Raw genomic sequence first — 72,089 nt, forward strand, 5'->3', positions numbered from 1 at the left:
GATACATCATCATCATCACTACTGGTCTCTGAGCAGACACACCATCACCATCTGAATCGGCCCAGGGAATCCGAAATAAACGAATCCCCACTGATAAATATCTCGGCCCGGGGAATCCTGAAATAAACGGATCCCCACTGATAAATCACGGACAGCACTCCGGCGTCACGGCAATAAATGACCATAAATCCGACTCATAAATATGTCTCTGAATCACAGATCAAAAAGTCACCATCTGAACATGCATCTGTAAGAATTATCCCTCCCCTCACAGGTAAATTCTAAACAGGTCACCCTAAGGCGGATAATAGTCTCGACAATCGGGCAGAGATACTCAATGGGTTTGCCCTTTCGGGTGTGCCATTGTAGCTCTCCTGAGATCGTCTAAACCGAAGATCCGGGAAATGATCGGTCACCAGAGTCAACAACTCAGATGGAGTAACTCAAACAAAGTGGAATATCCACAGAGATGAGCACTACCAAATGAGCCTCGTCCGGCTTGTGGTACATCACGCCGCCAGGCACATGTTGACCTAACATGAAGGAGGCGACATGAGACCACACTAATCCTAGGTGTATACTCGGGCCTGGGTTTTAGCCCCACTCAGAACACCCACCCCAAACAGAGAAATCACCTGCATAGAGGACGGCAACAACATGATAGTATGATGCATGCAAGCATTAATGCAACTATATACATGGGTTAGAATAATAAATGCAATAAATAACACAACAAGCAACCTAAACTAATCCTAGCACGCTAGGAGAGACTCGCTTAGGGACGATGGACCAGCATAGGTCTACATCATGATATTCCCCAGCAGAGTCGCCAGCTGTCGCATCCTGCGAAAAATCAACCGGCGAGCCTAAAAAAAAAACACACAGAGCCGCCACTGCGCGTTATTTATCCCAAAATAGGGAAAGGAAACGCTCAGAAAAACCTGGAAAAGACATGGTCTCGCGACCAAAGAGAAAGGGTTCGGGAGTCGGTTACGCGAGGGGAAGGTATTAGCACCCCTCACGTCCTAGGTACTCCTAGGGATCCACGTTCTAAAATAAAGAATAGGTTGCTAAACATCACACACACACACGGGGAAACGCAGGTGGGGTTAAGAGAAAAGGGCTCGATAAGGCATCGCACCTTATGCCTACATATCTCGTCTGGAACGAGAATCAGAGCCACTGTAGTTCGGCTTACGCACGCCAAACAACACAAACACACAAACAGATGGCAAACATGGAGCCCGACAGCCAATCACTGGGCTTACGTCGGCATCCGAACCAAAACGCAATCAAAATGGCAAACGTGGAGCCCGACAGCCAATCACTGGGCTTACGTCGGCATCCGAGCCAAAACAAACAATCAGATAACAAGATAACACACGCAAAAAAGAAAAAAGGCGCCCGGAGTGGTCTCGCACGACCACCTGCCTACATACCTCGTCTGGAACGAGGATCAGGGCGATGTAGTTCCCCTAAACAGGGGAGAAACTCTCCTAACCAGAACCCGAGGGGAAAACACGACACTAGGGAGCTGAGACTCGAGCCTAATGTTGTCATGCAAAGTCGCCCTAAGTTCAGGTTTCTAACCTACTTGCATCAGTGCAATCTAATCCTAACCAGGAAAGAAGAAAGCATACAAGCATACATCAAATGAGAACAGGCATCTCAAACAATACAGACAAATCAAGCAGGCATGTCAGACAAATAATCACAGAGCACCCACTATAACCAAACAAGAGGCTCAATCAATGGGTTTGACCGCCGAAGCGAGTCGTCTGTACATGGTTTTTATGCGCTCTTAACCTTGCCATTACGAGGCTAAGGTGAAGCAGATGAAAAGGTGAAGTGAGGATGAGACCTCACAGCTCATATCCCTAACCAGGGAGAGCATCTGACAAATGAGCATGGGTCCAGAATGGGGGAACCCTTCTATACTCAGAGACTCTGACTCAATGTGCACAGCACTGGATCTTGGGCTTGGATCTCAATGCTTCAACCATGCAATGGGAGCAAGGAGAAGACTCAACTGAATAGTGGGGGGTAGACTGCATACCCCTACCTTCCACCAATTGCCTTATTTAAAGGACTTTCACCTGCTTGGGCTTAAAAATAAATAACCACAATCATTGCCTCTTAAGGAGGACTTCAGACAATTTGCCCGGCCCGGTAACAGCCGGGTCTCCAGACTACATGAAGTTAGAATATTATACCTCTATGCAAGTTGCTTAAGCAAAGCAAAGCAAAAGTTCACAAGGAACTGAGCAACTAAAGGTACCTGGAAACAGTCACACACAGTTAGTATTCAGACAGACAAAGCTAAACAACAAGTTCAAACAATTAGAATATACAACTCAATGCACAACACAAGGCAAGCTTAAGGCCTAAGCCCAAGCTCCACAACCTACAAAACAATGTTATATTAGTGTACAAACATCAACAACATCAATTGCATTTAACTTAGATCATTCTCCATGTGCATTGCTTTTTGATCCTGAAAAATCAAGCAAACATTAGCAACTAGACCACTAGGCCAAGCCTAGGGTCCAAAAGCAAGAAAAAATTTAAAACAGCAAGGTATTCACCAACCAATCTCAAATTAACATCAAACAAGAGCAAACATCATTGGTCTCATGTTTAGATCATTCATTATACTCATGCTATGCACAAAACAAGGCAAATTGGCTCAAAGGAAGCACCAAGCATACAAACAGAAGTATTGCATTCAAATCCATACCAAAGCACATCCAAAAATTCTCAAATAATTTACACCTAAACAGGGGGTATTCAAGGTCTACCATGTCAAATTTGAGCTCATTTGGGCAAATGGAACCATGTCAATGAAAATCAACAAAAACAGACACAATTACATGCTTCAATTCACAACATCAACACATGCATCCACTTCAAAAATTCATATCTCAATGAAAACAAAAAAGAAATGGATGGGACCAAAACAGGGATGTCACATTATGTGTCTACAACATTCATACCAAATTTCATGACCATACAATACAATATGAGCATTTCTCAATCAATCTACCAACATGTATCATATGAATTTGCACAATTGGTCAACAGAAATGAAAAATCACAATCAATTTGAAAATGACATGAAAAATTCCACAAAAATTCTCATAGCTTCCTAATATGCAAATCAACATTCATGTAAAATTTCATCTCATTTCAACATGTATAGGTCCATCAAATAAATTCAACAAGTTGACATCAAGAGGTGTGACACAAATTGTCACACCTAAGTTCCAAAAATCATATCTCAATGGCCAGGTATCAAAAATGCATGAAATTTACATATAAATGAACATCAACCAGTCAAGAATCACCACAAAAATTGGCAAGAATTTATTTTACAATATGAGAATTTCATGAAACAATTGGCAAAGTGTATCAAAATATCATACATGTGAGAAAAGCCTAAGTCAAATGAATATTCTACCAAGCACAACTTTGACCAATAGGTCAAAAAAGTCCTAAAGTCAACAAGGAAGTCATAGAAAAAATCTCCATATTTTTCTGATTTTTCTACTATTTTTTATGAATTTTTTCATGTGTTAAAATATTTTTTAGAATTTTTTTGTGAATTAAACAAATTAATTAAAATACATAATGGCAATTTGGTAATTAATTTGGCGCGGGAGGGAAACATGTAATTTGAACTTTCAAACAGGATTTTGGATCTAGCAAGCTCAGCTCATCGTCTTCAACCAAACAAATTTCCAGATTTTCAAAAATTCGAAGAACACGAAAAGTTCATGGAAATGAACAAGTAGATATCCGTTGGACTCGTCTCTCCACACACAATCCAAATATCCACTTATCTTAACCTAACACTTCCTAAATTGAACGGATCGAATCACTTAGGGTTTGTGTTCATAATTTCGAATCCAGATATCTCTCCCTAGGTTCATCCATTTGCAAAACTAAAACTATCATGATGATCTACATAACACGCACTTTCGAAAGCATATGATTATTGAGCAAAACATGAGTTTCGAATTTCACTCACTTGGATATGGCAGTGTGGCAGTGTTAATCGCGTGGTTCCTTGAGCAAATCAACCTCAAACAGATGCGCCAACAGCTTCAGGAAGTCGAGTGATGTGCTCAGTTTCAATTGTTATGGTCTCTAGAGCAGGAAATTCGCATTTCACCATTGATGCTCCATATGCAACAGTCAAGATTCGATGCACCTTTCCTTTCAATCTCCCAAAACAGTTTGAGAGGATGATTATTGTGGTTGAATGCAACAAGAATCGTGTAAATTGGTTAAGATTTGATGATGAAATTTGGATTTGAAGGTTTTTGTGTTCTTGAGGGTTTGAGAGAATTGGAATGGTTCTTGATCCAACTTTGGGAAATGTGTGTTTCTGTTATGATTAGGCAATGATTTAGATTATATATGGTAGCTTAATCCTCCACTAATCATGTTAATTAGCAAAAATGGAATGTTAGTGCAAATGGTTGTTTCAAGTGAGGGGTAAAAATGGTATTTCACTATGCCAGCTAGTGCCACCTGTTTTGACAGCACATACACCTTCCAATTATCATATGTGAGCTGTAGAAACTTTCCTCATGCCCATTGGTTGTGTAAATCTCAAAATCACCATGTGGATGCATTTGTCCATTTTTGCCATTTCCATTCTTCAAGCCAATTCTCAAACCATATGCATTAGCCATAAAATGATGCTTCCAACAAGTTTAAAATGCCAATTATGAGGTGTAGAAAAAAGTCCCATCCAAAAATTCCAATTATTTTGAGAGTTGGACAATTTTGCCCCTGGTCCAATTCAGCTGTCCAGTTGAAAAGTGACTTTTTGCCTTGGCCATTTTTGGACAAATCCAATGATGCACCCTTGAAGTACATGTCAAATGGAGTTTGTGCATATAAAGAACTTGCAATTTGGACAAAGTATGTGGAAATTATGGCCTCCTGATTACAGGTCTTTTCTGAATTTCACTGAGCCCTAATTTTCAAACCATACATTGGATTTTCAAGTTCTTGGACTTTTTGGAAAGGTGAGAACAATATCTACAACTTTCATGTTGAACAAATTTTCATTTGAAGCTTCCTTGGACACGTGGCCTTGAGGTCAAAAAACTTTCCATTTTTGGAAACTTCAATTACAAGTCACTTTCTATTTTTGGCAGTTTTTGTCTTGACTTGATTTTCTTCATTTTTAAGCTTTGAGATGTCATTCAACACTTGTTCCAACATGAATGAAGTGTATCTTACTTGTTTTCCACCTCCAAATCCATCAGATCATGTACAGTTGACCACAGTTGACTTTTCAATTGACAGATGAATCAGGCAATGCATTGATCAACTTAAGCCCCAATCTCCAACTGAAATGGCTCAAGCATGATACCCTAGCTTCAATAATCACAATATAACCAAAGAATGCACCTCAAAACCATCATGAGCCTCATCTCCTGATTAAACCCTGATTGGCCCAATGCAACTGATTAGGGTTGACCAGTGGTCAAAACCCTAATCGCAAGGAATCTTGCTTCAATCTTCTGATGACATCCAACCATGATGATGATGATGTATCACTTCAATCAAGATAAAGACCAATATCCCTTGAGAATCATGAAACCCTCATTCACAGCCCAATCCTCAGATGGCCCATGATCAATCAATAAACCCTAGGCTTGCACTTTGACTTCTCCATCTTCTGACCAAGACTTGGGAGAATGGCTTGCACCATGTAACCACATGATATGCAATATGCAATGCCTAATGACCTAAAAAATGATATGTAATATGTTAATGCTAGTCCCAAGAGAGGAGGGCAAATTTTGAGGTGTTACAGCTGCCCCTATTCAATCCACTGTGAACCTGTCGATACGAAATAGCCTCGGCTTTCGGATGATCAGGATGAAGAGTGATTGAATACCAAGAACAGACGAACAATTTGCACTCTGATGGGATAATAATTAACAACGCCTGTCAGCATCGGCGAAGAAACAATTTCGGAAACGTCGACCTGGATACCAAAATAAATGGTAACACAGGGACAACCATGGCTTGAACACCACACATCCACGCGGGATTATCATCTCTTCTTTTTATGTTTTTTCTTGAACCCCGAAATTTTTCTGCTCTTTTTTCTTTTCTTGGACCCCGAAATTTTCCTCTGCGCAAACGATCCTCGGATCTTTGCATTTGAACCCCGGAAAATGCCTCAGCACTCCTTCTTTGCCAAAATAATGAACCCCATCTCCAGTTTGAACCCCAGTCGCCTGACGATAACTCTCGATCGCCAGAATGAACCCCATGCTCCAGAAAATGTCGCAACATCTCCTTTTCTCCGTTCGAACCCCAGGAAAATGCCTCAGCATATCCTTTTCTCCATTTGAACCCCAGGAAAATGCCTCAGCATATCCTTTTCTCCAATCTCTCGTGATAATTCCGCTGGCAACGCCGGAAATAACACCAAACCACTCTGAGGGCGACATGTCAGAGGGTAAACCTTCATAAAAGAAGGTAGCATGTGTATCTCTTCCTCAGAAGACACCCGTAACAACTTCCACTGGCACCCGCCAAAGTCTAGGGTGACACATGAACAGAAGATAATCCTACGGACCCCATCCTGGATATAATCTTCAACTCTATCTCCATTTGAATCCCGCTCTCCAGAAAATGTCTCCACATTTCCTTTTCTCCATTTGAACCCCATCTCCAGAAAATGTCTCCACATTTCCTTTTCTCCTTTTGAACCCCGGAATCGCGCTGATCGCGTAACGTCCTTTGACTTCATTTCCACCTCTGTCCGACGGAAACATTTCCTCCAATATCGCACTACTGGGGGAACATTGCTGATCTGACGTTGTGATGCTAACCTCCTCAGAGTAACATCTTCACCTTCTGTCTCACACGACAGAAACCTCCTCCAGTATCGCACTACTGGGGAAATACCTTTGATCTAATCATGAGGCTAAACTCCTCAGAGCAACACCTTCACTGTCTGGCAAGAACCACTTCTCAAACGGTAACCACAGCTTGAGACTAGCTTATGCTTGCAATGATGCATGATTGATTTTTTTCTGCGTAATGCTCCATAATCATGGAAATGCTACGCTATTATTTATTTTTTTATGCAATATGCCATGTTATTTTTTCATGATGAATGCATAAAAAAGAAATATCCCCCTCAAGGGACTCTTCTGGGGAGCACGAGACACTCTGCTGAGGAACTTGTCAATCTCCGATTCCGCCCTGCTGGGGAATAGCACTGCTGCTGGGAATAAGGCAACCCTTGCTGGGAAGAACCTCCTTTGCACCCAATCCACTTGAGAAACTGCTGGGGATAAGTACCACCAACACTCTGTGGGGATACAACAATCTTTTGACTTGCTGGGGATATCAATCTTGACTCCGCTTCGGGAAAACCCTCACAGATATCTGTTGACTTCACTGGGGAATACTCACAGAGACTCTGCTAGGGGAATAGCAAGCTCCAGACTCATCTGGGGAAATATCACTCTATCACCTGCTGGGGATAACCACCTTGATCCTGCTAGGGAAACGCATACCACTCCGCTGGGGGACAACCCATGCAATCCATATGCAGAATACCCAGCTGGGGATGTAAAAATCCGTCCGCTACGGGAACTTGTTCAATCCGCTGGTAGGATGAACACTGTTGGAGATATATTTCTTTGAAAAAGACCCGCTCCACTCGGGGAATAGCAACCTTCAGACCCGGCTGCTTAAGGAAACACCGTCGTAAACCTGCCTTGGATAACCTTCCCGACTCGGCTGGGGAAGTCACAGATCTGGCATCTGCTAGGGAGTTGGTCCTCTTAACTCTGCTCGGGGACCTAGCTGGAAAATGAGAAAAGTTGGTACAGAACACCCGTCGACTCGTCGAACCACGGTATCCACCTCCCAAACTCGTATCCGCTTTCCACTTTTGAGAACTCCCGGACTCGTCTGGGCCTTTTCTGCTCCATCATCTTGTATTCCAGGGCGCGCCGTGCTCGACGAAAACGTACTCCTGGGACTTATACAGAAATCTCAATTTTCCGACTTTGAAGAGTCTTCTTGATTAATTCCAAAGGTCGTCGGACGTCCCTCGTCGTCTCTCACCACCTTTCTACCCATTCATCTGTCCCTGATCGAACTCTGCGGGGAATTACACACTCTCAAGTCTTCCGACTTTGAAGAGTCTTCTTGATTACCATCAAGGGTCGTCGTACGTCGCAACGTCTTCGCTTCACCGTTCCTGAGCGAACTCTCTGGGATTTATCACAAAGCTTCCACATCACAACCTGCAAGTGAGTGAAAATACCTAACAGTTCCTGCAAAACAGACCGTTAGATAAAATCGTGCCCCAGGCGTGTCAAGATTCCAACACTTGGGTCACTCAACCTTCCAAATAAGATTTCAAGCATTCAATCTTATAAACATGCATCGGAAGGGACCTGTATGTTTTAAAATGCAAAGTTCCTTTATCAAAATAATCGGATGTTTTTGCAATCAAAGCGGTAATGAAAAACAAAAACAACATTATTTGACTGAATATGTGTTGTAACAATTTTCACATAGTGTTATTCTCAACGGTCGTGGTATTTTCTCCGATTTTAGAGTTTCTATGATATATCCTTGTGTTGTGATTGTGTTCTTTTATTTTTTTTTATATGTCAACTTTTTCACAACAACTGGTAACATAGCTTTTGGTTCGATTCGGGGATAGGAGTTTTTAGTATACTTTATGGTTGCAACTTTGTCTGATATTCCACATCAGAAAAGAATGGTGGTGTTATGGAAGAGTTGTTGAGCTGAAGTCATAAATTTCACCGTGGAGTTTGGGCTAGAGTAAATTTATGGAAGAATCATTTTTTACCTATGGAAAATTCAAGTCAAATATATGTTTATACAATCAAGATTACACATGATGTTAGTTAGTGGTTAGTACATATCATTAATGGACATTGATGCAAGGTGTACTATGAGATTATGTTAGTGATTGATGAGCTTTTTGCCAACATGGAAGTTTCACTATAATTTTTTAGCCTGATTTTAGACATGTGAAATTCTTGGACTAGTTTAACTTCAAGTGAAATATATTTTTCATGATAGAGAATATGATTGTTGGTAATGACAATGTGAAATTACTGAAACTGTTTAACTTCAAGTCAAATATATTCTTTATGGTATGCTATGATAGTTTTTGAAGTATGATCGTCGGTGAAGACAATGTGAAAATTCTTAGAGCGGTATAATTTCAAGTGACTATACTCTTTATGGTAGAGTATGATAGTTCTCTTTGAACTATGGTTGTCGCTGAAGACAATTAAAGTTGATGTATCATTTTCAATCAAAGTGGATATTGTTGGGGTTGGTTGAAAATATACATGTTGAAAATATCCCACACTGCTTAGTTTTGTAAAGGAAAATGAAGTCCAAGTTTATATAAAGGATTCAATTTCTTCATTATAAAATGCATCATTCAAAAGCACTTTTGTATTTAACTTTCTTTGTCCTCTTACACTCTTGTGTTAGAGTGTTGTGAGATGTAGTTAAATATTTGTTTTGGAGGATGTGGGTGTACTAGAGTCTGTGGGTGGTTAAGGGTAAATTATGTGTTGTAAAAAGGTCCACATATTGTTATTCTTTGGTTGTCATTTCACAACACATGTAGTTTTTCTCCGACTTTGGAACTTCCACGTTATTTTATTGTGTTGTGATTGTATCTGTTATTTTTCTCTATTTTGTTTTTTCCCAACAAGTGGATATACGAATGAAGTGAGTCAATATGTTCATAGAATGATGGTGATCGTTTGGTTGTACTTGTTAGAAGATTTAATTCAATGTCCTAGTAGAAAAGTTGTATTCAAAATAGTTGTGTTAGACAACAGGGTCGAAGTAAGCTAAGTAGAAGTAAGTTGTGTTCGACAGAGTCTAATACAACATGTGTGTTGAAGTGTGTAAGTAAGTATTTGACAAAGTTGAATACTATAGTTATAAGTTATGCTTTGTTTTCCTGTATATACAGGTAACGATGTAAACTTCAAAGAACTTCATAATAATAAAATCCATTTTTATTATATATTTTCTTTCTTCTCTATCCTCTTCTTAACTCTTATTAAAAACATTAATTGTTTCAACAAATTGGTATCAACGAACCCGATTGAGATTCAGTCAATCGGTAATGGAAAATGACAACACAACATCAAATGAAAGAAGACGAGTCAGCTACAAATTTATTTTCGCGTATAGGGTTTCATATTGATTCAATACCACAAGTGCCTACAAAAACAACATCTTTGCATTCAGTTAACTTAATAACAAAGTATCAATCATCATTAAATTAGAGTACTAAACATGAATTAAAAAGATAAATAAAAAAATTCTATCAATTTAAAAAATAAAAAGGAATAAAACCTAGAAAAGTAACATCTATGCATTCATAACCAAGATTCAATCATTCAAAGATCGTCAATTTTCAACTTTCAACTGGATACTAAAATAGCAGGTTGCAGAAAATAGCAGAACTTTTGCTTCAACAGAAGATACACCAATTTATTTAGGTAGGGTAGCTTTAGGGCAAAAAAATAAGCATAGGCAGATCCAGTCTATTTTCTTGTAATCTTATTACAACAGGGAATCTCTTTTATTTTCTGCGTCAACTATGCAAAAATGACAACTTCATTGTATTATGCTCCTCTATTTCTCCTTTAGTACAACCCATTTAGTGTAGTGCATAGTAGCTGAAACTTATGACATGCTAACTAGATAGAATTTGGCACATAAGCTAGAAAGGAACAGAGCATAAGAATTGTGTTCTGCATTTTGAATCATGGTTTTAAACTGCTTTCCACAAGAACCGTGACAGTAATTGTGCCTACAAGTCTACAACCTATGCTTTTCAAGATTTCAACAACTACATCAAATCCACCTATATCTGACTACAATATTCTACATATCAAATATCATAACATAACCACCACAACTGTAATTAAAAACCTTATTTATTATAATAAAAAGATGTGCATAAAGTAAATCAGGGTGTTACAATTTGATTACATTACATGTTTTAGCTGAACCAAAATAAAAAACATAACGAACAGGCTTTTCCTTTCTGTTTTACAGGTAAACTGAATGCTAAATTAAGCCGATAAATAAGAGACTCGTCTGTCATCATTCATTAACTATGAAAATATGGAATACACAAAAATGCTCATCACCAATTCACCACCACTATCACCAATTACTACCACAATAACTAATAACTAACATGTGCTTGTGATCAAAACCATAAACACATCCAACCAAGCCAACAACATATAAACAATTTCAAAAATTACACCATATCTTGATAAAAACAAAAAATTGCCATTTAGATCTATGAAACACTGACACATATATAGACACGACATACAGGACATTGACTAGTTGAATAATGCGGTAATGCGGAATACCAAACATACACCTTCAATCTAAAGTGTCAATGCTACATAGTCATGATCAATCATCATCATCATGATCACTCTCATCACTGAAATACCCAGCTTTCTTCCCTTTCTTCTTCGTCTTGTTGTTGTCCAAACCCTCATCATCATTTCTGTTTCTCCCCAACAACCTTTCACCCGCTTCATCATCCACAACAGAAGCCCAATTATCCTCAAACTGCTCCGCAGCAATCTGACCACCCTCTTCCCCTCATCATCACCTTCCTCCTCCCCATCCCTATCCCTCAGCCCACTAAATCCCCGCCGCGGCTTCTTAGCGGCCTCGGCCTCAACTGATTCTTAGGACACTCATACGACAAATGACCATGCCCCCCACACTCATAACACAAAGCAGTCTTAATATTGTACACGCGCTTACGAATAAACTCCGGAGCACGTCCATTATCAGCAACAATAGAAGCAGTTAGAGTCCTTCCATTGAGAATCTTCTTATTCATCTCCGCCACGACGCGTTGAGCGTCATTACGAGAAACGAATTGGACAAATGCGACACCGCGGCTCAGGCGCTGTCGCAACCTCAAAAATACAGTGCGCGAAAAAACAACCGGCGAAAGAAAAAGACAGGAGAGTCGCCACCGTGCGTTATTCATCCCAAAGGAGGGAAAGGAAACGCTCGAAGTAAACCTGAAAAAGGAAAGGACAAGACGGGGTCTCGCAACCAAATCTTGGGTTCGGGAGTCGGTTATGCGAAGGGAATGTATTAGCACCCCTACGCATCCATAGTACTCTACGGGATCCACTTTTGTGGTTTTTGTCTAAAGGGTGTGGGTTTACCTAATGTGTTTATTTACTAAAAAGGTTTAAGAGAAATGACTCGCGCAGATGTCGCATCCACTGCATACGTATCTCATCTGAATATGAGAATCAGAGTCTTCGTAGCTCGGCTGACCTATGGGTTGGGGGATGTGTGCTCGCTAAGACATCGCGTCTTATGCCTACGTATCTTATCTAGAATGAGAATCAGAGCAAGCCGTAGTTCGGCTAACTACGGGGTTATGGATTGGGTTTTGGACGAACGACGTCACTATGCAATCTACCGGATGCTCGACCTTTGGAGACTTACTCGCCTGTAGTAGAAGGAGTACACGTGTTGCTTTGGGTTTTAGGGTTTGGGATGCTCGAGGGCAAACAGGCAGCCCTTGACGAAGGAACCGCGCTACATGTGGGGATATGAATACGAAACACAAAACATGTATCTCAAAGTAAAATGCCACCAAGGGGCTCAAACATTGCCTCCTATCGAGGTCTTCCAGCTAAGAAAGCGATAAAGTACGAGAAAAGGAAAAAATTACCACACGGATAAAGATCCAAAGTTACAACAATTAAAGGATTAGCAACCCTGAGATCTCTCCAGCTAGACCATCAAAGAAAATCAGTCAATACGATTAATCAGGATAAACCTCCGGATGGTATCCCTGCAAGAGTATGTGAGCCCTCACGAAAACTCAACAGAAAGGTTAGACAAACAAGGTGAAATCCAGGGAAAACAATGCCATGGCAACACAAAGACATGTTAGAGAAACAAAATAGGGTAACCAAGAGTTGCCCCTAAATCAATATGTAACCACATGAATAATTCCATCAAAATTCACAAAAAGCAGTCAAGGGTAGGAGGCCTAAACCTCTTGTCAAACACATGCATCAAAAGGGTATCAAATTCACCCATAATACCTCATACATTTAGAGCATTCAAGTTAAAGGCATAAAGATGATGGATATATGGCAAACCTGATTGGAGAGATTGATTAAGATTGAATGGTACGGCCGGATCTGCAAAGTAATACTAGGGTTTGTGTGAGGCGGAGTGAACTTCTCAGAGCTGCCTGAAGGTCGCTGCAGAGTAGTTCCTAGGTTTCCTTCTCTCAAAATCTTTCTCTAGTGAATCCCCCGGTGTAACTCCAAGTGTGTTTTCCTCTACTGAAACTTCAGTATTTATAGACTGATTTTCGTGGGTAGTGGGCTCAAATGAGGGAGACCCAAGTCCAAAAAAATTTGTTATATTTTATTTATTTATTTATTTTTAACTTTTTTTTTTTGGTTTTTTTTTTTATGTTTCTTGGATCTAATTCTGATTGACATGATGAAATGCAATGTATCTAATGTTAAATGACCTAAAAATGAATGCATGCATGAGGTGTAAAGCGTATGCTTCTAGGAAAAATGAAGGGTAAATTTTGGGGTATTACAGCTGCCCCTATTCAATCAACTGGAGACCCGGAAAGAAGAGGGCAGCTGCTTTCGTACTTTCGAGGTATCAAGGGATTGAATACAATAAAAGTCCAAAAATTTGCACTGAAGTGAAGTGAAGTAACAATGTCTGTCAGAATCGGCAAAGAGGTAGTCTTGAAAGAAGAATCCGTCTGGTACGGTGAGAGTCGGTCTAAATACCGAAAAAGAATGTTAACTTGGATACCAAAATAAATGGTAACACAGAAATAACCATGGCCTGAATGCCGCTCATTAGTCTGAATACTGGAAATGACTTCGATCTGAACATCGGAAAATTGGCCTGAATGCCACAAGTCGCATCGACCTAAACGTCGGAAACTTCTTCGATCTGAACATCGGAAAGACTTGGCCTGAATGCCACTTCGATCTGAATATCGGGAAAACTGGCCTGAATGCCACTTCGATCTGAATATCGGAACACTGGTCTGAATGCCACAAGTCGCATCGACCTGAACGTCGGAAACTTCTTCGATCTGAACATCGGAAAGACTTGGCCTGAATGCCACTTCGATCTGAATATCGGGAAAACTGGCCTGAATGCCACTTCGATCTGAATATCGGAACACTGGCCTGAATGCCACAGGTCGCATCGACCTAAACGTCGGAAACTTCTTCGATCTGAACATCGGAAAGACTTGGCCTGAATGCCACTTCGATCTGAATATCGGGAAAACTGGCCTGAATGCCACTTCGATCTGAATATCGGAACACTGGCCTGAATGCCACAAGTCGCATCGACCTGAACGTCGGAAACTTCTTCGATCTGAACATCGGAACACTGGCCTGAATGCCACTTCGGTCTGGATACCGGAAAATTGGCCTGAATGACACTTCGGTCTGGATACCGGAAAACTGGCCTGAATGCCACTTCGGTCTGGATACCGGAAAACTGGCCTGAATGCCACTTCGGTCTGAATACCGGAAAAACTTCATGCCTGTCAGCATCGGCAGAAATAGGGAAAGATAATAGAGGCGGCGAATGGGCCAATGACACTTGCTGGGGATAACAAAGGTAAGTCATGAACAATCTTCAGTCTGAGTACTGGAAACAACTTCTAGCTTATCACTTGGGATACCGAGAATGTTTTATGCTTACATGCGTATGTTTGAATCTTTCAATGGCGTAATGCTCCATGAAAATGGAAATGCTACGCGATTTGGGAGGATGCAATGCAATATGATTCTACATGCAGGGATGCGAAATGCTGGGTAGAATGCCAAGCTGAGGCAAGGGGATCTACTGGGGAAATGATCACCATCTTCTGGACCCTGGCAAGGCTGTTGGAGATGCACAGCGCAAAGAATTCTGTGGGGAAATGACCCGCCACACGGTGTTCTAGCAATGACGAAATACCGAGATTCTGACTGGGGAGAGAACGACACTGAAAACCTGCTGTTGGGGAAAGCGATAGTGGTTCTGGCAACCACGATTTGCGAGAGATGACTCAGCAAGGGAAGCAAACACCGATACGGTACCGAGGTTCTGCTTCAAGGAAAGAAACCATGGATCTGGCATTGGGATTATCGATCTGGCCTCGAACTCTAAGGAGCATCCACTTCTGCCGGGAAGATACAGTCTGGCACTGTCAACTCCGTTGGGGGTATACAATCTGGCACTGTCAACTCTACTGGGGAGTGTATATTCTGAAACAACTGCTTGGGGAAGTACGGTGGTGAGAACCTGCTGGGGATTGAAGAATCCAACACTCTGATCAGCTTTGCAGGGATAAGATACCGAATTCGTCTGTTGGTGACTTCACTGGGGAAGATATTCACGGTCATCTGCAGGGGATTTTAAGGAAATGCCCCGAGGGTATCTGTTCTGGATAGGCGATCCAAAGCACTTAAAATTTACAGCAATTTTAAATGTTTATTAAGCATGTACCTGTAAAGCCTTTATGTGTCATGATGCAATGTTTATCAAAAATTCGGACGTCATTTTTGCAAACAAAACAGTAAAATGAAAATGAAAACAGAGATATACTGAATAACATGATTTTATTGATTGAATGGCCTCTGAATAGGCATTTACATTAGGAAGCAATCCCTGGAAAGAGGTAATCGCACAAAAGATAAAAATAGAAATTAATCTAATGGCAATGTGAAATGGATTTCTATTGGGTTCCAATTCTGCTATGACTTGCCCGTCTTCAAGATCCTCCAAATGATCAGCCTTCTGAAAAGGTGATTGGACTGTTTCCTACCTTTCGAAATTTTCCAGTCATCGACATGAGATGAGATTCAGAACTAACTCAGAACGCAGTCATTCGCTTAATCCCTAACTTTTGCCTGGATCGCCCTTTTCGGGTTTTCAATCCACCGGGATACCCATTTTTGCCTAAGTTGCCTTTTCAGGTTTTCAACTTACCGGGTGTACGATCTTTTTGAAGGAGAATTGCGACCCAAAGCGCAGCGGAAATTAAAATTTCTCCTTTAGAGATCCTTACGAATGGTCATGATCAGTGATAGAATATTTACCTCTTGTGACGGTTGAAATCTTTGGTGCGGATCTCTTGTGACGATCAAAACCCTTTGATGCAGATCCACAAAGCGATCACGAACGTTGAACGATGACAACGTCTCTACTCAGTCCACACGAACGGCTTCCTTCAATCTCAGTGCTAGCTGGTACGAATGAAGGCTTTTGAGTGAGAGAGAGAGAGTGAAAACGAAAAGAATGCAACCGCACTTTGTGCTTCTGCACAAGGGTTCTATTTATAGAACCACTTGTGTGGGCTTCAAGCTAAAAGCCCACTTAAGTGTATTTTGGCCCATATCTTATAATATGCCCAAAATCACTTAAGCCCATGGTACCTTACCATATTTCGTATTCTACTCAAGTACACCGTACCTTACGATGTTCTATAATCCACTTAAGGGCACCGTACCTTACGGTATTCCTTAGTTACTCTATCTCTCATCAATCCGTCCTTTGTGTGTGACCCTATAGGTTTTCACGGCGTTGGCAATTATATTAAATCACGTATTTAACATAATAAACAGTGAGCGGTATCTAGCAACACATCACTGCTACCCAAGACACGAAAATGTCATGTGATCTGACAAAACCATCTGTGATAATAATTATGTGTATAATTACCCTTTTGCCCTTATGTCTATATTGAACACAAGGTATAGACTGTGTCATCCTTGTCCAGTTCAATATTGGGCCCATAGACATTTATCCTGTTATGCAGGATGGGCAAATTCCATCTAGGTCACTCATGTCCCTCAGCATGCTTCGTGGAGTACCCATCAACTGTCTTTATGGTTATCCAGTTACGGACAACGTTGGATCAGCAATAAAGCACTCGACTCTACACCTAGGATCCATAGTGGTTTCAGGTCGAAGAGTGGAATACACTATTATCACCATGAGAATAACTTATGACACTTTGCATAACGTTCTATATAGTATTCTCATAGCGTGTCAATTCGGTATAAATATTACTCTTAATATTCATACCTATGTTTAAGACTTAATAACTCTTTATCCATGATCCATGAGATGTGATCATCAGTCTACAAACATAATAGTCTTAATGCTTTAATGTTATCCCACTTCACACTAAAGCTCGACTACAGATACTTTAAGAATAACGCCCTTATGTTTAATGTGTTCTCATGATTAAGTCACACTTAATACATTAAACGGACTATCTATTCTAGGGACTTTATTAATCAATCATAATAAAGAAAAAGCCTTTTATTAATTCGATACAAGTACCAAAAAGTATTGGCCTCTAGGGCTTACACCAACAATCTCCCACTAGCACTAGAGCCAATCAGGCATACCCCTTATGCCCATTGATCTAGTATGGCCATCATGCTTCTGCTGCGCAAGAGGCTTTGTCAGTGGGTCAGCTATATTGTCAAGTGTAGGTACTTTACATATTTTCACACAACGCCTAAGTATGTATTTGGATCGTTGGTGAGATCTAGGCTCCTTAGCTTGTGCGATAACACCATTGTTATCATAATAGAGACCAATGGGATCCACAATGCTAGGGACTATGCCAAGTTTATTGATCCAAACAACTTCCTTTGCTGCACTTAAGGCAGCAATATACTCGTCCTCAGTAGTAGAATCAGCAACTGTATCTTGCTTTGAACTTTTCAAGCTCACAGCGCCACCATTTAAGCAAAACACATAACCATTGGAATCATGCATATTAAAGTGTCTCAGCACTTTGTCTATGTATGTACTTTGACTTAGGTCAAGCAGTTTTGTGATCTATCTCTATAGATTCTGATTCCTAATATATAGGCTGCTTCACCTACGTCTTTCATAGAAAAGCATTTCCCTAACCAAGACTTTACTTGTTGTAGGGTAGGGATATCGTTTCCAATGAGTAATATGTCATCTACATATAATACCAGGAAAACGATCATGCTCCCACTAACCTTCTTGTAGACACAAGGCTCATCTTCGTTCTTAACAAATCCATATAGTTTCACTGTTTCATCAAAACGAAGATTCCATGAGTAGGTCACAGGCTCACCTCGATCCATGAGTAATACATCACCTACATCAGATATCCATATATCTTAGTCAGGTGACGTATCCTGCCTGACCTACGATGGTCTTGTTCTACTTGAGCAAATTGCTCTTACACAACTATTTATGTTTCCTGCTCTAATTCCTCCATAGGTGTATCGATACTTTGTGATTCTTGAATTTCTTCAAGTTCTACTTTCCTCCCACTGATTCCTTTGGAAATAAAATCCCTTTCTAGGAAAACTCAAGTTCGAGCGACAAACACTTTGTCCTCTGAAGGATTGTAGAAGTAATACCCTCTTGTTTCTTTAGGATACCCCACAAATAAGCATTTGTCAGATTTGGGCTCAAGCTTAGTTAAAACTTGTCGTTTCACATAAACTTTGCAACCCCAAATCTTTATGTAAGACATATGTGGTTTCTTACCACTCCATATCTCATATGGTGTCTTATCAACCTTTTGGATGGAATACGGTTAAGTGTGTAAGCTGTTGTCAATAGTGCATGTCTGCAAATGGAGTTTGGAAGATCGGCGTGACTCATCATGGATTTAACTCATTAGGTTTCATCCTTTTAGTATTAATGTTATAAGTTGGCATTATGAGATCAAGGACATATAGTCCATTGCTCATTTGTGCAGTAGCATAGAATATATCATTCAAATAAATTGAGCAACAATTGTTCTTTATTATAAATGAAAAACCAAACTTGTCCAAACAAGAAATGGAAATAATATTCCTGATAATTGCAGATACATAATAACAGTTCTCTAACTGAATTATAAAACCACTAGGTAAAGTTAATAAGATCCTACGGCTAAAGTAGCAACCTTTGCTCCATTGCCAACTCGTAGGTCAACTTCACCTTTTGCCAAATCTCTACTCCCTTTCAGCCCCTGCACATTTGTACAAGTGTGAGAACCGCATCCAGTATCTAATACCCATGATGCAGAAGTAGATGAATTAATAACAAAAATACCTGAAGTTGAAGTCTCTACTCCATTCTTCTTATCTTCCAGGTACTTTGGGCAGTTTCTCTTCCAGTGTCCGGTCTTACCGCAATGGAAGCAGGTGCCTTCTTTTGCTATGCCTCCATTAGGCTTCAAAGCATCAACGGTGGGTTTGGGTTTGGCAACTTCCTTGCCCTTCCCTTTATCACCATGCTTAGTGGGCCTTTTGTTCTGTCTCTTTCCATTTCCGATCATCAGAATGGACTTCCCTTTTGACTTCAGATTCTGCTCGGCAGTTCTTAACATGGCGAGCAGTTCAGGAAGAGATTTTTCCATATCAATCATATTGAAATTTAGGACAAATTGACTGAAACTATCTGGCAACGATTGCAAGATCTAATCAGTTGCAAGTTCCTTTTCGAGGGGAAAACCCAATCTCTCAAGGTTTTCCACATACCCAATCATCTTGAGTACATGGGGACCTACAGGGGCTCCCTCAGCTAACTTGCTTTGAAAAAGGGCTTTTGAAACTTCAAACCTCTCATGCCTTGCTTGCTCTTGATAGAGCAACTTCAGGTGTTCGATCATATCGAATGCTGACATGTTCTCATGTTGCTTTTGCAATTCTGAGTTCATAGTAGCCAGCATGAGACAAGCAGTTTCATTGGCATCATCAACATGCTTCTTATAAGCATCTCTTTCTGCCTTAGGTGCAGAACTAGGAGGTTCCTCTTCAGGAACAGGTGTCTCCAAGACATACAGCTTTTTATCATGTTTGAGGACAATCCTCAGGTTTCGGTGCCAATCCAGAAAATTTGTCCCAGACAATTTTTCCTTGTCAAGGATTGATCGCAAGATGTTGTTAGAGGTGTTTGCTGTCATGGTTATCTACATAAGGATTAAGAAAATATAAGTATCATTGACATATTTAATTAGGCCTTTAATCAAATATGCTCCCACTATTTTACTCAAAACAAATGACCCTCATCATTTGATTCGGAAAATCCCGTTGGAAGATTTTCTAGTGGGTCGAGATCCCTATTTCACTTCGTTCTAAGTCCGCGTAGGCGGATTACACAAAACTAGGTTATTTAGGTAGGAACTCCTTCCAATTGTATCTCATACAACTCTCGAAATTTCAGTTGGGTGAATAACTCCTTATTCCAATCCATCATATGGATCATTCCCAACTCTTGCTTCTAAAACATATATAATCTTATTATAATTTGTTTAGTTAAGTTTGACCCATTGTTTTAACAGTTGGACATTACAATTATCCCATCGCACCTTACTAATATATAGATCATGCACCTCGCGTAGGCGAAACCTACATTATCCATTACTAGTCTTGATGAGTGTTAAAACTTGGAAAGCATAAACTTAATATTTAATTTTTGAGGGAATTGCAATTATACTGATCTCACCGGCTTGTTTATCATATAAATCGTCTCTCACATGCATCAACATACACTCACATACATTCACATGCATCAACATACATACACAATGAAACAGTTATGGCCCCTAGCGCAATTGTTCTCCCAAGCCAATGAGAGAACCTAAGCTAACCTAATAACGATCTAAGCTTCTCCAAGCAAGATCTTCAAGGTTGTCCTCCTTTAATATTGAATTCTTCTTTTCTTCATATCATTACATTACAGAAGAAACTCGTTTTACATACGAGGGATTGAGATGAGAAAAGAATTTACATTAAGAGATCAAAAGGAGAGGCACGACACGCAGGTCGTATTTAAAAACCCAAAACAAAATAAAGGAAGACTAAGGCCATAACTGATCACAACAAGGCAACAATAATAAACACATTATTATTATTATTAATCTTAATTCCTTTAATTAATTAAAACCAAATTAAATTTCGGCGACCGATCACACTACGCAGAGTTAGCCGGGGGTTCCGCTGCCCGGTCAGCGGACGGTGGTTCCGCTGACCGATCAGCGGACGGGGTCAAGGGGCAGCGCCCTTGCGGGGTTGGAGGGTTAGCGCCCCTGTCCAAAATTTTAATGAACAATTCATTTGAAATGGACATTGTTTTGCATGAACACAACCCTTGCGTAATCACAAAACAGGAACCCCAAATTTTGACTCTGTGAGTGTGACGACCGTCACAGGTTGTGTTACGACCGTCACAGGGTTGATACGACCGTCACAGGTCAAAACAGAAACCCCTAGAATTCTGTGAGTGTGACGACCGTCACAAAGCACGTGACGACCGTCACATGCTTGTTACGACCGTCATGGGTCTGTTACGAGCGTCACACGTCTAACGTAACAAACTTTGAAACATTCAACAGACGTGTTCCAAAAGCCCACAACTCTTTGACGGCACAACCCTTGCGCCGTCACAAACCCTAATGCGCCGATTTCAGACCGTCAAACACACCTCGATTGTTGATTCAGTATGATTGATCAATAGGTCATTGCTTCACCATACTAATGTCGGATTCCGAAGCAAATGACCATTGATCGCTCAAAGAAAAACAATCATTTAGTGTTCGAATGAATGAAACAAAAACAGTATATCACATATACCGTACTTTGCATTAGGATTACTTATATCATATATAAGTTGATCGGTCTCAATTGTGTAACCTATGAACGATCGATGTATCGCTGCTTCACCATACTAAAGTCGGATTCCGAAGCATAGTCAACATCAATCATCCAACTCGTACACTCATGATGCCAAAATTAATTGCCCGTTTAATTAATTGATTCATTCTGTGTTTTAATCATATTAATACAGAAATTAAACACCTATCCGATTCATGGTTTCGTAAGTGGCTCTGATACCACTGAAGGAGAATTGCGATCCAAAGCGCAGCGGAAATTAAAATTTCTCCTTTAGAGATCCTTACGAATGGTCATGATCAGTGATAGAATATTTACCTCTTGTGACGGTTGAAACCTTTGGTGCGGATCTCTTGTGACGATCAAAACCCTTTGATGCAGATCCACAAAGCGATCACGAACGTTGAACGATGACAACGTCTCTACTCAGTCCACACGAACGGCTTCCTTCAATCTCAGTGCTAGCTGGTACGAATGAAGGCTTTTGAGTGAGAGAGAGAGAGAGTGAAAACGAAAAGAATGCAACCGCACTTTGTGCTTCTGCACAAGGGTTCTATTTATAGAACCACTTGTGTGGGCTTCAAGCTAAAAGCCCACTTAAGTGTATTTTGGCCCATATCTTATAATATGCCCAAAATCACTTAAGCCCATGGTACCTTACCATATTTCGTATTCTACTCAAGTACACCGTACCTTACGATGTTCTATAATCCACTTAAGGGCACCGTACCTTACGGTATTCCTTAGTTACTCTATCTCTCATCAATCCGTCCTTTGTGTGTGACCCTATAGGTTTTCACGGCGTTGGCAATTATATTAAATCACGTATTTAACATAATAAACAGTGAGCGGTATCTAGCAACACATCACTGCTACCCAAGACATGAAAATGTCATGTGATCTGACAAAACCATCTGTGATAATAATTATGTGTATAATTACCCTTTTGCCCTTATGTCTATATTGAACACAAGGTATAGACTGTGTCATCCTTGTCCAATTCAATATTGGGCCCGTAGACATTTATCCTGTTATGCAGGATGGGCAAATTCCATCTAGGTCACTCATGTCCCTCAACATGCTTCGTGGAGTACCCATCAACTGTCTTTATGGTTATCCAGTTACGGACAACGTTGGATCAGCAATAAAGCACTCGACTCTACACCTAGGATCCATAGTGGTTTCAGGTCGAAGAGTGGAATACACTATTATCACCATGAGAATAACTTATGACACTTTGCATAACGTTCTATATAGTATTCTCATAGCGGGTCAATCCGGTATAAATATTACTCTTAATATTCATACCTATGTTTAAGACTTAATAACTCTTTATCCATGATCCATGAGATGCGATCATCAGTCTACAAACATAATAGTCTTAATGCTTTAATGTTATCCCACTTCACACTAAAGCTCGACTACGGATACTTTAAGAATAACGCCCTTATGTTTAATGTGTTCTCATGATTAAGTCACACTTAATACATTAAACGGACTATCTATTCTAGGGACTTTATTAATCAATCATAATAAAGAAAAAGCCTTTTATTAATTCGATACAAGTACCAAAAAGTATTGGCCTCTAGGGCTTACACCAACAATTTTCATTTTTAATCCCTAATTTTTGCCCGAACCTTTTCATTTTCTTGGTTCGTCGGGATGCCCATTTTTGCCTGGACTATTCTTTTTACTGTCCAGCGGGTCTATTTTATGCGAAGTATTTTTTAACTGCGTCTGAGTTCACAGGGGAAGTGAAGTTTTCACCATCCATAGTTGCAAGCATTAAGGCCCCACCATCAAAAACCTTGGTGACAATATACGGTCCATCATAGTTAGGAGTCCACTTGCCCCTGTGATCTGTCTGAGGAGGAATGATCCTTTTCAACACTAAATCTCCGACTTGGAAACAACGAGGACGCACTTTCTGATCAAAGGCTCTCTTCATCCGACTCTGATACAACTGCCCATGACAAATGGCTGCCATTCGCTTCTCTTCGATAAGACTCAACTCATTGAACCTTGTCCGAATCCATTCGGCTTCGTCTAACTTGACATCCAACAGGACTCTTAGAGAAGGAATCTCCACTTCAACAGGTAGGACTGCTTCCATACCATACACCAGGGAGTAAGGGGTTGCCCCGGTCGACGTACGTAGTGAAGTACGGTACCCATGCAAGGCGAAGGGTAGCATCTCATGCCAATCTCTGTACGTGACGACCATCTTCTGCACAATCTTCTTTATGTTCTTATTTGCCGCCTCAACCGCGTCGTTCATCTTAGGGCGGTAAGGGGAAGAATTGTGATGCTGAATGTTGAAGTTTCGACACAACTCCTTCATCATTTTGTTGTTGAGATTAGAACCATTATCAGTAATGATTCTTTCGGGAATCCCATAGCGACAAATGATTTCTTTCTTGATGAAACGGGCAACCACGTGTCTGGTGACATTCGCGAACGACGCTGCTTCGACCCACTTGGTGAATAGTCGATGGCAACAAGGATGAAGCGATGCCCATTGGAAGCAGTCGGCTCAATCTTTCCAATCATGTCAATTCCCCACATAGCAAACGGCCACGACGAATTCATCACATTCAGAGGATTTGGCGGCACATGCACCTTATCAGCATAAATCTGGCATTTATGACACTTCCGAGCATATTTGAAGCAATCTGATTCCATGGTCATCCAATAATAACCCGCTCTCAACAATTTCTTAGCCATTGCATGTACGCCGGCATGAGTACCGAAGGAACCTTCATGAACTTCCTGCATTAACATGTCCGCCTCGTCTCTGTCCACGCATCTGAGCAAAACCATGTCGAAGTTCCTCTTATACAACACATCGTCTTTGTTCAAGAAGAAGCTGCCTGCTAATCTTCTCAAAGTCTTTCTGTCATTGCTGGATGCCCCTGCAGGGTACTCTTGATTCTTCAGAAAGCACTTGATATCGTGATACCAGGGCTTGTCATCGACTACCAGTTCAGCAGCAAACACATACGCGGCCCTGTCAAGGCGCATCACATCGATCCTGGGAGCATGGTTCCAACGAATTACCTTGATCATGGAGGATAGAGTAGCAAGTGCGTCTACCATATGGTTCTCATCACGAGGTATATGATACAATTTTACTGTTGTGAAGAAAGTCAACAGTCTTCTCGTGTAATCTCTGTAGGGGACCAGAGTGGGTTGGAGAGTATTCCAATCACCATTTACTTGATTGATCACCAGAGCTGAATCTCCGAAGATGTTGAGAGTCTTGATTCTCAGATCAATGGCTTGCTCAATACCCAAGATACATGCCTCGTACTCAGCTTCATTATTTGTGCACTCAAAAGTCAAACGAGCGGTGAAAGGCAGGTGGGCACCTTTCGGAGTAGTAATGACAGCGCCAATTCCGCTTCCTCTAGCATTGACAGCCCCATCAAACAACAAAGTCCACTTTTCGTTTGGATCAGGTCCCTCCTCAACAACTGGCTCTTCACAGTCTTTCATCTTGAGGAACATGATGTCTTCATCAGGGAATTCAAACTTCATCGGCTCATAATCATCAATCGGCTGCTCGGCAAGGTAGTCTGACAGAATACTACCTTTGATGGCCTTCTGTGACGTATACTGGATATCATATTCTGTTAAAATCATCTGCCAACGGGCAACCCTTCCGGTGAGAGCTGGCTTCTCGAATATGTATTTCACTGGATCCATCTTAGAAATCAACAAGGTAGTATGGTTCAACATATACTGCCTCAGTCGGCGAGCAGCCCAGGCCAAAGCACAGCAAGTTTTCTCAAGCTGCGAATATTTGACTTCACAGTCGGTAAACTTTTTGCTAAGGTAGTATATGGCATGCTCTTTTCGACCAGACTCGTCATGCTGTCCCAATACACACCCCATCGAGTTCTCAGTCACTGATAGGTACATTATCAGAGGTCTCCCAGGAACTGGAGGTATAAGGATCAGAGGTTTCTGTAGATACTCTTTTATCTTCTCGAAAGCCCTTTGACAATCTTCATTCCACCTGATAGCCTGATCTTTCCTCAGCAATTTGAAAATTGGCTCACACGTGGTTGTTAGGTGAGAGATGAACCTTGCAATGTAGTTCAACCTCCCTAAGAAACTACGGACTTGCTTCTCTGTTCTTGGCTCTGGCATTTCCTGTATCGCTTTTACTTTGTCGGGATCCACCTCAATCCCTTTTCCGCTAACGATAAAACCCAACAATTTTCCCGATCTCACCCCGAAAGTGCACTTGTTCGGGTTAAGTCTCAGTTTGAATTTCCTCAAATGCTCAAACAGTTTCTGCAAATTCACCAAATGTTCCTCTTCTGTCTGAGATTTGGAAATCATATCATCCACATAAACTTCGATTTCATGATGAATCATATCATGGAACAGAGTTACCATAGCTCGTTGATATGTTGCTCCGGCATTTTTCAGACCAAACGGCATCACCTTGTAGCAGAAGGTGCCCCATGGGGTTATGAAAGTTGTCTTTTCCATGTCTTCTGGTGGCATCTTGATTTGGTTATAGCCAGAAAAGCCATCCATGAAGGAGAATACCGAGAACTGAGTTGTATTATCCACCAAAACATCGATGTGAGGTAATGGGAAATCATCTTTAGGGCTAGCTTTGTTCAAATCCCGGTAGTCGACACACATCCGTACCTTTCCATCCTTCTTAGGTACTAGGACGATGTTTGCAACCCATGGCGGATAATTTGTGACTGCTAGAAACCCTGCATCCAACTGCTTTTGTACTTCTTCCTTTATCTTGACAGCCATCTCTGGTCTTGTTCTTCTGAGCTTCTGCTTGACCGGAGGACAACCTTCTTTGAGAGGCAAGCGGTGTACCACGATGTCTGTGTCCAGCCCAGACATGTTCTGATAAGACCAGGCGAAGATGTCAACGTATTCTTGCAGCAATTCAATCAGCCCTTTCTTCACATTGTCTTCTAAAGCAGCCCCTATCTTGATTTCTCTCTTGGCGTCCTCGGTGTCGAGATTAATCACTTCAACAGACTCTTGATGTGGTTGAATAACCCTTTCCTCTTGTTTTAATAACCTGGTAAGCTCTTCAGGGAGTTCACAGTCTTCATCATCCTCTTCTTCAACTTGAAAGATTGGATTTTCAAAGTCGAAGCGAGCCGTAGCAGAAACGTTATCAATAGGATCCGGTGATGTGCATCTGCATGAGTGATGGTATGTGCTTATGAGTGTGAAAAAAAAGTGGAAACTAAACAAAACATTGCCATCTTTTTTTATTTTGAAAAATTGCAAAAATAGAAAGACAGGGAACGAAATATTTGAATGCAAAAATACGTCCTTTATTTATGATAAAAATGCAAGTGTCACATAGACGGGCCCTACAATGAATCATTACGCCCTGGGTGGAACGTAAGACTTGGATATGCATGAATAAACAAAGAAAATTACTCTTCAAGAAGAGTGACTTGGATAATCTCTTCAGAAGACCAATTGTTGATGACTTCACCTGGGATCCTCGGACGCACCCAGTTGTCGATGTCGCAATCATTATCCCCATCTTCATTGTTGACCGCAGAGACTTGACCATACTGAATGATGCCAGCACTAGAGAAAGTGATCGGCCCCTGAAGTGTCTGAAGTGTTGAAGTTGTAGAAGTCAGAGCTGGCTGGTACCCAATCCCGAACTTGTCGTCTTTCATTGGTAATTCCAACAGACGCCCCCAACCGGGAGCAGCACCTGAATTCCAGTTGATTCCTTCGGGTATCGTATCGGTGAATGCCTGAGTCAGCTATCTTGTTGATGGAACACCAAACAGACTAAGAACAATGTGGAGGTACCTGTTATGCAAGACATGCTAATGAATATGTAAATGCAATGACATGTTTATCAATTCCAAAGGTATTCTATCCCCTTGATTCCAGTCTCTCAATAGATAAACGATGTAAAAAAAAAGACTAAGCCGTTGATGAGAACCAAGAAAATTCTGACTAGAATCAAGTAGAAGATATAAACCCCACAGAAATGGATAAACCTGTGTGAATGATTATGAATGCAAAATGATGTGATGATGTGAATGCAATGCAGTGGTATGTCAATCAGGATTGCTGTATCTTCTTGAACATCTGTCGGGTTACACTGTCTGAAGAGAAAACCCACTGAAGAATATAATATAAGATCAGATCTCTGCTCCAGAAAACCGGGTTGGTTGGAGGTTAAGGTTTCCTGAATTTAGCCCGCCCCTCACTGGTAGGTTCTAAGAACAGAAGTTCGTCAGCTTCAGCCCTTCAGTCGCGAATAATACGTTTACCACTGAAGGTTTGGCATTATTACGGGATAAAAGACCTCCACTGACTCCCCTCAACAGGACATCCTAAAGCAAGTTCCCAGTCTCGGGGTCCTCGGATTGATCAGCGAGAATGCGCCCACCAGAGCTAACATAATCACGTCTCGGAGGAGAGGCCTCGACTGAGTTCTCGGGAAATGGTCACCAGAGTCGACGATTTCTAAAGGAACATCATGTCGTTACGGAACATCCGTAGGACATAATATATCCAAAAGAAACCTCGTCTGGGTGTGGTTCTTCACGAACGACTTAACGTAGCAACATGCCACGCAAGCCTCATGATCATCCACTCTAAAACCTGTGTGTACACTCAAGCCTGGGTAATGGGCTTATCTCTCGTAGAACATCCCATCCCAACAAACAAACAACAGCTCCAACAGATACAACAGATGAATGCAAGCAAGTAAGTAAATAAATGTACAAAAGCATGAACACCCAATGAACAAGAAATCACAAAAGCTAGGAGGGACTCGCTTAGGGAAGATGGACCAGCAAGAGGTCAACTTCTTAGTGTCCCCAGCAGAGTCGCCAGCTGTCGCAACCTGAAAAATACAGTGCGCGAAAAAACAACCGGCGAAAGAAAAAGACAGGAGAGTCGCCACCGTGCGTTATTCATCCCAAAGGAGGGAAAGGAAACGCTCGAAGTAAACCTGAAAAAGGAAAGGACAAGACGGGGTCTCGCAACCAAATCTTGGGTTCGGGAGTCGGTTATGCGAAGGGAAGGTATTAGCACCCCTACGCATCCATAGTACTCTACGGGATCCACTTTTGTGGTTTTTGTCTAAAGGGTGTGGGTTTACCTAATGTGTTTATTTACTAAAAAGGTTTAAGAGAAATGACTCGCGCGGATGTCACATCCACTGCATACGTATCTCATATGAATATGAGAATCAGAGTCTTCGTAGCTCGGCTGACCTATGGGTTGGGGGATGTGTGCTCGCTAAGACATCGCGTCTTATGCCTACGTATCTCATCTGGAATGAGAATCAGAGCAAGCCGTAGTTCGGCTAACTACGGGGTTATGGATTGGGTTTTGGACGAACGACGTCACTACGCAATCTACCGGATGCTCGACCTTTGGAGACTTACTCGCCTGTAGTAGAAGGAGTACACGTGTTGCTTTGGGTTTTAGGGTTTGGGATGCTCGAGGGCAAACAAACAGCCCTTGACGAAGGAACCGCGCTACATGTGGGGATATGAATACAAAACACAAAACATGTATCTCAAAGTAAAATGCCACCAAGGGGCTCAAACATTGCCTCCTATCGAGGTCTTCCAGCTAAGAAAGCGATAAAGTACGAGAAAAGGAAAAAATTACCACACGGATAAAGATCCGAAGTTACAGCAATTAAAGGATTAGCAACCCTGAGATCTCTCCAGCTAGACCATCAAAGAAAATCAGTCAATACGATTAATCAGGATAAACCTCCGGATGGTATCCCTGCAAGAGTATGTGAGCCCTCACGAAAACTCAACAGAAAGGTTAGACAAACAAGGTGAAATCCAGGGAAAACAATGCCATGGCAACACAAAGACAGGTTAGAGAAACAAAATAGGGTAACCAAGAGTTGCCCCTAAATCAATATGTAACCACATGAATAATTCCATCAAAATTCACAAAAAGCAGTCAAGGGTAGGAGGCCTAAACCTCTTGTCAAACACATGCATCAAAAGGGTATCAAATTCACCCATAATACCTCATACATTTAGAGCATTCAAATTAAAGGCATAAAGATGATGGATATATGGCAAACCTGATTGGAGAGATTGATTAAGATTGAATGGTACGGCCGGATCTGCAAAGTAATACTAGGGTTTGTGTGAGGCGGAGTGAACTTCTCAGGGCTGCCTGAAGGTCGCTGCAGAGTAGTTCCTAGGTTTCCTTCTCTCAAAATCTTTCTCCAGTGAATCCCCCAGTGTAACTCCAAGTGTGTTTTCCTCTACTGAAACTTCAGTATTTATAGACTGATTTTCGTGGGTAGTGGGCTCAAATGAGGGAGACCCAAGTCCAAAAAAATTTGTTATATTTTATTTATTTATTTAATTAATTTTATTTATTTATTTATTTTTAACTTTTTTTTTATTCGTTTTTTTTTATTTAAGTTTCTTGGATCTAATTCTGATTGACATGATGAAATGCAATGTATCTAATGTTAAATGACCTAAAAATGAATGCATGCATGAGGTGTAAAGCGTATGCTTCCAGAAAAAATGAAGGGTAAATTTTGGGGTATTACAGGCGCGTGTGACGGTCTTTAAGAACGGTTACACGCGCGATGCGGCCGAAAGTAGAGAAGAGCGTATGGAGATCGGAGTTTGTTAGGGAGTAATCTATATTAGAAACGTATAGCGTCGATTTTGATGGTGCTAAGGGTTCACCTGTTCCTCCTATTGATGATCCTTTGTTGTTCGGTTTTGATTGGGGTTGATTATTGGATGTGGTGCCGGTGGTGGTGTTGGGGGTTGAGGACGAAGCGCAGTAGCGGTAGTAGAAAACGTCGTCGTCTTCGTCGATGTCGCTGTGTTTTCGTTTGTGTTTCTTCTTGCTTGACATTTTTTTCGGTTCAGGATTTTTGTTTCCGGCAACGGCGTTCGGTTTCCGGCGACGGAATTAGTTCTCCGATGCTTCTTTAATCTATAGAGAGGAAATCTGAGAGTGGAGAGATTCTATAATGCATTTGAGAAACCCTAGAGAAGTGAAGCGAAACTCCAAGCGGATCTGGACATGGATCCGGATATTTTTGATTGGTTTTATATGTGGTTTTATCCATTCTTATTTTTTTTATAAGCAGTATTATCCATATGTAAATGGATAACTTGCTCACCGCCAGAGTACTTGTAAAGATAGCATAAAACTAAAAAAAATTATGTTTTAATATTTTTTATTTAATTGGTCAGCCAACCATCTGCATATATAAACTTTAATAATTTTTTGTTAGTATGATGCTAGATTTTTTAAGACAAAAATTTCTAGTTCGTTAGATATACAATTTTATTATATTATTATAGATTATGTTTTAATATCTTAAGATAAATAGAGTTATTGAAATTTAGCAAAAATAGAATAGAGTGGAATAGAAATTTTATTACTTTATTATTTGAATAATTAGCGATAAAAACAAAGTAAGTTTTTTATTCTGCTCATATAAAAGAGAAACAATACTGATGGAAAGTGATGAAAATTTTCATTCTGCTCATATTAAAGGGAACAATACTAGTAGAAAGTGATCAATACTAGTAGAAAGTGATGTAATTTTTTATTCCTCATATCTAAGGAAAATAATGCTAATGAAAAGTGATGAAATGAAATAGAATAATAAAATTTCATTATACTGGGTCTGATTTTAATTAACTCAAACAATGGAATCTTATTCTATTTCATCTCATATCACTTCATATCATCTCATTGCATCAACTTAAGCAAAATCTTAGTCTAATAATTTCAATTTCACAACATTTAAAAACTCTTATGTAGAATTTGTCGAGAATTGAAGAGGACTCATCTCTTATTAAAAACTCAACAACTAATTTGTTTTCAAAAGTAATGTTTTATTTATACACTTAGATTATGTTTGGACATCTTAAAATAAAGATATAAGAATAAAAATGAACATAGTGAATGAACAAAATTAGAAGTACATACGATTAAAATGCATCAAAATCGAAGACATCTTTTTAAATTTATTGAACTTTTCGCATTAGACTTTTTTCTATTGTATTATTTTTCAACATCATTTAATTTCTAGATCTCATGCATCCTATCCAAAAAAACAAAGTTCTCACTCAGATTTTTCTTCCTTAAGACGTTCTCTCCATTCTACGAATGTTGGTGGTAGAGGACACCCTCGTTTCAAATAAGCTTGTATAAAATGCATCTTAGTAGCAATTTGATATAAGATGACTCATTTCAGAAAAATTCATCCACTTTATTGTCGTTGTAGGGACATCAATTTTACTAAGAATCGAAGGATTTTGAATAGCTTGTATCTGTGCATTAGTCATATAGAGTCGCATGTAATCATTCTAATGAGAAGTTAGCACTTTGATAAGACTATAACAGACAAGAGTTCAATTCTTCTCACTCTTTCAATTAAAGATGAAATGGCTCAAAATCCACAATTACCATCAACTTTAACACCTACAATAATGTCAATGTATTTTATTTTTGGTAAAGGTGGTGAAGATGGTGCTTTGCAAATTCGTGCACCCCTTGCTAGCAGATTTTTTGGATTGTGAAGGTGGTGTTAGGGTTGAGTGAAAATATACATGTTGAAAAAGTTTCACATTGCTTAGTTTTGTAAAATAAGAGGGAGTCAAAGGCTTTGCAAATGATTCAAGTTCTTCATTACAAAACGTACCGGTTAAAAGCACTTTAAGCTTGTATTTGACTTTCTTTATTCTTTTATACTCTTGTGTTAGAGTGTTGTGAGATGTAGTTAAATATTTGTTTTGGATAGTGTGAGTGTATCAGACGAATGGGTCTGGTTGAAGGTATATTATGTGTTGTAACAATTTTCACATAGTGTTATTCTCAACGGTCGTGGTATTTTCTCCGATTTTAGAGTTTCTATGATATATCCTTGTGTTGTGATTGTGTTCTTTTATTTTTTTTTATATGTCAACTTTTTCACAACAACTGGTAACATAGCTTTTGGTTCGATTCGGGGATTGGAGTTTTTAGTATACTTTATGGTTGCAACTTTGTCTGATATTCCACATCAGAAAAGAATGGTGGTGTTATGGAAGAGTTGTTGAGCTGAAGTCATAAATTTCACCGTGGAGTTTGGGCTAGAGTAAATTTATGGAAGAATCATTTTTTACCTATGGAAAATTCAAGTCAAATATATGTTTATACAATCAAGATTACACATGATGTTGGTTAGTGGTTAGTACATATCATTAATGGACATTGATGCAAGGTGTACTATGAGATTGTGTCAGTGATTGATGAGCTTTTTGCCAACATGGAAGTTTCACTATAATTTTTTAGCCTGATTTTAGACATGTGAAATTCTTGGACTAGTTTAACTTCAAGTGAAATATATTTTTCATGATAGAGAATATGATTGTTGGTAATGACAATGTGAAATTACTGAAACTGTTTAACTTCAAGTCAAATATATTCTTTATGGTATGCTATGATAGTTTTTGAAGTATGATCGTCGGTGAAGACAATGTGAAAATTCTTAGAGCGGTATAATTTCAAGTGACTATACTCTTTATGGTAGAGTATGATAGTTCTCTTTGAACTATGGTTGTCGCTGAAGACAATTAAAGTTGATGTATTATTTTCAATCAAAGTGGATATTGTTGGGGTTGGTTGAAAATATACATGTTGAAAATATCCCACACTGCTTAGTTTTGTATAGGAAAATGAAGTCCAAGTTTATATAAAGGATTCAATTTCTTCATTATAAAATGCATCATTCAAAAGCACTTTTGTATTTAACTTTCTTTGTCCTCTTACACTCTTGTGTTAGAGTGTTGTGAGATGTAGTTAAATATTTGTTTTGGAGGATGTGGGTGTACTAGAGTCTGTGGGTGGTTAAGGGTAAATTATGTGTTGTAAAAAGGTCCACATATTGTTATTCTTTGGTTGTCATTTCACAACACATGTAGTTTTTCTCCGACTTTGGAACTTCCACGTTATTTTATTGTGTTGTGATTGTATCTGTTATTTTTCTCTATTTTGTTTTTTCCCAACAAGTGGAGTATACGAATGAAGTGAGTCAATATGTTCATAGAATGATGGTGATCGTTTGGTTGTACTTGTTAGAAGATTTAATTCAATGTCCTAGTAGAAAAGTTGTATTCAAAATAGTTGTGTTAGACAACAGGGTCGAAGTAAGCTAAGTAGAAGTAAGTTGTGTTCGACGGAGTCTAATACAACATGTGTGTCGAAGTGTGTAAGTAAGTATTTGACAAAGTTGAATACTATAGTTATAAGTTATGCTTTGTTTTCCTGTATATACAGGTAACGATGTAAACTTCAAAGAACTTCATAATAATAAAATCCATTTTTATTATATATTTTCTTTCTTCTCTATCCTCTTCTTCACTCTTATTAAAAACATTAATTGTTTCAACAAATTGGTATCAACGAACCCGATTGAGATTCAGTCAATCGGTAATGGAAAATGACAACACAACATCAATGCAATTTCTTTCAAATCTACTGGTGAGAACTACGAGAGGCATATTACACAAGTGAATGACGTCTTCAAATTTCAAGATGTGGTTGAAATCGTGACGGTACCTGCATTAGAAGCATATGCAAATAATGTTCAAAAGGTTGTGTGCAATGAACAAAGGAAGAAATATGGAAAAGCTATTTTATTGATTCACGATCCAAATGTGTTTGAGAAGATCATTGATGAAGAAACGTCCAAATGATCGTGAGACAAGTTAAAGAACTTGTATGCGGGAGATAAACTGAAAAGGATGAAGTTGTAGACGCTGAGAAAGCAATTTGAGATGATTCAAATGAAAGAAGACGAGTCAGCTACAAATTTATTTTCGCGTATGGCACTGCTAATAAACTAGATGAAGACGTGTTGTGAGTTGATCACTGATTTGCAGAAGAATGAGAAAGTGTTAAGATCCCTGACTACAAGTTTTGATTACATCGTTATGTCTATTAAAGAGTCCAATAACCTATCTAATATGAAGGTGGAAGAACTTCAAACTTCATTGGAGGCTCATGAGATGAGACTGAAGCAAAGAATCTCAAAAAGGGAGAAAGTGGCGGAACAAGCACTACAAGCAAGATTCATTAAAATGTCTCGTAGAGAAAAGGAGAAACAGAGAAATAATATTTCAAATGATGAGAAGTCAAGAAAGAATTCAAAGAATAACTTTGATTTAACCAAGAAAGGTATGGGCAACAAGTATTCAAGGAAGAAAGTTGACATGAAGGTGGTGCAATGTTACAATCGTTAAGGATTTGGTCATTATGCTCGAGATTGTCGAAGAAAGAAGGAATCAAGAGCAAAAGAAAATAAAGAAATGCAATATGCACATGTTGGAGAAAGAGATTCCAATGATATGCTACTCGTGGCAAATACTCAGTCAAATAATTAACAAACCAATATGTGGTACCTAGATTCAGGATGCAACAACCACATGACTGAAGATAAAAACTAGTTCACCAAGTTAGATGAATCGGTTAAGAAAGTGACCAGGTTTGCAGATGGAAGACATGTCACATCAACTAGAAGAGGAAACATAGTTGTGATTAGAAGAGATGGCTAGAAGACCAGTATTACTGATGTATTGCATGTATCTTTTACGATAAGTAGTTTAATTAACATAGGTCAATTACTTGCAAAGGGGTATAACATGAAGGTGGAAGAGAATCAGATGAAGATGTATAATGGTGAAAGAAATATGATCATGAAATCACCATTGGAAGATAACAAAACCTTCAAGATTAAGATCGACATGGTTGGTCATCAATGTCTTGCTTCGACTGTTGTTGAAGATAAGAACTGGTTATGGCATCATAGGTATGGACACCTAAACTTCAAAGGTATATGTATACTCAACCAGAAGAAGATGATATATGGATTAACTCAAGTGAAGGAACCAAGTCAGGTGTGTGAGGAATGTTTCAAAGCAAAGCAAGCTAGGAAAGCATTCAAACATGACTTGTCCATGAAGTTAAGAGAAAAGTTGGTGCTTGTTCACTATGATGTGTGTGTACCTTCTGAAGTAAGGTCGAATGGAGGTAATTTATATTTTCTAAGTTTCATAGATGAATTCGTCAAATATATGTGGATTACCGTATTGAAAAGAATAGTGGGGTATTTAAACAGTTCAAGATGTTTAAATTGCATGTCGAGAAATAATGCGGATGCAAGCTAAAGGAATTGAGAACTGATGATGGAGGTAAATATACCTCTATAGAATTTGCAAGATTTTCCAATGAGGGAGGTATAAGACATGAGGTCATTGCACCCTATACACCTTAACACAATGGTATAACTGATAGGAGAAATAGAAGTATACTAAATATGACCAGGAGTATGTTGAAAGCTAAAGAAATACCAAAGATATTTTGGGGTGAAGCAGTATCGACAGTAATATACATTCTAAACAGATGTTCAACTAAGAAGATAGTCGAGAAGACGCCTTATGAGGCTTGGACAGGAATGAAGCCAAATATTAGCCATCTTAGAGATTTTGGTTCAATGTAATTCAGGCATGTACTTGAATAATTGAAGAATAAGCTAGATGGTCGAAGTCAGACCATGGTGCTCATAGGTTATCGTTCAACTGGTGGATATAAATTGTATTCACCAAATTATGATAAACTAGTGATCAGTATGAATGTTCTAGTGAAGGAAAGCAAGGGGTGGAGTTTGACTCAGGGGTTAGTTCAACATAAGCAAAATGCAGACGTAAATGTGCTTGAATAAGACCAACAAACTGAAGTCACAACCAGTCAAAATAAAGAACCACCTTAGCAGAATGTTAGAAGATCCACTAGAACGAAAATTGAGTTAACAAGGATAGCTGGATATGAGAGATTTCCAAATCAAGCAATCAATGCAGATGATGACTTCATAGGAGAAGTGATGATGATGGTTGAATTAGAACCAATTGATTTGGATCAAGCTATGAATGTTTCAAATTGGTTGGCAATCATGCAATAAGAACTTAGGGAAATCAAGAAGAACAATATTTGGGAGCTTGTAGAAAATTCAATCAAGAAGCCAATTGATGTGAAGTGGGTCTACAAGTTGAATCTAAGGCTAAATGGTGAAATTGCCAAGTATAAGGTAAGACTTATGGCAAGAGGTTTTCTGCAAAAACCTAGTATTTACTTCGACGAAGTCTATGCACCTGTTGCAAGGATAGAAATCATCATAATTGTTATGTCAACCACAACATACAGAGGATGAAAGATACATCAACAAGATATAAAATCAACATTTCTGAATGGAGCATTGGAATATGAGGTTTATGTCAGTCAATCACCAGGATTCGAAATCAAAAGGCATGAGCAAAAGGTGTACAAATTGAGGAAGACTCTTTATGGTTTAAAGCAAACCCCAAGGATTGGAATAAGATAATAAATAGCTTCATAATCAGGGCAGGTTTCACAAAATGTGTTTCAGAGCATGAAATGTATGTCAACAATGCAAGCAGATTCAATCAAGTCATTATATACTTATATGTGGATGACTTATTGATCACAAATGCAGATGAGGCAGAAATAAAAGGAGACAAAGTTGAGTTGATGCATGAATTTGAAATGTTTGACCTAGGAAATTTTTCATATTTCTTAGGGATGGAGTTTAAAGACACATGTGAAAGAATGTTCTTGCACCAGAAGAAGTATGCTCAAGAAAAGGTTCAAGATGAGCAACTGTAGTAAAACTGCCACACCATTCGACACTGGAGCAAAATTGAGAAAGAATACAAATGATGAATTTGTAAGTGCACATTGTACAAGTAAATAATTGGATCCTTAAGGTATATATAAGCAATACCAGACCCGTCATTTGTCAAAAAGTTGTGCTATTAAGCTGAGTTATGAAGAAGCCATAAAAATGTCATCTCAATGTAGTAAAGAGAGTGTTAAGATACATAAAAGGAACAATCGACCATGGTGTGTTAATTTCAAATGTGTTAATTTCAAGGTAGAAGAATACAAACACAGATGTAGAGATACATGGCTACACTAAATTTGATTTAAGTGGAGACCAAAATAAAAAGAAAAGTATTGCACACAATATATTTATGACCGGTGTAGCACCAATCTCTTGGAGCTCAATAAAGAAAAGTTTTACAAAATGAATTCTACTCAAAAACGTGTTTATCAAAACTCGCCCAAACACAAAGATTTATGAATATTCTATAAATTTCACTCTTCACATTATAGAATGTATTCAAGTTGGAAACACAACCTACATGTTTCTTCAATTCTAGTTTATTAGAGAAGTATATATATCAGCTACATAAATGCAAGGAAGACCCATCACAATAGCCCTTGTGCACAAATAAGGTACTGGTCATCAGAAAGGAACTTCCGGTAACGGGAGAGGATCCAAGCTTCAACTAAAGAGGTGGATACAAAAACTACAGTGGTGTAGTATAAGAAACACATAGGGAATTTTGTAGAATCTCAAAGACAAGGTGGTGTAGTATAAGAAACACATAGGGAATTTTGTAGAATCTCAAAGACAAGTACTGCAGTCCCCAAAATGATAATGATCCTCATCACTCGAAACAAAATGAAGATTTCATTTCTCTATTTTAACGCCTCTGCAGACCCGAGCTTATTTTACATTCGTATCCAATCATATAAAGAAACATTTATTGCATCTGAATTGATGCTTCCTTTTTGCTCGCTAAGCATCTACCTGACCTCAAACTGTTTGTTTGACTTGTTCTTGTTTATCATCATCTGTCAGTTGGCTTCTAAGGAAGTCTAGAACTGATAGCCGCTATAAGAACAAAAACATATGTTAATTTCAAGATCTTATGTTGAAATACAGCACAAAATGAAACTTGTATTCAAGATACTAAGTAATGATAACACTCCATACTAGGCTTAAATATTAGACACTTTACATAATAAGTTAGTGTAATACAAATTTAGCAATCTACATTGAATCAAGTTATATCAACTTGATCATCATGTTTGCATTTGAATCACACGCTATATGCTACTGTCAATTTTTAATTTCTATGAAATCTTAGGCTTAATTTACTCCAATTAGGACTTCCATTCAACTGTCATAACTGTCATATTTGTGTGCATGTGTGTGTGTGTTTGTAAAGAGCAATTATGATGTCGATGGATATGCTTCCACATATAACAAAAGCTCGCACTAAGCGATCTTGAATCAAAGGGTGGCAAATGAAAGGGGAAAATGAACAAAAGATGAATTTGCGGAAGAAAGATGCCACAGTCAGGATGCTTGATAAGCCAGGAAGAATCGCCACAACGATAAGGAAATCATTGATAAGATTCAATTAGAATTCTAATCCAAGAACCAAAGAGGAGATTATTCACACTCACATTTCTCATGAGAGAAAATTCAATTCATTCCAAACTTAGCAAATTAGAGTCTTACAACGGCATTTAAAGAAAGACTCAACCTAATCCTAAAATGGGCCAGAGGGCCGATTCTCTAGGCCCGTATTATTAGGCCTACACCACTCAATAAAAAAAATTATTACGATTCAAATTAAACACAAATAAAACTAAAAACTATTCTAAAGTCTTGACTTAAAATTTTTCTTGTTTTTCTCCTAATTAGTTCACTTTAGGTCCTCATCAAATTAAGTTACTAAATGAGTAAATCTTGCCATTATTGAAAGTTTAAGCAATGAATTATTTAACAAAGTAACTCTGCAAAAGTTATTCACTGAGTAATTTGATTCCTCCTATATATATATTATATATGTATACACACGTCTGTGCTTGTGTTATGGATGCGGAAACAGAGGAGGAATACAATAATATAGCACTTCTTTATTAGCATACATAAAGTAACAACTTGCTCAAGCCCACTGGCTTCAGATTTTAAAGTAAGTGATTCCAGCAAGTTTATAGCTTCTTGAAATCCGTCACTAGCCGACTTTTCATCTCCTAGACTTTTGTCAACATCCGCTACTTTTGCGAGAGAAACAGCAACATCTAAGACCTAAATTGACATAAACAATAAAAAAATGGTTAATTTGAAAATTGGTCATGCCTACTGGCCACAATACATGTTCTAATGTGACAATTTGTATGGGTGATTAAAGATTAACTTAACCTAACTAGTTAATGGCCAATGATTTATACTAACTTTTTACATGGTTGAATGGGTGATTAAAGATTAATTTAACCTAACTAGTTAATGGGCAAGATGATTTATACTAACTTTTTACATGGTTGAGTTGTTTCAAAACAAGAAAAAAATATCAAACTGAAAATTATCTACAAGTATCAAGAACTCGTGTAATGAAGAAACTAGGGGTGCAAATGATGAGTGTAAGAGTTTTGTTTCCATTTTATTTTTCACTAGCATGCAAACAGGCACTAACGTGCCAATCTGTCCGTCTTTATCACTCTCTGATTTTTCTACTCGACTTCTTTTCTCTTACTATTTTATGTTTTTATCATTTTTCATGGACAAAACAGCTGCCAAGCCTTGTCAAAACAAGTGTTTCATGTGCTATGCATAGAAAAGAATCTAACAAACATGATTGGTGTAAATTACATAATGAAACTTCGGTGAGTAAATAAGCTAGTAAGGTAAAATCCACTTAATAAGGCCCTTTTTGGACAAACATCTAATTAAGTGCTTAGTGTAAGACCTCATCATACAAGTGCTTAGGTTATTTCTATAACAACCAAACAACCAAGCCTTATCCCACTAGGTGGAGTCGGCTACATGAATCAAATTTTGCCATAATGTTCTATCCAATACCATATTTCTATGACGGTAAATAAAATTGATCTCTTTTCCTATAAATTATAAACTATTTTCATAAACTATCTTAAAGAGGTTACATAAATAAGCTAAAAATTACTTATGGATATGTCATAAGTTGTTTCTATAAATTCTCCTAAATATGCTTACTGGGTAACCTTAAATAAGTCAACTTAATAAGCTCTAAAGCAAGTCAGAAAACACTACTGTTAAATTTAATTCAAATATAGGTGGAAAGCATTTACCAACCTGAGATGAAACATTTGAATTGTTCTTGACAACATCACGGCGAACATTTAAGGATTGAAAATAGTATGATCTCGCAGCTTGGAGGTCTCCCCCATGATATTTAAGATCACCAATTTTATTAAGTGAAACGGAAAGTGTATGTGTAATCTGTAAGATAACAAGGTCAAAGAAATAAATTGACAATAAACAAAACCAGATTGATCTGGTAATCTATCATTTCTCATGAGAGCTGAGAAAAGCAAGGTTCTAATGAAATAACCTCCAAATCATCTTTTGGCAACTTTGACAGAAATTCAACACTTTCTTCAAAATAAGTTACTGCAGAACTGCTATCACCCATTGCTCGGCTGCAGAAATTATTTTGTAAACATGAAGATCACAATCCACCTCCTCCATTAAACATGTAATTAAACTATATTCTGTTAAACTTTGTGATACAAAAAGAAATGTGACACATGAATGAAAAAAAGGAAAAAGCAGAGAATAAGAAGAAAACAAAAGGCTTAAAAAACAAAAAAGAGATCAATAATCTCTCAAAATGTTCACGATCAAAACCGCTCTAAAATAACGATAAACTGCACCACAAAGAGACCAAAAGGCGCACTACATAATAGATTTAAGAGCACAAACACGAGGCACTGAAACTTCATATTGAAGGTGTGTCTATGTTTGTTCAGCACCAACACGATACTAATACGTGTGATTACATATAATCATTTCCATTTTCTCAAATTATTACCAATGTCTGTCAGTGCTTCTGCTTCAGAGGATGTAACTATATGCTAATGGGTTTAGGACATGTTTTAAAGTGGGAGGCAACAGGGAAAACTAGGAGCTTCTTCCAACTGAAGTGGTTATTTCTGTACACCAAAAATGGCTAAAGCAGTATAGGAAATTGAACATTTTACACTATATTATAGATGTAGAGGAAACAGTGGAAACAATTTCTGGTACAGACATGGATAACCAAAACTCAAAATGTCCTCAATACCAAAGATGATTCGGATTCCATATAGATATATACAACGGAAACAATTTCTGGTAGAGATACAGATAACCAAAACTCAAAATGTCCTCAATACCAAAGATGATTCGGATTCAGAACACTAGTTTAACAATTTCCACCGATTCTAAGCATCCCTATTTGATTTTATCATTTTTGGTCTCAGTCTAGTTATATTCAGTGTTACTATCAGTGTTGTCAACCATGGATCACAAAAAATAGTGGTCTCCTGAAATTCCTCTACGTAAACAGTGATTTGTTCAAATTTTGCTATGCTATAGCACTGTAGTTGCTATGTTACAACACTGGTTACTATTTATGCTAGTATTTTTAACCATGCCTTTGTATATCAGACTATTTTGTCCTCTTGACAGATACACTACTCTTGGTAGAAATTTTTTCTATATTTCACTAAGCACAACATATATGTAAACAATATCTTATCATAGAATACAACGATAATATCCTACAACATACCAGCAGTCGCCGAGCATACCCAAGACTGCTCCAAGTTGTGAACATAACTCTGAAGTGTTACCAACTTTTTCTATCTGACTACGAATGTCTTCTGCACATAGGCTGAGTCTTGATTTGGCACTTTCTAAATTCTGAGCGCGGAATGCCTGTTTATGAATTTCATATGGTAAAATGCTCATTATCAAGTGGTCAAGAAAAATAGTTAAATGATAAGCACTTATAGCATAAGCATTGAATTAAGACTAGTGACATTTACACTGTGGATGATAATAGTTAACGACAAAAAACTCAAGGATCATCATTCTTTCTCAATTTAATCCTTCATATACAAGACTTCATCCACATTTACATTTGAAAAGGACATACTTACCCTCATGCCCTGTTGTACTAAGAAAGAACCTCTTTCCAAAGACACATCTTCGTATATAACCGGCTTATTATTTTCTGTTGCTTCTTCGCCTTTGTCTAAATTAACAGACCTTTTGATCCTAGCATGACCTTCAATAAAGCGATCGACTACACCTTGAAGATTGTCATCGGGCTCAATCTTCACAATATCAGCTCCACATAACGGACAGTCCTCAAAGCGCGATATACATGCTCTAACATCATATACACATAAAATCAGAAATCATCCAAAAACAATGTATGCAATGATAAACACGGGCCGTGATACGTACTTGCAGAAAACATGCAAACAAGGCACACATTTACTGGTGTCGAACAGCAGCGCTTGGCATACCATACAGCTAAGAGGACCAAGCTTAAACGTCTGAGAGTCATATCCCATTGGACACTTCGGTGAAACGCTGGCCGAGTCATTAACCTCTTTATTCACCTTACTTTCATGTTCTACATGATATTTAGTTGAGTTTTCACTCGGTTTTTTAGAAGCATTACTATCGTCCGGCCGAGGAATTTTAACAAAAGGACAAACCGGTTTCATATTGATTCAATACCACAAGTGCCTACAAAAACAACATCTTTGCATTCAGTTAACTCATCATTAAATTAGAGTATTAAACATGAATTAAAAAGATAAATAAAAAAATTCTATCAATTTAAAACACACACCTTCAATCTAAAGTGTCAATGCTACATAGTCATGATCAATCATCATCATCATGATCACTCTCATCACTGAAATACCCAGCTTTCTTCCCTTTCTTCTTCGTCTTGTTGTTGTCCAAACCCTCACCATCATTTCTGTTTCTCCCCAGCAACCTTTCACCCGCTTCATCATCCACAACAGAAGCCCAATTATCCTCAAACTGCTCCGCAGCAATCTGACCACCCTCTTCCTCCTCCTCATCACCTTCCTCCTCCCCATCCCTATCCCTCAGCCCACTAAATCCCCGCCGCGGCTTCTTAGGCTGAGGCCGCGGCCTCGGCCCCAACTGATTCTTAGGACACTCATACGACAAATGACCATGCCCCCCACACTCATAACACAAAGCAGTCTCAGTATTGTACACGCGCTTTCGAATAAACTCCGGAGCACGTCCATTATCAGCAGCAATAGAAGCAGTTAGAGTCCTTCCATTGAGAATCTTCTTATTCATCTCCGCCACGGCGCGTTGGACGTCATTACGAGAAACGAATTGGACAAACGCGACACCGCGGCTTAGGCGCGTGTGTCGGTCTTTGAGAACGGTTACACGCGCGATGCGGCCGAAAGTAGAGAAGAGCGTAAGGAGATCGGAGTTTGTTAGGGAGTAATCTAGATTAGAAACGTATAGCGTCGATTTTGATGGTGCTAAGGGTTCACCTATTCCTCCTATTGATGATCCTATGTTGTTCGGTTTTGATTGGGGTTGATTACTGGATGTGGTGCCGGTGGTGGTGTTGGGGGTTGAGGACGAAGCGCAGTAGCGGTAGTAGAAAACGTCGTCGTCGCTGTCGCTGTGTTTTCGTTTGTGTTTCTTCTTGCTTGACATTTTTTTCGGTTCAGGATTTTTGTTTCCGGCAACGGCGTTTTGTTTCCGGCAACGGCGTTCGGTTTCCGGCGTTCGGTCATTAACCTCTTTCTTCACCTTACTTTCATGTTCTACATGATATTTAGTTGAGCTTTCACTCGGTTTTTTAGAAGCATTACTATCGTCCGGCCGAGGAATTTTAACAAAAGGACAAACCGGTTTCATATTGATTCAATACCACAAGTGCCTACAAAAACAACATCTTTGCATTCAGTTAACTCATCATTAAATTAGAGTATTAAACATGAATTAAAAAGATAAATAAAAAAATTCTATCAATTTAAAAAAATAAATAAATAAATAAAACCTAGAAAAGTAACATCTATGCATTCATAACCAAGATCATCAATTTTCAACTGGATACTAAAATTAAACTAAGATTCAATTTTTTTCAAAAGTAAATAAATGAAGATGAGATTGTTACAGGATATAGAGAGACGAAACGGGAAGAGGGATTTGATTGTTGTTGTTGTGTTCTTCAACCTTTGGTTTTGTTTGTGAGAGGGATGTGCGATGATTTCTGAGAAAATTGTGGACTGAGTTTGCGGTTGGTTGGAGATCGAGGTTGGGCTTATCTTTTATATTTCGTTTTTACTCCTTAAGTTTATATGTATTTCATACGCAACCACATAAAATAGGAAGAAAAAAATGTGTAAATTAATGGAGGGTTGAATATGTATGCGAGCAAAAATAATAATAAAAAAATTTAAAATGGCCAATATGTTAGGTTAGGGTTTTTTATATATAATGCAATTCCTCTTCATCATCTTTCACTCATTTTCTAAATTTTTTCTTCAATTTTTCTTCGACATGTTGTCTTATATGTCGTCTTATATACACAAGAGAAATGTCAATTTGATTTATTATATGTCGTCTTATATACACAAGAGAAATGTCAATTGATTTATTCGACAGTAAAGTCTCCGATGAAGATCTGACTTTGGAGTACGAAGACGTTCGAGCATATTTAGAGGAGTTTGATCTGTTGGTTAGATGGACACATTGCAGACGGTGAAAAGATCCGAAGAATTCAAAGGGTTGTTACGGTGTACAACGATAATGGAGAAAGTCGTTTCTAGAAATCAGTTAAAATCGATACTAATTATTGTATTATGATGCATAGCTGTGAGGAGATTCTCTTGATAGTTATAATCGCATAGATATGTTGTTTAAGTGTTGTACTTGTTTGTCTTGTTGTTTAAATTATTGTTTAGTTGTACTTTAAATTTTTGTAACCAAATGTTGTGATATTTATGAAATGAACGTTATTTTCAATTTCAAATAAAATGGTTACATAAAATGAATTACATATAAAATTATGTTGTGGTGCTTGCTCCCACATTGGAACAGTTTGTACGATTGTGTCCGGACTAACGACATAAACTGCATAATCTTACCATTTTGTTCGTCGTATCCATTTCGATTCGAATATGTGCGTTGTTAGGGCGACTCTTTTTCTTTCTTCGCATATTTTCATTGTGCCAAACTATCTCTCATTGATATGCATGTTAATAATCCTCCTTTGTGACCACCGGAAAGCTATTATTGTACACATTGCATACGTTTATGACTTTGTAAATGACGAATAATAAGCTGGAAGGGTCATGTCGATCCTTTAAACATTCCGCTATGACATGGGAGCAAGGAATACATAAGGCTTAGAACTTTCTACAATCACACCAAGCTCTATCTCGTTCGACTCGATAGTATCCCCTTTGGCTCCCCTCATTATGGTTCATTGTCTCATCTACACTGAACCAACCTTTACGACAGTCAAATATTATGACCACGTGTGTGTTAGCTTTAGCAACTTCATCCTTAATTAATTTCATTTAAATTTCACTGAACAACTCACATGATTGTAACACTGAACTCCATTTTGAACGTCTGATCTCAAACAGTGACACTAACCTAAAATAGGTTGCTCTCACCAAAGCGGTTATCGATAGGTTTCAGATGCCTTTAAAAACAAAGTTCATTAAGTCCACGAGATTTATGGTCATGTGACTCCACCGTTGACCATTGTTGAATGCCCTGGTCCACTTTTCCAATGGGATATTATCGATTCACCTTTTGCGCCATTGGCGCATGCTTACAAAAAATAACCCACGCGCCATTGGGTATGGCGCATTAGTTGTAGGCTTCATGCAACTTTCGCTTCACGTGAATGCATTGTCCCATCTATAAATATGGTTATACAACTCATCATTTCCATTAAACACACCCAGGATATACACTTTACCAGCAATAAACACTCATAAGCATTCCAAAAAAATGGCTCTATTAACCATGGGTGAGACACATCAAGGAATTATCAACAACATTGTTGAGTTTGTAAGTTATTATTCTGAATGTATTACAAAATTTCCCGTTAATACTTTTCATTAGGATCCAAAGTTTGTAAGTCATTAATTATTTTCCTTAATTATTTTTTATTAGGATCCAAAAATATTTCGCTGTCGTGTACATGAATATGCACCACACGACGAATTGATAAAACCATATTTACAAGCAGACGATTTTGGTCATTTACTCAACATAGTCTATACTCTATTATTTACAAATTTATCTTCGCTTTGGTAAAAAGATGGAGACCCGAGACACACACATTTCACATGTCGTTCGATGAATGTATTGCCATACTAGAGGATGTGTACATGTTATTGGATCTATCTATCGAAGGTAGGGTTGTTAATGGTAGAGTTAACCAAGATAATACAATATGAAGAACTTTTGGGTGCCCCTTTGTGTGAAGACACAACAAGGGGTCAATAATCTAAAGTATCCTAAACAACAATATTCAAGCATAATATTAATCGAAGATTCGACTGAGTATGAAAAAAAAATTAACTCGGTGTTATATATGATACTATTTAGTAATTTTTTATTTCCTAAAACTACTGGTAATATAATAAATATTATGTATATTGCCTTTGTTAAGAAACATTAATAAAATAGGAACATATAGTTTGGATTCAACTGTTTTGTCTCATCTATATAGTTCTTTGTGTAAAAACATATAAAAGGATACTTATTCGTTTTATTCTTGCGCTTTTTTGCTCCAAGCATGGGGTTGACCGAGAATGTCGTTAGTCGCCCAGTCAACAAGAACCGTTTCATATTCCCCTTCGCAACAAAGTAAATTTATATTATTTTTTCTGCTTACTTACTTTATAGAGATATTTTGATTGGAGATATTTTGGCATCAACTAAGACTCGATGCCCAATGGAGTTATTCTGATTAGAGATATTTTGCTAGAGAGATATGTCATCGATGGAAGAATCGACATCAACACATCTTAAACGAACATATCATACATGATGCTAGACCAACTCAAAATCATATGAATTGGTATAGGTCGGTTACAACGACACAGTTTGTGTCTGACCCAAGGTATTTAATCGACTCACGCCAACGAGCTTCGTCATCATATGTCCAACAACAAACCCCCGCCCAACAACCTACCTCACACCATTACCAAACCCAAAAACAATGTTAACCCACCCAAACCCAACAACCAACATCACAACATCACCATACCAAATACACCCAACCACCAATCAAACATGATTACAAACCCATAAACATCCAACCTCGCAACCAATTCATGCCACACATCCAAACACAAAACCAAGAGCATGTCATATACCACCAATAACCACATGTCACCACCACATCTTACTATATCCCCAATGACGCATATGATTCCACCCCATCCCACCATAGCCCACAACCTATGTACATCAAATATCACACCACTAAAGCACCCCAAACATCACATCGTCAAAGCACTCAACCACCACATATCTTTCAAACACCACAAGAATTATTGCTTCGTTTCCAAAACAATTCAATGTCTCAATTCAACTAACCCTAACCAGCCCGTCAACATGAAACTCAATCAACATGACCCAAATACGACAACATGGACACCAAACTCAATCACGACAACGTTGACTACTAGGGAGATATAATCAAAGATTTGTTAGATGACACTAATATCCCAGGAAACTCGCACCAACCACCTTTGGCTCAGGTGAATTCTAGGAGACTCTAAACACCTCAGAGAAATCGTGGGAGACCTCGAAAGCAAACGAATGTGTCAGGGTGTGGAACCGGTGGATGTTACGATCGAGCGGGTCATTAAATTTCTATTCAATCATTGTGTAATTCTATTTGATAGAATAATATTATAATTTAATATTATTTTAACATTTTACTTAATATTATTTTCTTGTTAAACTAAAAAATAATAATACTAACAAGACAACACAATTGCCACTTCTTGTGGCATATGCTCATAGAGGATGCATGCATGGGCCACATGCAATGGCATGTCCTATATGCATGTGCCATACATGTTGGCGCCTATGTACAAAAGTTGAGTGCATGTGCCATTGGGTTTGACTACTCCTCTTGTGCGCGAATTTTTTTGTTTGAAACATGGCTAGTTTGATTTTTTTTTTAATTATGGTTATTTTAGAATGTTTTTTGAAAAATATGATTATTTTAATCAATAAAATAAAATAAAATTTGGAATTCACTTTGCTTACGGGTAAATATTGATGTTGATTTTTTTTATCGAACTCATGAACTTTTGATCAGATCGATAATATATAGTACTGTAACACTGTTTAGCTATTAAGGAGCTCGATAGTATATATTATTTAGTTTTTTTTATAAGTAAAGGATATTATATTAAAAGGAAGCATAAGTGATGCTCAACCCAAATATAACAAGGAAATTACAATTCAAACAAGCTTACAAACAAATTAATCCAACTATATATAATATAAGGACATTTTAACCAAACATTGCAATTAATGTCAATCGGTCCTTTGGATCTAGTACCTAACCAATTTCACGCAAATGTTTTAGATAACAACACAATTTCTTTGGCTCCTTTGCATCCTCCTTTGAAAAGAACATTGTTACTTACAAGCCAAATCGACTAAGTAGTTAGAAAGTTAGAATAAAAGCCCAACTTCTTCTTGATCCTACCTTTCATTTACACTTCAAAATCCAACCGGTGATCCTCCAACAAATCACAAGGGATTAATTTGTTCAACGCTAACAAACCTTGGATACACTTCCAAATATTTGCAATAACATGATATAAGAGGAAAAGAAGAAAGTGAGATTCCTCATGCCTCTAGCAAAAAGGACACACAAGATTGTGTTGACCCTACAACATGTCACACTTTGCTAGCTCGTCCCTTGTTCAGAAGCAATCTCCAGCTAATACTTTTAGATAAATCATTTTTAAAAATTTATGATTTCAACTAAGTTTTAATCTTCAACGGTATATATCTATATTAAAGGATGCTAAAATATGTCGTTCAATTTAAAAAAATGATTTAATTTTTTTAAAATATTTAAAAAACTATTTTTTATAAAATATTATATTTGAAAATACAAAATAAATATTTTATGTTTTTAAAAATTAAAGCACACTGTTCTTAAATTAAAACTCTTTTTTAGAGACTATTTTTTTTCCATTTAAATTAATTGAATGGAGATAGAAGAGGACTCAAACATTATATAATTATTTAAAATTATAAAATAATAAAGTAATTTAGAAAGAGAATTATTAAAGAGAATGAAATAATTAGATTTAATTAGATATTTTTTTCGTATACAACTTTAAAAATGCTAAGGGGCTGTTTGGAATACATCTTAAAAACTCTTTTTTAATTTTTAAAAATTTAAAATTTAAAAAATTGTTTGAATATAATATTTTGTAAAAGTATTTTTAAAAACTCTTTTCTATTTTTCAGTTTTTAAAAGCAAAAAAGTAAAACATCTTAGTTGTATTTTGCTCTTTACTTCTCAGTTTTTAGTATTTTTAAAATAAGATAGAAAAACGTATTTGAAAAAATATGATATTTCTTTTATTTATGTATGTTTTTTTATGCATAAGTAATATTTTCAAATATATTTATTTATTTTAGTTAATTTTTTTTTTTTGTTTTTCTTAATTATTTTCACTATATAACCTTTTTTTCTATTAAACGTGCAACCCTATTTTTTACTTTATTATTATTATTATTATTATTATTATTATTATTATTATTATTATTATATTTCTTAGTTTTATTTTAAATTCTTAAAATAATAAAAAATCATTTTTAAATAAATTTATTCACTATTTTAAAAATTAGATTGGTCATCAAATCAATAAGAGTACCGAATCACTAATTTATTGGTCGAACCACTATGTCATTGGTCGAACCGAATGATTAAACCAGATTAATCTAGGTAATTCGGTTGAATAAACTAGTCTCCATGAAGAAAATGTATAGTTATGAAATTGGTCGAACCAAATGATCCAGTCTCTAAAAAAATTACGAAACCTATAAATTTTTAAGATTTTAAAATATCATAATTTAACAAATTCATTCTATAAACTAAAATTCTAAACATAATCATCGCATACAACAAAATAGTACATAATACAAATATAAATAAAATAAACTCGAATAACAATATAATGCATTGTCTAGACAAATTAGATTTAAGGGGTGAAAGGTGTTCCAATTAAGTTTTAAGCCAAATCTTTTTATATTTTAAATTTTTTTTATCAAAATGGCGTCGTATTTTGTGAAAAAAGAGCAAGTAGTTAATCCGTCGATTTATAAAAATCGTCGGCTCTTCAACTTTTACCGATTTGATTGGTTTGGCCAATTCTCACTTATTAATAGGTTATCTGATCCACCAATCGAACCATAGCAATGACCCCTTTGATTTTTTATTCGACCGGTTCAATCGACAGGTCCAATGCGATTTCTAAAACATTGAATTTATCTCTTTGACTTTGAAATATTATATAGCTAAATTTTATTAATACTATTTTTTTTTCTTTTTTTAATATTCTCATAATTTATTTAAATTTAATTTATTTATTTTTGGTTTTATTATTTTTTTAACACAATGGTTTCTCCTTCATACTTTATATCACATTCTTCATAGTCATTACAACTTCATATATTTTCAAAAAGTTTAAACTATTAAAAATTATCAAATTTTTTGAAAATAATTAATTCCTATTTTGTTTAAGAGAAACGTTATTAAAAATAGTAATAAAAAAATAAAGAAAAATATTCATCAAACAAATGTTATGTGATTTGTAAAATTAAAAAATTGCTTTTACCCAATTATTTGTATTCGAAGAAATATCAATTAATTTTCTTAAGTTTATAATATTTTATTAAAAAAAATAGATTTTAAAAGTAGATGATAAAATATATATTTTTATTCTCTTCTTAAAACACTATTAAACAATTAGACTGTCAAACAAGTTTTTTCATTTTCATATTTTTAAAACAGTTTCTAAAAACTAGTTTATCAAACAATTTTTTTGTTAATTTTCTTTTTAAAAATAGTTTTTTAAAATAGATTTGAAAAACAAATTTTAAGAACTAAAATTGAAAAGTGTTTCAAACAGACCCTAAGTCTCCCCCCTTTCGTGGTATTGTATGAAAACTTGGACTTTTTTCCTTTCTTTTGAAGATATCTTGGTTCAAGGATCCATGCTTGTGAATAGAGGGTTAAATGTTCTCCAAAGAATGACTTAATCAATTAAAAAGCAAAATAATACTAACATCTAATCAACTAACATTTGACTAACGTTTACTCTCATTGCTTTTAATTTCAATTCGTTTACTTTATATTATTTAAGTTCAAGTCATTTATCATTCCATTTGCCATTTACATATCATTTAACTTATTTATGTTTATGCCATTTTCCCCTTGCTCACTTGAGTCATACATTGTGATTGTATATATTTTTTTGTGTATCTTATTTGTGTTTGTGGTCTTAGGACCCTAAAATACTTAATAAACAACAAAAAAACCCTAAAAAATGTTTGTGTGGACTGTTGGATTTGATCTGAGCTTTGGACTTATAATTAGGCAACATTCCCTATGTAAAATGACTTGGACAATGCCAACATTTCTGAAACCAAGACTATTGTGATCTGAGCTTTTATCTGATGCAAGTTTTGGGATCCACTTGAGTTTATCTGCTACATGGTCTTGATGCAAATGTTACTTTGAACCTGTGTCTAATGCCTTATTCTGAGCCATTCAAGAGTATGCCATCTGATACATGGAAGATTATGAAGTTGCTAGTTTGAATGTGGCTATCTTTATTTGATGCCTTGCCCTTCATTTTGCTACTTGCTTATTTGATATTGCTTGATTCAAAGTCGAAAGGAAAAGTGAGTTTCTATATGACACTCTTGTCTATTGGATTGCATTCCACTAGTCAGATCTTTTCAACTCTTAACTTTTAAATTTTTTCTCAGGATTAGTCTCTTCATCTCCTCCCATTTCTTAAATTTTAAATCTCCCCCCCCCTTTCAAAATCTTCTTTACTTGTGATTTATAAACTTAGACTTTATTGCAAATTAGAAACTTTGGCCTTATGCGATTGCATTTTCAAACTCTTTTCTTGAATCAAACTTGTAAATAAATCTAACCATATTGGCTTAAAAATTTCAAAAAACAAAAAAAAACTAACACTCATTCAAACTATTTTAGGCCCTTTGTGCCTCTTTTAAATTTAATTTTTTTGTTAAAAGAAATCCACTCACTTTGAAATTGTTACCACGAACTATGAGGTTTTAATCCCTCATTTTTATGTTGGTACGTAGGCACAAGTTCGAAGGTCTTTTCAAACACAAAAATATAACCAATGAATTCTTTTCTCATCCCCACACTCTATTTTTCTCAAATATCTTTTATACCAAAAAAAAACACACACATAAAAAAGGGCACCCTAGGACACTTTGGATAATAACACCTTCCCTCTGTGTAACCAACCCCCTTACCTGTAATCTTTGGCATTTTATTAGTTTTAATTTGAAAACTTCTTATCTATGGGTTTTGTTCGTACTTTTCCCTTTTCCTTTGGAAACAATAAAACCACAGTGGCGACTTTTGTCTTATTGACGTTAAGTTTATCCATAGCTTAATGGTCATGAATTTACCGCTATAGTCGGTACATGACCTTTTTAGGTCGGCACATGACCTTTTCAGGTCGTCACATGACTTTTTCTGGTCGGCATATGTACTTCATTTTTAAAGCTTGTAACGTTATGTTAGATGTGCTGACTGCATATGTTGACATATGACTTGTACAGGTCAGCACATGATCTTCATAGGTCAGCACATACTGCGAATTTTTTTCCCAAAAAACAATTTTTAAACCATTCAAACACTTCCTCTTGTACTAAAAACTTATGCAACAAAAATTCATCAAATAAATCCAATTCTCATGGTTATAGATTCCTAATTCATCATCTACTCCATAATTTTCATGAATCAACATCATATTATAACACATCATCATACTCATTATCTCTAAATCACCAATAACACAATAAAGGTTAAAGCCTTCAAACATCAATCAATGGCATAACATCATTAACAACATCAAAACAAAACATGAGCATACATATGGTACACCAATTTCATCATACAATCAACAATTGTAACACAAACATCAAAATTGAAATTAAAACACTCAATCCTAAGGAGGTTAAAGGGTTCTTTATTCTACCCTTCCATCACACCCCTTATTATTGAAACAATTTCTCACCCTTACCTCAATCCTTAGTAGAAATTCTGGTTTTGATGTGTTCTTTCATCCTAAAGCTCTTCAATAGAGTCCTTCCTATGCCCTACCTTTTGCCTCATTCTCTTCTCACCAAATTCTGATTTTTTCTACGTAAAAACTCTTCAACCTCTTACTAACCTTATCATCATTAACCTAATCTACCTCAATTATAAATTTCCACCATTTCCCTCACATAACCACTTATTTACTGCCATGCCCTTCTTGGCTCTAATTTTATTTTAATAAAAATAATACTGATAATATTCTCCTTTTATTTTATTATTTCTTCAAATAATAACATGAAAACATTATTTTAATACATTAAGTAGTTCTAAATGAATCTACCAACCTCTTATTACCCTCCACAATCTCTACCTAAGGGTCGCCCACCCTTGTCGCCCTAAAACATCCAAATTGTCACACAAATAATAATTAGATACACACATAAAATTACACTTAATTAATATAAAAAAAATTGTAGAAAACTAGGGTGTTACATCACAATATCCTCTAGGGCATCGACATCACCGCTACCATTGGTACCTTCTAGCATACAGGATTGAACTCTCTTGTTAACCATTGCTGAAGACGGCTAGTGGTAAGAGTGAAGGGTAACAATAACCAGGGTGATGGTGATGAAGATGGTGCGGCGCAAGTTAGTTTTACCGGGACCCATAATGGGAGTTACAATACTAGTAAAAAAGTATAGGCGTGCATGTTTCTCCCGTAAGGGTAGGGGGAATCACATACCTTAATAGGTATATTATAATGTGTTGTAGTTAAGGCTTGCTTATGATGGCAGGAAGCCATGTATCACGGTGTTTTATGGTAGTTTTAGGAGTCTTGCTCACGTACTATGCAAATGTGTGATGTGCTTAGGTATAAGCTGATGAGGGGTGTGCTCAGTATGAATTATGATCTGGCTAAGCACTATGTTTTAGGGTGTAAATGATCGATGCTTCCTCTCATGGGGGAGAAGTATTTGTAAAGACCTATTGGGCCTAGGGTTTGGGTAACCCTAAATGGAGACAACTATTTCCTCATGATCATAAGAGGTTACTGACTACCTAACATTTCAAGAGTAATAGAGGACTTTCTCTCTGTTGACTAACAACTTTACATGTCATGGGTGTCAAGGGCGAGTCTTTAGGTCTTCACCTAGGTGATACCACTTTTAGGCGAGGGCATCCTAATTTGAGATACTCACAATTATAATGCTTCAGTCATCCTGATTGCATTGTTGTAAAAAATTTAGGCCCATTTCCATATATTATCCTTAAATATCCCACTACAGTTTGACATTCAAGGATTTCCTCTTGAAGCTACATCTATGTTCCACTTAAGCCTATAAAAATACTAATTAACTTGTGATCTCACCTGATCAGGAGGGCCTTCCAAGGTCTTGGTGAATGGGCCGGATAATGAAATGAGAGGGGGGTGTACCTGCAAGGTGCTCCAATGCTTAAGTCAGAAAAGGTACAGAATGAGGTTATCAGAGTGTGAGTTAGAATACCTGCCCCTTTGCCATGAAAGGGGTATTTATAGTGAGCCCCCAGCGCTGGGCCAAGGCTCCTAATGGGCTGGATTAGCTAGGCCCAAGGAGGAGCTGCCAGGGGACGCGTAAGAAGCGTTAAGACCTAGACCAAAGTCTGCCCCCTGGTCCAACTGCCCCTATCCCTAAGGCGACAATATAGGGGAGTTGGGTGACGTGGTGAGTGGGATGCCGTTAGGGCTCTGCCCGACACAACTGAGGTGCCCGCGACGTGGGTTGACGGTGAGTGGATGGAGATCGTATGAGGAGGACCCGCTCGCTGTCCGACACGTGTTTAAGGGGCCGGGGAGACGTTCGTCGGGCGGACTGTCGTCCACCTGACGTGTCCTCGTGGTCGTGTGGACATGGCCGTTTGGACGTGGGCTTGGCGAGCATTGGGCCGTGCCGTGCCTAGGGTCATGGCCCAGTCCGGAACAGGAGCCCCCCAAGTCGAGTCTCTGAGCCAGAGGGATGACTTATGTTTCAACTAAGGGTTCCCCGAGACGATGGGGAAGCTTGATCGTTAGACAGGCGAGGTCGTACCAGACCTATTCATGACCGACCCTTTCTTCGGGAATGTCGGGGATGGAGGTGATCGGTTGATCTGCGCCTTCCTTGTAGTAAACGTGGGTATGACGCGGGGAGGTGGCGTCTTGGTGAGTCGAGGAGACGGATAGGTGCTCGGGTCGTTTCAGCTTCTCATCTTTGATAGACGTGTCTCAGAATTAGTGGGGTCGCTTCGTTTCGCGTGCAAAGACGGCGTAGGCAGGCTAGGCAATGATGACCTAGCGTGTTGGTCCACGTGCCAAGCCCTATAAAAAGGGGTTGAGTAACTTCATTTCCACTTTTTCTTTTTGCTCACGCGTTCATCGGAGTTCTCCACATTCTCTCTCGTTTGCTCTCTCAACCGTCTGGACCGCCGTCTCCGCCCGTCCTCCTATCTGAACCACCGTCTTCTACTCGGACACCACCGTACCTTTTCAACTTAACTATGTCAGGTATGATTTTCCACTGTGACCCATTCTTTTTCCTTGTTGTTTTCTGTCAAACGCATGCTATTTTCGTAGAGATGTGGTTAGGTTTAACTTAGGGACAGTGTAGTGGACTGTAGGTGTATATTAGATGGTAGAAAATAGGGTTGGGATCCTACTGTACCGGGCATAAACTTCATATGCCGGGCAACACTTGCATAGGTTGTATGAAGTTTATGCCCGGTCTCCATAGAATGCGCGCGCCACCGAGTTGAGCACGGTTAGTGTCCTTCGCCGCTACGCCCTTTCACTTGACCTGCGGTGGAAGGGTGGATTTGATACGACGTCGAATTCACTCTTTCTGTCTGCGTTTCAGGTGCTACCGGGCGCTTACGACCGAGGAAGGAAGATTCTGGGTCCTCCACCGACGACGCGACAATCGCTCGTCTCCCTGTCGGGGATGGGAGTGTCCGAGATGGTACCGAACACGCCTCCTCTTCCGGGCAGGTCGACTTCTCCTGGGTTGCGGACGAGCCCTTGGAGGAGGAATCAGACTTCTGTGACGAGGCCATCACTGCTCACGCTATGGTCGAGACCATAAGCCTGGAGGATCCACCAAACTGGTATTGCTGCGCCCCCAAGGAAGAAGACCGCATTTGTCATCATTTCCCGGGGAAGCAGTTCACCATGTATGAATTTGCTTTTCGCGAGGCGGGGATTAGACTGCCCTTCAACTCCTTCCAGATGTCGGTCTTCAAGTGGCTCCGGCTGGCGCCGTCCCAACTACATCCTAATGCTCTCGCATTTATGCGGGCATTCGAGTTAGTTTGCCAGTTCCTCGGCATTGGTTGCACCCGGGCTCTCTTCTTCCACGTTTTCCATCTCCAGAGGTCCGGTTCCCGTGGTCGCCACAGTTGGGTTTCTTTCAAGCAGCCCGTGCGTCTGTTCAAGACGTACGAGGATTCTGTTCGCCATTTCAAAAGCCGGTGGTACGTGGTGATGCCGATTACCCGGGCTGCCCTTCACTCTCTATACTACTATCAACGGGAACCCAACGGGGAGGAGACGCTGATGTCGAAGATACCGCTGAGGTGGCAGCGTGATCATTTCGATCTCTCCACGGCGCATTACCGGGTCAAGTACGCGATGCTCGGCGAGGAGGATAGGCTCGCGTACAAGAAGCTGGTCGATTACGTGCAGAGCTTCAGCTTGGGGTTCTGGGCGAATCGACAGGGCGTGCCCTACCTGGATGAGGCCGGGGAGCTAATCACCGAGACGCGTTATGTCAATACGAAGGCTCTGCTCGAGTGTGATACCGAGGAGGAAGCTCTGGCGTTATTGAGTAGGCAGACTTTGTTTAGCCTTTTATTTCTGTTTTTGCCCGTTTCGGTCGCTAATGTTTGTGTGTAATTTATTTGCAGGTGCCATGCCCAATGCTCGTGATCGGGTGCTGAAGCTAGCGAATCAGGTCGGCGCTCCTGATCGGGTGCCCAAGAAGAAGAAGAAACCTGTGGCCCGTGTCTCGGGGACTGCTGGCGATGCCGGGGTCGGTCCCTCGCAGGCGGCGAGCGTGATTCCTTCCTCTCCTCCTCGATCTAACCCGATCAACATTCCTGACAGCAGCCCGTCGCCAGCGGCTTCTCCCCTCCATAAACGGAAGCGTCCGGCTGGGCCTCTCACCAGGTCGTCTCCAGGAAGTCCGTATGGACCGGGCAGCTATCTTCTACCTCCCTGCTATGTGGAGCGGTCGTTCTTCAAGGCCGAGGAGTCGATTGTTGTGCCTGCGCCTGAGGCCAAGGCGATTCTGGACCAGGACGCTGCTGCCCGGAGAAAAGATCTGGCCAGGGATATTGCTGCTGTCATCCGGGTGATGGAGACGGCCATGGTTATGACCGACGCTTCGGTCTCCACCGCCTCGCTGGAGGATGCCCTTTTGCAGGTTCGGACAGAGAAGGAAAGACTAACCAAAGATCTGTCGGACTACAAAGAAGAGCATCAGCTGCAGGAAGGGCTGAGCCAGAAGCTGGAGGAGGTGGAAAAGGAGAGGGACCAGTTGAAGGCTGCTGTGGCGAGCTTGGAAGAGCAGGTGGTCGACCATCAGAAGCTGACCGAGGACAACGCTAGCCTACGGGCTCAGGTTGAGTCCCTCGAGGGAAAGGTCCGTCCTCTGGCAGATGAGACCGAGGAGGAACGCGCCCTTGGTTCGCGCGGTGAGCTGCTAGGGCATATTCGGACTCTCAACCAAGATCTCGTGGCCTGCTTCAAAGAGGGTTTCGACAATGCTGTCGAGCAGCTCGGGCTTCTGAACCCTGGGTTGGTGACAGCAGGGTCGGCCTATAACTACTGCGTCCGGGATGGTGAGATTGTCTGCCCGTTTGAAGTGGAGGAGGAGCTGGGGGGAGAAGAAGAAGAAGAAGAAGAGGATGAAGAGGTGCTCCGAGCGGAGTCTTAGTTTATCTGTTTTTTTTTTTTTTTTTGATTTCATTGTCATGGCCTGCGTGCCTTATGTATTTTGGCCTTCGGGCGTTTGTAATATGGCCTTCGGGTGTACTTGGCTTCGGCCGCTCTAATATATGAATATTCATTGTGCTCGTTTGTGTTTGATAGTTGTTTGTATGAATTCGTGCTCTGCTCGACTTTGTTAATCTCCTCGGTTTAGGGAACCGACGAAGTGTCGGGCTTTGTGCCCGTGGGTATCGAAACCCGGGTCCGTTGTTCGAACCCTGGTCCCGAGGCTTGGGCCCTCCCATCGCGAGCTGGGTGCCCTGCCAGTCCTGGTACTTCGACGTTGAGTCTTGGTCAAGATCTCAACCGTCGGGGAGGGTTGTGTGTGTTATGTGACCCCGGATCGTTCCCGGGTCTCGTGGTTCCTCCCTGGGGTTTTGGGGACGAAGAGCGTGGTCGTACCTTCCACGTCTCCCCGTGGTGTATTTAGCTGTAATACTGTCTAAGTTTTTCTGCGTTCCATGGTCGAGCGAGTTGTTCTCCTTGTAGGTTTTCTAGGTAATAGGCCCCGTTGCTCGTTTTGTCGCGGACGCGGTAAGGACCTTCCCAGTTGGCCGCCAGTTTGCCCTCTCTCGGGTTTTTCTGGTTTCTTCTGAGGACCAGGGTGCCGACCTGGAACTCTCTTTTTATGACTTTCGCGTCATGGCGTAGTGCTATTTTTTGTTTGAGGGTCGTTTCCCTGAGAGCTGCTTCGGAGCGTATCTCCTCGACTAGGTCGAGCTCGGCTCTAAGGGTTTCATCGTTCATTTCCTCGTCTAGGGGCTCCTCCGTCCTCCTCGTTGGCGCCCGTATCTCCACCGGGATGACTGCTTCGGTGCCGTAAGTTAGTCGGAACGGGGTTTCCCCGGTGGTAGAATGTGGTGTCGTGCGGTAGGCCCATAGCACGCTATGTAGCTCCTCGACCCATGCCCTCTTTGCCTCACCGAGTCTGCGTTTTAGGCCACGTAAGATTACCCTGTTGGCCGCCTCTGCTTGCCCGTTCGTCTGCGGATGCTCGACAGACGTGAAATGCTGTGTGGTGCCCAGGCTGGCGACGAAGTCCTGGAATCCTCCGTCCGTGAATTGTGTCCCGTTGTCTGTGACAAGTGCCAGGGGTATACCGAACCGAGCGAGGATGTTGCGTTTGAAGAACCGGAGAATGTTCTGCGCGGTTATTTTAGCCAGTGCCTCCGCCTCGATCCATTTGGTGAAGTAATCCACCCCGACGATGAGGTATTTATTCTGATATGATCCGGTGACGAAGGGTCCGAGGATGTCCATGCCCCACCACGCGAAGGGCCATGGGGAAGACAATGATTTGAGGTCGTTCGGGGGTGCGAGATGCATGTCGGCATGTCGTTGGCATTTGTCACATCTTTTGACGTGCTCTTTCGAATCGTTTTGCATGGTCGGCCAGTAGTAGCCTGCTCGAAGGGCTTTTCGTGCGAGCGATCGCCCGCCGAGGTGTTGAGCGTTAATTCCCCGGTGTATTTCTCCAAGTATGTCGGGGACTTTCTCTTCCTCGACGCATTTGAGTAGTGGGATGGAGAATCCTCTCCGGTAGAGTTTGCCTTCGAGGAGTACGTACGAGCATGCGCGTCGTTTGACAGTGGTCGCCTCTTTCGGGTCAGCCGGGAGTTCGTCTCGTGTGAGGTAATTGTAGATGGGTGTCATCCAACAGTGGGCATCTCCAATAGCGTTGACCTCGAGTGGAGGCGGTAGTTTGTCGATGCTGGGCCGCGGGAGAATTTCTTGGATTACTGATTTATTCCCACCCTTTTTCCTCGTGCTGGCTAGTTTCGAGAGAACGTCTGCCCGTGTGTTGTGTTCGCGGGGTATGTGTTGAACTTCCCATTTTTCAAATCTATCAAGTTTTTCTTTGACGAGGGACAAGTACCCGAGGAGGTTGTCGTTCTTGGTTTGGTATTCTCCTCGCACTTGTGAGGCCACGAGCTGGGAGTCGGTGGATATTTTTACCTCTTTTGCTCCCAGGTCCTCGGCTAACCTCAGGCCTGCGAGGAAGGCTTCGTATTCGGCTTGGTTGTTTGATGTTGGGAACGCTAGCGCTAACGATACCTCTATCAGGATCCCTTCTTCATTTTCGAGGATGATCCCGGCCCCGCTGCCTGATGTGCTAGAGGCGCCATCGACGAAGATCGTCCATTTGTGGGCGCTTTCTGCTGGAGTCGGGCAGTGGGTCATCTCCGCGACGAAGTCGGCCAGCGCCTGAGCTTTCAAGGCTTTCCTACTTTCGTATTGTATGTCGAATTCGGAGAGTTCTAGTGACCACTTGAGCATCCTCCCGGCCATATCCGGGCGCCCGAGCAGCTGTTTGATTGGCTGGTCGGTCCTCACCTTTATCGTGTGTGCGAGGAAATAATATCGTAGTCTCCTCGCTGTGTTGATGAGGGCCAGGGCGACCTTTTCGATTTGCTGATATCGGAGCTCGGGACCTTGGAGTGCTTTACTCGTAAAATAGATGGGCTTTTGTCCTTCGTCGGTTTCTCTTATTAGAACGGCGCTGACGGCCTCGGTCGCCACGGATAGGTATAAGTATAGGGTTTCCTTTTCTGATGGCCGTGATAAGACCGGGGGTTGGGATAGAACTTTCTTTAGATGGAGTAGCGCTTGCTCGCATTCATCGGTCCAGTCGAAGGTAGCCTCTTTGCGAAGGAGTCTGAAGAATGGCAATGCGTGCTGGGCGGACTTGGCGATGAAACGGGAGAGTGAGGCGAGCACTCCATTGAGCGACTGGATCGATTTTTTGGTTTTCGGGGTCGGAAACTCCGAGAATGCCCGGCATTTGTCGGGGTTGGCCTCGATCCCTCTTTCGGTGAGATAGAAACCGAGGAACTTGCCTGCCCGGACTCCGAACGTGCATTTCTCGGGGTTGAACCTCATTTTACACTGTCTCGCCTGCTCGAATACCTTCGTAAGGTGTCGAGCATGGGTTATCTCTTCGTGTGATTTGACGATCATGTCGTCCATGTATACTTCGAGCATGTCCCCTATTTCGTCCTTGAAGACTTTGTTCATCATGCGTTGGTATGTAGCGCCAGCGTTCTTGAGCCCGAACGGCATCACGTTGTAATAGTAATTGCCCGTTGGGGTCATGAACGCTGTGTGTTTCTTGTCTGCGGGCGACATAGGGATCTGGTTGTATCCACTATATGCGTCCATGAAGGACAAGAGTTTAAAACCTGCAGAGTTGTCAACGAGCGAGTCTATATTAGGGAGGGGGAAAGCATCTTTCGGGCAAGCCCTATTAAGATCAGTATAATCAACACACATACGCCATTTTCCATTATTTTTCTTAACGAGGACTACATTAGAGAGCCAGGTTGTGTACTGGGCTTCAGAAATAAAATTTGCCTCTAAGAGGTCTTTTACAGCTCGCTCGGCAGCCTCTGCCTTTTCGGGCGATTGCTTGCGTCTACGCTGTGCTATGGGCTTGGCTGCCCGGTCTACAGCTAGCTTATGACGCGCGATCTCGGGGTCCAGCCCGGGCATTTCTGCGGCATTCCACGCGAAGAGGTCGGAGTTCTCTTTGAGGCATGCTACTAGCTCTTCTCTTGTCTCCTCGGGTAGTCCCTTACCTATCTTCACCGTCCTTTCCGGATCGTCCCCAAGAGGAATGAGTTCGAACTCCCCGTCGGGGATTGGTCGGACCGGGTGTTCGAGAGAGCGTTCCTTGGGGAACCTCCCCTCTTCGGTCTCGTCCAGCCCGATGCGACAGTCGAGGTCGATGGCGTTGACTCCTCGGGTGGGATCCTCGGCCTTGAGTTTTTTGTTATTGCAGTTGCTCTTCGTGCTGACTACGGCCTGTCCTTTTACTGCGGCGTCGTAGCATCGCCGGGCTGCTTCGATGTCACCATGGATGGTGACCACACGTCCCAATTTGGTGTAGTATTTCATCTTCAGGTGGACGGTGGATGGGACCGCAGTGAGTTCGGCCAGTGTCGGGCGTCCAAAGATGCAATTGTAGAGAGACGGACAGTCTACGACCAGGAATTGGATTTTGACTTCCCTGGCCGTTTCTTGTTCGCCGAAGGTGACGAGGAGCTCAACATATCCCCACGGTCTGGTTGTTGCTCCGTTGAATCCTTGGAGATCTGATCCGACGTAGGGGGCTAAGTTGGTCTTGTCTAGCTTCAGAGTCTTGAAGAGGTGGACGTACATGATATCCACTGAGCTGCCTTCGTCGACCAGGATGCGTCGTACGTCGAATCGGGCCATCTTTGCTCTTATCAATAGTGGGATGGCCGAGTTCGGGGATCCGCCCGGGAGTTCCTCCAGGAAGAAGGATATTGGGTTGGATTTTCCCCGGTATTTTGTCAATGTCGCTTTCTGCTCGGGGGCAGTCAGTAGGAGTTCGTCGAACTTACGTTTGACGGAGAGGGCCGCGGATTCCCCGTTAGTTCCTCCTCCTGATATCACCAGTGTGGTAGGGAAGTCTTCCCAGGGGCTGAGTGCAGTGATCTTGCCCTCGGGCAATGGTTCGGGGAGGAAGAAATCTTCCGGTCGTGACACGCAGAGGGCCACTTGATAGGGAGAGTTGTCGGGTGGTGTGTTTTCCCGGGGTCTCTTCTTCTCTGGCTCGTCGTGTCTGGGAGCCTCGTTCTTCCTCGTATACTGCTTCAGGTGCCCCTCTTGGATTAAAATTTCTATCGCATCCTTCAGGTGGACGCAGTCTTCGGTCACGTGCCCGTGACTTCTGTGGAACCGGCAGTACTTTGATTTGTCGGTGTGGGGTTTTGGTGCAGACGGTTTTGGGAACCTGACCCTGCCCTGCTTAAATTCAGAGTTGATACATTCTGCGAGGATGCGCTCTCGAGGAGCCGTCAGTAAGGTGTACTCGCTATATCTGCCCGCGGGGCCTCTTCCTTCCCGGAGCTCGCGAGGTCTTTCTTCTCTTCGTTTGTCCCCGTTGCGACGGGAAATGCTCGTGTCCTCGCGTTTTGAGTGCTCGGTCTCCCCAGCGTTACGTCCGCTGCGGGCATTGTGTGCCACCTGCTTTTCCTCGTATCTGATGTAAGCTTGGGCTTTATGCAGGAGCTCGTTTAAGGTGCGGGGAGGCTCGATCCCTACGGCCCTGCTAAGTTCACTGCCGGGCAAGAGACCTCTCTCGAGGAGATACTTCTTCATGTGCTCGGTGGTATCTACCTCGACAGCTTCCTGGTTGAATCGCTCGATGTATGAGCGCAGTGTTTCATTCTTCTTCTGCACTATGGCTTCAAGGGTCGCCTCAGTCTTGGGGTGACGACGGGAAGCTGTAAAGTGCCGGGTGAACATGGACCTCATGACTCTCCATGACGTAATGGACTCAGGGGCCAAGCTTTTGTACCAGGCCATGGCCCCTTTCCTGAGGGTCGTTGAGAACAGTCGGCATTTGAGGTGCCCGGTTATATCATTGCGGTAGTCGAGCATCGCGTTGACGTTGTCGACGTGATCGTCGGGATCTGTCGTCCCGTCGTACACAGCTAGGTTTGGCGGTTTCTCCATGCCTTTGGGGAGCGGGGCTTCCATTATTGCCCGAGATAGGGGGCAATGCAAATCTTCCTCGTCGCTCCTTAAGGGAGACAGTTCGTTGTTGTCGGGGCTGTGCCCGCGCCTTGGTGATGTTCTCGCTCGACCACCGTCACGACGGGCGCGTGCCCTGCTGGCGTGGGGTTCGGGAGAGCGACGTCCTCGCTTCTTCGTTGGCTCCGAACGTTGTTGTATCCTACTCACCGGCTGGGGCCGGGCCTCTTGTCGTTCGGCTTCGAGGGCCACGATTCGTTCGTGCTGCTGGTGGAGCATAGAACCGGCCTGATTGAGGGCATTCACCATGGCAATCATTACGGCGTCTCCTTCAACGGGAACGGGAATGGGATGAAATGTCTCTGCCCCTAAATTGTGGGCGTGAGAGGCATCTCCGTTGTTTTGGGGCTCTGGAGACGGGGTGGATGGATGACCGTCCCGAACGTCCGCTTCATGGGATGGCGGGCCGTCGTCCATGTTGTAGTTGACGAGGGGACGGCTGTGATCGCTATGTTGTTCTCCGGCCATGTTGGAAGGACAGAAATAAATGAGCTTTTGATCCTCGTTTGACGAAGATGGGGATAGCTAGTTCCCACAGACGGCGCCACTGATCTCACCTGATCAGGAGGGCCTTCCAAGGTCTTGGTGAATGGGCCGGATAATGAAATGAGAGGGGGGTGTACCTGCAAGGTGCTCCAATGCTTAAGTCAGAAAAGGTACAGAATGAGGTTATCAGAGTGTGAGTTAGAATACCTGCCCCTTTGCCATGAAAGGGGTATTTATAGTGAGCCCCCAGCGCTGGGCCAAGGCTCCTAATGGGCTGGATTAGCTAGGCCCAAGGAGGAGCTGCCAGGGGACGCGTAAGAAGCGTTAAGACCTAGACCAAAGTCTGCCCCCTGGTCCAACTGCCCCTATCCCTAAGGCGACAATATAGGGGAGTTGGGTGACGTGGTGAGTGGGATGCCGTTAGGGCTCTGCCCGACACAACTGAGGTGCCCGCGACGTGGGTTGACGGTGAGTGGATGGAGATCGTATGAGGAGGACCCGCTCGCTGTCCGACACGTGTTTAAGGGGCCGGGGAGACGTTCGTCGGGCGGACTGTCGTCCACCTGACGTGTCCTCGTGGTCGTGTGGACATGGCCGTTTGGACGTGGGCTTGGCGAGCATTGGGCCGTGTCGTGCCTAGGGTCATGGCCCAGTCCGGAACAACTTGTATGATTTTAGGTGCGGGAGGAGGTCGATATTTAATGTCAAAGGATTTAATAATTGTAAAATCATGAATTGAAGAGTACATGTGTCTCTTGAAAGAAGTAGATTCTATATAGATTAATTATTTAACATGAAGACTGTCTATATCAAAGTTAATATTACCATTTTGAAATATGATATCATTTCGTGTGTCCCAAATTTAAAAAAAAATTATTATGATGAAATTAAAAATTAATACTTCTGAATTATATTGAAGATAAAGAATTAGATGATAAACAATCCAAAAGATAACAAAAATATCCATTGGAAAATGACATTTTTTAATCTATTAAGATTATTATTTTATAATTTATTATTCATAGTATTTAAACATTTTAAAAAAATTCTAAATTTTCATTTATTATATTTTATTTTTATTAATAAAATAATATTTTAAAAGTGTTAAATTGAAATACTTTAGCTTATTGTTATGAAACAAAATTACTTTTTCTCTTTATTTTTTATTTTTGATATTTATTTTGAATTCTATTGATTACCAATAAATGCTTATTTTAATTGATTTTATTTTATTTTTTCATTATAACTTTTTTTAGTTGAAGAAAAGTTAAATAATATATTTTTTAAAATACGTCAGTCATAACGTAAAGGAGTTAAAGTCTAGATTGTTCTAGTTATTTTTTCTCAAGAAGTTATAAAGGTTGTTTTTACTATTTGAAGATTAAATTGGATATTTTTTTCATGGGACTAAAATTATTTTTCATTCTAACTTAAATAAAGATAGAAGGAGATTCAAACATGTAATTATTAAAAAAATTGAAATAATAAAATAATTTAGAAAGAGAATTAAAATAAAAAAGAAATATTATAATATAAAAAAATATTATAATACAAGTTTGTGAGCACATCAATTCCCTCAGTATGTATATGTATATGTGTCAAAAACACTAAAGTCGAAAATTAAAATAAAAAGCAATAATTATAGTCAAAATATTATAATACAAATTAAAGTAAAATTATTATAGTCAAATCAAAGTCAAAAAGAAATATTATATTCTTTATCTTATCAATATTTAAGCCTCTATTTAAAAATTAAAAAAAAATCAAAAAGAAATATTATAGTCAAAAACAAAATCATATTAATTAACATACATTGAACAAAAAAGAGATATTCATATAGGACTTATCTTGGGTCTAGAATAATACTAGAATAATATAATAAAAATATTATAATCACTATATTTTTAATTTGAATTTTTTTTCTTATAAGTTCATTCTTCATGTCACTTTCCTATAAGAATCAAATAATTGTGCAATATAGACATCATTCACACTCATCTATCGTATCAATATCTCTCTTTTAATATCAATTCTACTTGCTTATCATAATCACCCATTACATGGAGAGTACAATTGTTAAAAAGAAAAGAACAATGAGGAGAAGGAAACCCAAATCCTTATTCAATAACCTTCCCATTATACTTCAAACAGAAATCTTTCGTAAGCTATACATGAAAGAAAAATCAAATGCCATGTGTGTCTCGCATTCATGGCGTAATCTCATTCTTACCACAACACTACCAACAAAGAATCCATTAGATCCACTGACGGAGGCAGTCATTTCTCCTAGTCCATATATGGATATTGAACAACTTTTTAATTGGTGCTCATTAGTGATGGGTTGCAGGATCGGGCCTAAAAATCTGATAGACACATGTAATGGATTACTCTTATTTTGTCATAAAGATGGTCAGGCAGATAACATAGTTCATGGTGTATATCATTACTATGTCATGAATCCAGTAACAAAACAATGTGTAGCTGTTCCGAAGCCTGTTCCGAAGCCTGTAGGACAAACATCTGGAGGGTATTCCTATGCTGCTCTAGCATATGACAATGAAGAATCTTGGTTTTTCAAGATCGTACGTTTTCAAGGTCATCGTCATATCAATATTTTCTCCTCTATGACTGGTATTTGGACTACATTAACTATTTACTTTCCAGAATATATTAACGATTCTTTTTGGGTCAAAAAGTCTGTTTACTTAAAATGCTCTATTTACCGACTCTCGTCTTCAGGACATTTATTGAGAATTAAAGTTGATCCTCAAGAGAATGTCTCGAAACAAACCGAGGTGATAGAACTTCATCCAAATTGTCTTTTTGATGATTCACATCGGAAAATAAGTTTGAGAGATGGAAAGATCTTCTTAGTCTTATCAAGAGGTGTGAAATTTATGTGCTTTGAACTTATTGAATGTGTTACAGATGGTGTTAGCACTTACACATGGCACATGAATCTTAGCAAAGAGAATAAAAAATTGTTACCTTTCAATACCAATGGCGAGTTCTTGTCCATTTGCCCTTCTAATGATATGGCGTTTTTCAAGATTAAAAATCTAATATATTTTTACTTATATAGTTTAAATGGTAACAACAACAAGGAAATTGGAATTGGAATGGTTAGACAGAATCGAATTGTGTTTGACTACATAAGAACATGTGGACAACAATTGTTTGAATGCTTCATCCCTTTTGCATGCGGCTTAGAAAAGGAGGTAATTAATTATATTTACTTTTAAAAATATATATTTGCAATTTAATTAATTTCTTTATTCTTTTAGTAGCTTGTTTATTATGTGAGAATATATATATATATATATATATATATATATATATATATATATATATATATATATATATATATATATATATATATATATATATATATATATATATATATATATATATATATATATATATATATATATATATATATATATATATATATATATATATATATATATATATATATATATATATATATATATATATATATATATATATATATATATATATGATTTTGAATTTTAGTATATGATTTTAAAAATTAATAGGATTGATTTACGATATATTTATTATTTGTCTTCGTTATTTTAAAATATTTATTTTTTGTTTACAGAATAAAAGAAAGTTTCAACGGTTGTTCGTTCCAAAGTGAATATTCAAGAAAGAAGACATTTTAATTATCTTAATTGTTGTTACCAGTCTTCTATTTGATATTTTTAAATAGTATAATTTATTTGATCTTATTTATCTATTGAATTTATCATCAATACATTGTATCTTTAATGGTGAAATGACATTTGTGCTGTGTGCACAGGAAGTTGAATTTTAATTTATTTAAAATTTTAACAATATGAATTTATTTTGTCTTTTTATGTTCAAATATCATGATTCTTAATTGAAATATGTAGGTTTTAAAGTTAAAATCTCACTGTCTATATATAAAGTAATGTGAGAGGCCAGACTCATTTTAGTTCTTCACGAAAACTGCAAAATTCAAATTAGTCTATAAGAAAATAAGATCTTATATAATCTCTTACAAGATTTAACCGAGGTATATTAGTCCTCTATTAATATTTTTTAACTGATTTTTTTCTTTTTTTATAACCGCAATTGGACTAACATCTATATTATAACCAGTGCATTTTTAATAACTAAGTCGACAACCATATTAAATTTTATTTTATATTTTTAAATACTAAATATATTTTTATTTTTATCTTCAAGTTTATTTTTAAACAATTCAAATTTAAAAATATTAAAAAAAGACTAAAATTTAAAATGTAATTGATCTGTAATGTGTGTTATTTATGTCACGTGCATTTTTTTAATAACTATACATACAATTATGCTATATTTTATCTTTTATTTTTAAATACTAAATTAATTTTTATTTTTAAAATTAATTTTAGTTTTAAACAATTCATATTTAAAAATATAAAAAAAATCAAAGTTTGTTCGAAGAAGGAAATAAATCCAAGGAAGTTTAAGCCCCTTCAAGTTATATGGTAGTCTTTTTACCACTAGACTAATCAATGTTGTTAATATTAAAATTTGTAAAGTATTTAATTAATTCAAATTCAATAATAATTAATAATTTAATATTAATCCAATTAGATATTAATCAATTTATTTCTATTTGATTAATTATATTTAATATTTATATTTGATTTTTTTATTTTTAAATTTCTATATTATTTTTAAATTTCTATATTATTTTTAAATTTGTAATAAGTTTAATCAATTTATTAATTTAAGTTTGTGTATTTTTTCTTAAATTTGTGTAATATCTCTAATGATGAATGTAACGCCCCGATTTCGATTAATTTATTTAATTGATTTTTGTTTTACTTTTATTTAATTGTTTAGGAGATTTAGTAATCTTTTTAATTAATTGATCGGTGATAACATGTGTTATGTGATTTTATTGGGTTTATGGGATTTTAGTGTAGTTATTTGATTATAATTATAGGATAATAATTAAATATAATAAAATAGGAGAAATAGTAGAATTGTGAGTGTTGGGTGGAAATTAAAAATATTTAAAGATGTGAGATAGTTTGGAGAAAGTAGAGAAAAGTTAAGGACAAATATAAAATAATTAGAAATATAAAAATTAGGTTATATTAATATGATGGGTTAGTGGAGCAAACTTGTTAGTACGTAGAAGTTTGGGAATTGAAAAAAAAAAGACAAGTCTGAGAAGAAAAGAACAAAGACTTAAGAGAGAAGGAGAACACCATAGCTAAAGTTTGAGGAGTTCCTGAAAATTCAGGTAGTGGGAGGACTACTTGAATATAAGTGTATTACATGAAGGTTTTTACACTAAAATTCAGTAAACAAGTGTTAATCTCTTATTAAAGGTAATTTGAAGGGTCAATTAGAGAATCGTAGGACATAATGCTAAAACATTTTCTTTATAGTTTTGGTTGAGATAAGATTGATTTCGACTTGGTCGAAATAGTTATAAAAAAAGTGTTAAAAAATGTGATTTTGTTGGGTGCAAGTGTGAGCGGTTAAAGTCCCACATTGTTGATGAATCGGTGAAATGTTGAAATTAAAAGATAAATTACTCACTTACCTAACACCTTAAGATTTTGGGTTGAGATATGGTGTCTCCCTCTCTTGTTGTCCTAAAGCATTAGTCTCATTGGTGCTCTCGATTCTCCCGGACTCCCCAATAGTATTTTGAGTTGAGATGTGATGTCTCCCTTTCTTGTGGTCCTGGAGCATTAGTCTTATTGATTCTCCTGACTCTCCTGGACTCCCCAATAGTAAGACGTTAACCACTCACGCTTGCACCTAACATTCTCCCCTACAAGTGTGAGTCTCCCACATCTTATGACATGATCCAACACCGGATCCATCTCCCGCTCCCCTAAAAATCTAAACCATGACTCTGATACTACTGTTGGGGAATCCCATGCATGAATGTGACCAATGCTCCAGGATCACAAGAGAGGGAGACACCACATCTCAACCCAAAACCTTAAGGTGTTAGGTAAATGAATAACCTCTCTTATAAATCCAACATTCTATTCATTCATAGGCAATGTGGAACTTTAAAACACTCACACTTATGGGGCTGAATATGAGTGCAAGTGCGAGTGGTTATAAGTCTCACATTACCTATGGATGGTAAAATTTTGGTATGCAGATTCTGGGTGTCGTACACGATGTCACGACACCTGGGTTAACACATTATCACACCATAAACAGTGTTAGCATTTAAATAACAGTGCAATAGGAAATAACACAAGTAGTTGTTAACCCAATTCAGTGCAACATCACTTACATCTAGGGGTTGTCAAGGCAGGAAGGAAATCCACTATCACAAAATTAGTTTGAAGTTCTAAACAACCTCAGGTTTTACAAATTTCTTACCTAATTTCTACCTGTGGATATTTCTATCTAAGACTCTCATAGATATGAGACCCCTCTCACCTTCCTTTAACCATACAACAACTTATAACAGAAAAATACAATTCACTCTTACTTAAAAGCTTCTGAGGGATTGATAGTTACAACTCAATAAACCAGGTCCAATTCAAGTATCGAGGAGATACTCGAATGGCTCACACAATACAAAGACACGAAGCCCTAATTTAGATAATATTCTGCACTACTTCTTAGGTTTAGAAATGATTTATAAATAGTCGTGGAAAGACATGAGCTTTATGCTTGATTCACAACAGATCCAAGGACTCTGCACAATCTTTTGCAGATTTGATTTCAATCAGATCAAATGTTTCCTAAAATGTTTTGACATCTTTACTTCATAAACAAGTCAGGGCAAAACAATCTCTTGCTTTTTAGAAAACGCTCAACATAATTCATGAACTAAATCTTCAGATAAACCATAAAAGGAAACAAATCTCACAAGATACTAAAATAGATCACATTGCAATCTTGAACCAACATGTCAGGGCATCTTCTTCAACATCTAAGAATAATACTTGTTTTTTCAAAATGCATCCAACCACTACATATCAGACCTAACAATCTCCCCCTTTGGCAAATTTTGGCTAAAATAACCTTTGCATATACCAACAAGAATGAGGGTAAGGATCATAGTAATAAACCCTCATGCAAACAACAAAAATCATTTTTCCCTTAAGAACACTAGAGGCAGGCACAACGGAAAAGAATTACCTCTTATTAGAGAGGTAAACTCTCACACGA

The 72,089-nt window shown here is 39.1% G+C and overlaps 4 protein-coding genes across 6 annotated transcripts; 1 reads left to right on the forward strand and 3 right to left on the reverse strand.

The window, feature by feature from the left end:
* Nucleotides 1-11,722: 11,722 nt before the first annotated feature.
* Nucleotides 11,723-30,647, reverse strand: LOC127137551 (U11/U12 small nuclear ribonucleoprotein 31 kDa protein). Its single transcript, XM_051064010.1, has 2 exons — nucleotides 30,331-30,647; nucleotides 11,723-12,014 (listed from the first exon to the last, which is right to left on the reverse strand). The coding sequence occupies exons 1-2, from the start codon at nucleotides 30,645-30,647 to the stop codon at nucleotides 11,723-11,725; spliced, it is 609 nt and encodes a 202-aa protein (XP_050919967.1).
* Nucleotides 30,648-39,454: 8,807 nt separating this feature from the next.
* On the reverse strand, nucleotides 39,455-44,853 carry LOC127137552 (uncharacterized). Its single transcript, XM_051064011.1, has 8 exons — nucleotides 44,654-44,853; nucleotides 43,366-44,416; nucleotides 42,934-43,205; nucleotides 42,624-42,855; nucleotides 42,254-42,399; nucleotides 41,033-41,120; nucleotides 40,774-40,920; nucleotides 39,455-39,750 (listed from the first exon to the last, which is right to left on the reverse strand). Exons 2-8 carry the CDS (start codon nucleotides 44,392-44,394, stop codon nucleotides 39,502-39,504), a joined length of 2,163 nt encoding a protein of 720 aa, XP_050919968.1. The 5' UTR covers nucleotides 44,395-44,416; nucleotides 44,654-44,853; the 3' UTR covers nucleotides 39,455-39,501.
* Nucleotides 44,854-59,282: 14,429 nt separating this feature from the next.
* LOC127137553 (uncharacterized) lies at nucleotides 59,283-64,883 on the reverse strand. Its single transcript, XM_051064012.1, has 2 exons — nucleotides 61,191-64,883; nucleotides 59,283-59,840 (listed from the first exon to the last, which is right to left on the reverse strand). The coding sequence occupies exons 1-2, from the start codon at nucleotides 64,881-64,883 to the stop codon at nucleotides 59,283-59,285; spliced, it is 4,251 nt and encodes a 1,416-aa protein (XP_050919969.1).
* A 1,985-nt stretch (nucleotides 64,884-66,868) lies between these two features.
* On the forward strand, nucleotides 66,869-68,722 carry LOC127135558 (uncharacterized). 3 transcript variants are annotated; one of them, XM_051062225.1, is made up of 3 exons: nucleotides 66,869-67,532; nucleotides 67,641-68,119; nucleotides 68,524-68,722. In XM_051062225.1, exons 1-3 carry the CDS (start codon nucleotides 66,962-66,964, stop codon nucleotides 68,560-68,562), a joined length of 1,089 nt encoding a protein of 362 aa, XP_050918182.1. In that variant the 5' UTR covers nucleotides 66,869-66,961; the 3' UTR covers nucleotides 68,563-68,722. The 3 variants fall into 3 exon arrangements, with proteins under 3 accessions (XP_050918182.1, XP_050918183.1, XP_050918180.1); XM_051062226.1 differs by lacking the exon at nucleotides 68,524-68,722 and having other exon boundaries at nucleotides 67,641-67,696; nucleotides 67,830-68,119; XM_051062223.1 differs by having other exon boundaries at nucleotides 66,869-68,119.
* The last annotated feature ends 3,367 nt before the right edge of the window (nucleotides 68,723-72,089 follow it).

The sequence above is a fragment of the Lathyrus oleraceus genome, chromosome 4 (assembly GCF_024323335.1).
Source record: "Lathyrus oleraceus cultivar Zhongwan6 chromosome 4, CAAS_Psat_ZW6_1.0, whole genome shotgun sequence".
In the NCBI taxonomy this organism is placed as follows: Eukaryota; Viridiplantae; Streptophyta; class Magnoliopsida; order Fabales; family Fabaceae; genus Lathyrus; species Lathyrus oleraceus.

Coding starts and splice junctions, on each gene's coding strand:
- LOC127137551 (XM_051064010.1), bottom strand. CDS start 30,647: ATGTCAAGCAAGAAGAAACACAAACGAAAACACAGCGACATCGACGAA. Junction 12,015..30,330: donor AAAGACCGTCACACGCGCCT/GTAATACCCCAA, acceptor TGTATTTTTGAG/GTTGCGACAGCGCCTGAGCC.
- LOC127137552 (XM_051064011.1), bottom strand. CDS start 44,394: ATGAAACCGGTTTGTCCTTTTGTTAAAATTCCTCGGCCGGACGATAGT. Junction 42,856..42,933: donor TGTTTGCATGTTTTCTGCAA/GTACGTATCACG, acceptor ATATGATGTTAG/AGCATGTATATCGCGCTTTG. Junction 42,400..42,623: donor TAGTACAACAGGGCATGAGG/GTAAGTATGTCC, acceptor ATTCATAAACAG/GCATTCCGCGCTCAGAATTT.
- LOC127137553 (XM_051064012.1), bottom strand. CDS start 64,883: ATGGCCGGAGAACAACATAGCGATCACAGCCGTCCCCTCGTCAACTAC. Junction 59,841..61,190: donor TCCTCGCACACACGATAAAG/GTGAGGACCGAC, acceptor GAGCATCCGCAG/ACGAACGGGCAAGCAGAGGC.
- LOC127135558 (XM_051062223.1), top strand. CDS start 66,962: ATGGAGAGTACAATTGTTAAAAAGAAAAGAACAATGAGGAGAAGGAAA. Junction 68,120..68,523: donor CATGCGGCTTAGAAAAGGAG/GTAATTAATTAT, acceptor TTTTGTTTACAG/AATAAAAGAAAGTTTCAACG.